This window comes from Bemisia tabaci, chromosome 10 (assembly GCF_918797505.1).
Source record: "Bemisia tabaci chromosome 10, PGI_BMITA_v3".
In the NCBI taxonomy this organism is placed as follows: Eukaryota; Metazoa; Arthropoda; class Insecta; order Hemiptera; family Aleyrodidae; genus Bemisia; species Bemisia tabaci.
In genome coordinates this window covers 39503429-39575517 of record NC_092802.1, presented here as the reverse complement: position 1 = coordinate 39575517, position 72089 = coordinate 39503429, and the positions used below count along the sequence as shown (strand labels likewise).

The 72089-nt window shown below is 36.7% G+C and overlaps 4 protein-coding genes across 5 annotated transcripts; 1 reads left to right on the top strand and 3 right to left on the bottom strand.

Annotated features, from left to right (window-relative positions):
• Positions 1-2360: 2360 nt before the first annotated feature.
• On the top strand, positions 2361-13152 carry LOC109036050 (eukaryotic translation initiation factor 2 subunit beta). Of its 2 annotated transcripts, XM_019049964.2 has the most exons (8): positions 2361-2519; positions 4022-4202; positions 5326-5453; positions 6931-7051; positions 9361-9408; positions 10378-10585; positions 11030-11303; positions 12693-13152. In XM_019049964.2, the coding sequence occupies exons 1-8, from the start codon at positions 2502-2504 to the stop codon at positions 12735-12737; spliced, it is 1023 nt and encodes a 340-aa protein (XP_018905509.2). In that variant the 5' UTR covers positions 2361-2501; the 3' UTR covers positions 12738-13152. The 2 variants fall into 2 exon arrangements, with proteins under 2 accessions (XP_018905509.2, XP_018905510.2); XM_019049965.2 differs by lacking the exon at positions 9361-9408 and having other exon boundaries at positions 2362-2519.
• A 16514-nt stretch (positions 13153-29666) lies between these two features.
• Positions 29667-43602, bottom strand: LOC109036046 (lachesin). The gene is made up of 6 exons (XM_019049958.2): positions 43409-43602; positions 42222-42463; positions 40387-40643; positions 38736-38999; positions 36982-37121; positions 29667-34044 (listed from the first exon to the last, which is right to left on the bottom strand). Exons 1-6 carry the CDS (start codon positions 43464-43466, stop codon positions 33923-33925), a joined length of 1083 nt encoding a protein of 360 aa, XP_018905503.1. The 5' UTR covers positions 43467-43602; the 3' UTR covers positions 29667-33922.
• Positions 43603-45375: 1773 nt separating this feature from the next.
• Positions 45376-57920, bottom strand: cpb (F-actin-capping protein subunit beta). The gene is made up of 5 exons (XM_019049952.2): positions 57763-57920; positions 56458-56669; positions 55808-55980; positions 52624-52823; positions 45376-50143 (listed from the first exon to the last, which is right to left on the bottom strand). Exons 1-5 carry the CDS (start codon positions 57763-57765, stop codon positions 49904-49906), a joined length of 828 nt encoding a protein of 275 aa, XP_018905497.1. The 5' UTR covers positions 57766-57920; the 3' UTR covers positions 45376-49903.
• A 2192-nt stretch (positions 57921-60112) lies between these two features.
• On the bottom strand, positions 60113-64788 carry LOC140225591 (myosin regulatory light chain sqh). Its single transcript, XM_072304946.1, has 4 exons — positions 64585-64788; positions 63494-63690; positions 62546-62775; positions 60113-61605 (listed from the first exon to the last, which is right to left on the bottom strand). Exons 2-4 carry the CDS (start codon positions 63681-63683, stop codon positions 61501-61503), a joined length of 525 nt encoding a protein of 174 aa, XP_072161047.1. The 5' UTR covers positions 63684-63690; positions 64585-64788; the 3' UTR covers positions 60113-61500.
• Between the last annotated feature and the right edge of the window lie 7301 nt (positions 64789-72089).

Genomic DNA, 72089 nt, shown 5'->3' with positions numbered 1-72089 from the left:
ATGAAGACAAACCAAAATAACTCATCAAAATTTTTGCGAATAATTTGGAATGAGTGAAAAAAATTCACAGTAAATTTCAAGAAAAACTTCTGACTGATATTCTTTCTGAAATGCCTATAAAACATGATCTGAGACTTGTAATGTTGCTTTTGGAATCATACATTTTTCGACTTACACCATCATTATGCAGCTTACAAAACTGCACTATTTTTGTCAAAATTCACCATTGATCATTAACTATAAAAAATGCATATCGACGGTGAAAGTCGGCAATCACATAACTCGGTTTGCGACGTCGCAGACTTCCTATCATACTTTATTTTTTAAATGGAAAACTACTCAACGGCAATTCTTTAAAACTGTCATGATTTTTCTTCTCAATGCGAAGAAAATTCTGCAAAAACTTCAAGAAATTATATCAATTTGTTCTCCTTTAAAAAAATGACGTATAGGCGGAGATTTTCAGACACCGCAAACGCGTTATGTGATTGCCGACTTTCACCGTCGATATTTTAAGTGCAACATTCAAGACATCTACGAATATGTTCTATTTCTTTCAAGAACAACTAATCAACATGTTTCCTTGCAATTTTGTGTGATTTTTTTTGAATGAAGGAAGAATATTCGCAGAAAATTTCAATAGAAACTGATCGTTATATTTCCCTCTTAAAAAAAAGTAGAATTTCTCGTCTTTAGCTATTGTTATGTAACAGTGTTAATACAAAACTGGAAACTCCCTATGTAAACATTAATCTGAGAATATTCCACCAATTTGCTGTAGATTACAGTGTGCGGTGAACCGTAAATGGTCTACAAATATTCTAGGCGTTCTCTCAAGGTTTCTTGGAAAATTCTCAGAATGTTCTGCACAAAACGCATGTCGACATTGAAATTGCAAAAATGCATATCTCCGTTGCGGTATTTAAAAATCTCTGCTCCTATTTTATTTTCAAATAGGAGACCAGACCAACATTATGGCTTGAAATTTTCACAGAATAGTCTTCCCATAAAAAAGGATGATCACCGAAGTTTTTAAGAAATTACGTTTCGTAGTTTTCAATGTAGAAAATAAAGTATGACAAGAAGTCTGCAACACCGCCAACTGAGATTTGCAATCCTGCAGTTTCACCAGTAACATGTAATCCACCCAGAATATTCCATGATTATTCCCACTAATAATGGAATGCTTTGAGATTCTTCGGATCATATTCGTCACAGTTTGAAATTGCCACGAGAATGCTCTCAGGATATTTTGACTATCCCCTGAATCGTTTTCAGAAGCTTCTCAGTTCATTCTTAGAGTCAATACTTATTTACTCTCTTGCAGGGTCTCTCTTACATCAAAACAAAAAATCTTAAGAAAGGTTTTCTAATTTGTATTTACAAGCGGTCTCTGGGAGGAGTTTTTCTTCTTCGGAATTTCCAGACCTTTTAACTTCTCTCTAACGGTTGAAGTGAGACTAACCAGAACTTGAGAAAAAGGCACTTGTGCCATTTTTTGCAAAATCAAGTGATGAGTTGAGTTGTGTGTGTGTGGACTTGACCAGGGTAGAGCATACCTATGTTTTTTATTTTTAATGATTTATGAGCAGAAATTTCGAAACAGTGCAATGGAGATAAGTGGTTTGGCACTTAAGCCATCAATATGAGTGCTGATCAAACTTTAACACAACCGTCGTAGAAAAATGACCTGTTAAAACATTTTTCAAAAGCTCTTAAGAATACTGTTGAAATATTTGTGTTAGGAAACCCTTTTTGGCTGTTTTTTAAGTAAAATTTACAGGAATTATAATTTAAGGACTATAGTGTTAAAAAAAACTCTTAAAATATCTTTGTAGTTTTGTTTTACATTTTTTCAAAACATTTTTATGTCGTAAAACTACAGTTGATATTATAAGAGTTTTTTTAACACTTTTTACTTAAATTTTACCGCTCGTTAATTTTACTTTAAAAAATAGCCCAATAGGGTTTCCCATCACAAAAACTTTCACAGTTTTTTTGAGAGTCGTCTTTTTGAAATATTTAAGGGATTTTTAAAAGTTTTTTTTAACAAACCTTAATTGGTATGTTGGTAGTAGGGATTTAATTGGGTGCCATTTTTTTTTGTAACTTTTTGCAGATGCATATTTTACATTAATTTTTCCTTGAAAAGAACGCACAGGGATAACTCCACTTTTGTAACAAATTTTTTCAATATTTTTTAAATTATAATTTTCAAGTGTTAAAGTTTGATTTCTTTTTAGGGACGTCTGAAGGTTTTGCGGGTCCAATGACCTTTGCCTTCCCCTCCATCCTTTCGCTCACACTCGTGGAATTCCGTCAAACTTCGGCAACTTCCGCCCTTGGATTCGGAGATAATTAACATTCGGCCATTTCCGGTAAGCATCCGTCGTGCTTCGTGTATTTCCGTCCGTGCATCAAACGTGGTTGTTTTGGAAGAGTCTAGCTGTTCAATTTTTGCAGTTTTTTGTGCTTTCTCATAGTTTTGTGTACTATTAATCATGGCTGAAGATGATTCGGTAAGTCCCGAATATTTTCTACCTGCCTTGAAACTTACACTCTCTCTTTTACTTCAAATTTTCCTTGTAGCCTCTGTCGCGAGGCGTAAGGGCCGCCCCTAACCTCCAAATCTAAGTTGCATCATCTTTTTGTTAAAATCAATAAAATATCCTGCATTCGCTTCTTTAATATCCGAAACTCAAATCCATTTCGTAATAATAATCCCTCCAGAATGTTTACTTACCCTGAAATGTACCGCCGTAAATATACTAGTATGTTTACATATGCTGAGCTTTCGTAACCTAACCCTTCTCTTTGCATTTTGCAACTGTTGCCTTATCATTTGGACGCATTTAATTGAAATAAGTCCATTTTCACCGGTTTGAGAGTAAACGCATGCATTGTAGTTCAAGACAGATTAAATTTGCTAGGCGACAGTGCACATTGTATGTACCCTATAAGAAATAATGGTTTCTTCGTGAAAATGAAAAAGCATGAGACAATCATCGGAGACTCCATTGCAAAACTGAGCTGATCGGAGGTCCTCCTGCAGATTGACCTCTCTACCTTAGTGTATTTCTCTTCTGAAACGCAAATTGGATGTATTTTTGCCAAAAAGAACTGCTGCATTGCACACCCTACTCTCAGTTCCCTTCAGCATGCATACACTCATTTGCAAGATCAGCAAATTTGGACGGAAACCTCAGAAAATCTCCTTCTCTCTGATCCAGGCCTATTTCAGCAAAAATAGTATGAGAATTCTGAACTGAGTTAGTTATGTGTTCTTCAGCACCTAGTCAAGTCATTTACAGTAATACTATGAGCACCCCATCTTGCCTACTGTAACCTTCAATCTCTAGACGAAAAACCCAATCCTATCAATAATCTAACAGATGTATGTAAGGTGATTCGTCCAGCTCAAGTGACGTGGTTGAATTGGCCTACGATATATCGCATCAGTTAGGTCAAAAATCTCGGTCGATTTTGAATTTTTAGCAATATAAGTAAATGACGTTAGCCACTGCGCATTAGCCTAAAGAATCTAAACCCTAAAATTGGCTAAATTCACAGAATTGAAAGCAGAATAGTGTTTGGAAAAAAACCTCTCATTCGATACAGAAGTTGATTGCTGAATCGATTGCGAGGTTTTTATTCAAACACTATTCTGCTTTCATTTCTCTGATTTTTGCTGATTTTTGGGTGTAGAATGATTCTTTAGGCTAACGCGCAGAGGCTATTGTCCTTTGTATTGCTAAAAATTTAAAATCGACCGAGATTTTTTACCTAAGCGATGCGATATATCGCATGCCAATTTGACCACTTCTTTTGAGCTAGACGAATCATCTTAAATCAAAAGGAACTGTTTCTCAGGGTTCATGCCAGAATGCATATATTACCGCTTTACTTAAGTATGTTCATATTTACTCTTAAGTAACAGTAAGCAGGTTTTTGAATATTCGTAGGCTGACTGTAGCTCCATTCCTGAAGTGTCCTCTGAATTAATCCATATTTGTGTCCTCAGATCTTTGATCCCTCTGCGATGAAGAAGAAAAAGAAGAAGAAGAAGACCGGGTTTGACATTGATGCAGCTTTGGGAGATGGCGGAAATGAAGCTTCGGAGACAACAGAATCCTCGCAGACGGGTGGCGACAAAGAAAATCAGGAACCATCAAAATTTGATGATTTTGATGGCGATCTAGATTGTAAGCTATATTATTTAGGACATTTTTCTATTATATTAGGCAGGAAAAATTTGGTAATGAACAATAAGAATGAGGTAGTGCAGCAGTGGTAAGGAATTCTTACGGAGTTGTAGTATAATTTGTCTCATGTAAAATTTTGTAAAAAAACCAATAAGCTCATTAAAAATTTCCAAACGTCATTTTGAAGGGTGGAAAAAGCTAATCAAAATGTGACCAATTAAAATGCTGACGGTCAAATTGACTCAGCAGGGCGATGCCTGAGGCTGAATTTAGCCAAGCATCAAACACAGTTTCCCTCGCCTGACTACATCATCAGAGCCCACCAAAAATATTGTTTCACATTGGTCCAATTTCTTGCATTTCAAAACAGGGTTTCTGTGCCACGTAGGACCCTAAAAGAATGCAAAAATTTCCCTAGAAGCTCAGTTGGGGTTTTCAGTTTGGTTAGAAAATTCAAGATCATTATAAAGCTTAAAGTGAGTGTTAATCTTTTAAATCAATCATGATAAAACGGCTTATCTTACTCTAACCGCACTCTTTACTTTCAAAAAATGAATAACATAGAAATGGGTGCCACCAACCTATTAAGGGAAAACCATGAAAAACACAGGTCATTTTGGCATTCTACAGTAATGATGGTTGGAAATTTTATGTCCGAGCTGCCTAAATGGTTATGTCGCTGAATTTTGCCTTTTTCCCCCGTTACTAACCGAAACAAAATATAAGAAACTTTTAAAATAACATGAACCCTGCGTGAAAATGTTCAGCGTGACTGCTTTATTTTTCTAAAGAATTTGATGAGAACTTATGCACTGTGTTGCTTAATTTCTTAAACCTATCGTGTGGTTAATCAATGAAGAAATAAACTGGGTACTTGGCAGTGTCTATTCTTAGCTAGGCTGTCAAACAAAGATAGATCTAAGCAAAACAAGGATTTCTTTTGCTTGAAAATAATGAGAAATGGAAGCACACCTTGAATCTGGCCTTGAATTTGTTTTCTTTCAGGCGACGGTCATTTCTTTCTAGTTGAATCCGTCCAATTTTGAAAAAAACCCTGATTTTCCCTGACTTCCCTTAAACCAAATTTATTTTGAAATCTGATTTTAAATTTTGTTTGTTTCAGTGGACAGTAAGAAAAAGAAGAAGAAGAAAAAGACGCTGAACCTGGACGAATTGGAGAGCGCTTTGCCTGATGCTGGGAGCGGTGGAGGTGGAGCGCCAGGTGATGGAGAGGGTGGCGACGATTTTGATGTAAGTAGTTTCCTTTTGAGTTTTCAGAATCACTCTCCATAAATTTTATTTTGAGACCCTGAATTCCTTTCAAGGTTCCGTCTCTTTGATCATCAACCCAAAGGAAACGGCACAGAATAAAAAGTGGTAGAAGAATGGCTGAATTTTTTAATTTTTTTAGCTGCTCTCCAATTTGTGAATGGGTAGTTCGTAGTCTGCTTCTCAGGCGTTTCCTGACGTGGCAACGGTGCCACTTGATATGTGAGAGCTTGAGTTAAATTGCCAAATAATGCACTTTTTAGACCAATTTTTTCCAAGATTGGCACTTTCAGATTTCGTTTCCGAAAGCTTATCTTACTCGAGTGATTGTAAGGAATATGATGTAAAAAAATATCAAAATTTAGCCAGCCCTGAATTTCTTGGTATTCTGTGCGCAGTCCCTCTATTTCCATGGATTCAGGTTTCTTCCTGTGGAGGAGAACGTTAATAATCATTCATGAAGCATTATAAAAGAGTACCTTCAGATTCTCAGATCGTTAGATGAAGGTAGGTGGATTGGTAGATCATTTCATTTTTGAAATGTACATTTAACAAAGCAAAAAAATTCACCAATAAACACAAAGCTAAGAAAGAAAAAGGGAAAAATGAAAAAGAAAACAAAGAACGAGAGAGAGGAAAAAAGAAAGAACTTAGGAAGAATCGAGAATTAAATTTTAGAAGAATTCAGTATAACGAATAACGACTAATGAATCGAGGTGTTTGGCTGACTTATTCGTTTTTCGATTTGGATTTTCGAAGTGGACTCACACTTACTGTAATAAAAAAATAAACTGAATTTACAGTACGGAGTTTTAGCATTCTATAATTTTGTTCCAAAATTTAATTATATTGTACCATAATTTTGTAGCTTGTGGTATTTCTTTAACCAATTTAAAGCCTTACCGATGGTATTTCAGCAGTTTGATAGTGGAAATTTCTCTAATCACAATTATTAATCCGGTATTGGAGCAGTGATAATATTGAGATGAGCTTTTTAAATCTTTTCTGTGTAGCTATTGCATGGTGTTGATATTTGGACCGAATTAAGCAGAAAGGAACCAAGCCACATCAGCTATTGCCAAATTTAATTGGGCAATTTGATTTTTTACATAAAGACAGTTGAGCAGATTCTTTTGAAAATTTTAAAGAATTTGCTTCGTATCATGCAGAAAATTGAACTGAAATTTGCACAAAAATCTGCACAACTGTTTTCATGTAAAAAATTAAATTTCCCAATTATTTGGCAATAGCCAATGTGATCTGATTCTTTTCTGCTAAACGCAGTCCATCCAGGAGATCACAAAACTCGTTTAATGGGTATATTCTTGGTAGATATAAAATTTGTATAACATCTCTTGCCTGTGATATCACTGAAGGTTTTATGATTGTATCTTATGCTCCACCGTAAAAAGAAATACCGTAGGTCTTAATTACTTTAATCGAATGCTTCTGTTGACAGGATACTTTTGATTTAGACATGGATTTCTCAAAAGCGAAAAAGAAGAAGAAAAAGCAGAAGGCCAACCTAGAGGAATTAGTCGCGGAAGATGACAGTAAAAAAACAGAGGACAAAGATACTGGTACTAAAATTATTCAATTTTATTTTATTTTCCTATCTGTTCTGGTTTAATTCTGTATACTAAGCCAAGTAGTGATAGGTAACACAGGTTTTCAGGAGGCTGAAGAAGTTTAGGGAGCTCATTTTTGAAATTGATAGATGCAGAGGATAAAAGAAAAGTGGAGCAATCCTATTGGTAGAAACGTTCAAAGGTAACTAATGGGCTGAGGACTAATGGTGGTGCAATGGACAAGAGAGTAACTAGGTAGATCAACTAATGGCAACACTTGAGAGATCCTCTTGTCAGTCCATCATTTTAGTTTATACCGACCACCCTTTGACCTCTTCATCTATTGTTTTGTCTACCAATTTCAATAATCGACCCATGGCCAAAGATGGGTACGTCTTTTTTTTTCATAGTTGGAAAGTCATGGTAAATCCCAGAAATTTTTGAGTCTGCAAGTGTAAATCAAAACTGAAAATGAAAATGATTATAAGTGCTTCAGTTGAATACTGGCGCTAGGGATGAGGAAGAATGTCGTGTGAACATTCGAAAGTTGCCAAATTTCCCTGGATTAAAGATGTAGATATCTTTGAGGAATGTTACACATATTTTTCCTTGAAATTTTCAGATATTTTAGATTAAATCATGGATACACTGGACCACGAGACAAGGTACGAATTTAAAAATTCTGACTTTTTCACCGAAATTGCACATAGAACATGATTCCTGCATCGAAAATTACTGAAATCAACTCCCAACTAAGATATCAACATTTTTATTTTACATTGGTTACCGGAAATTTGAATCTCCAGGTCACAAAAAACTCAATACTCTACTTGAGTCAAATTGCGCACTGTACTACAACGATAAAGACGGGCCTCTCAATCGAGCAGTGTTCCTCTCCCATTCTGTTTTGTTCAAAGTGTAAACAATGTGCAATAGCTGAACCAAAGCGTTGAGATCAAGGTACTCATGTTTTCATGCAGCAGAAAATATCAGGAGAATGTGTACCTAGCATGTGATTTGACTGAAGGAGATTATTGCGTTTTCATAAGCGGGAGGTTTGAATTCATGTGTCAAGAAACATTAAATATCTTGATTACACATTGATATCAGTAATTTTCGTTCCACGAATCGTGTTTTACGTGAAAGCTTAAGAATCATGTATCAGAATGCTTAACTTTGTACCTTGTTTAGTGATCCAGTGTCTGGAAAGTTTGAAGGAATATATTCATAATTTTCCTATGCAATCCGTTTTTTTTATCAAAGGAAATATGGCAGTGTCTAAAGGCTTGTATGGCATTCTTCCCTAGCATGGCAAAATAGAAAGTGGCAAAAAGATAGTAAGGTTTTAAGGTTTTTAAGGAAATTTGAAAAACCCAATAAACTGTAGTCAGGCTATCTAGTGTCCTCAGTCTCTGTCCCCTGAAGCGGGAGGCAAAGACAAGAAAATAGAAGAAGAGGAGGAAGAATAATAAAAATGAGGGGAGTACAAAAATTCTGTCCTTTGTCGAGTTGGAAAGACGTTCAGAGTACTGAAAAAGTAATGAAAAAGCATAGATTTATAGAACCCCTCACCCTTCCCCCCCCCCCTTAAAAAAATTGGTACGGAAAATTATTAAAAAGCAAAGAATTTAAATGATGAGGTACCAGTAGATACTCAATAAAAACTTGTAATCTTGTTTTGCGGTCTCTCAGATTTTCAGATCTCTCGTACCTAACTCTCTGAGGAAGAAAAATAAGTGTGATTTTTTTATAGATTATTTTGAGATAAATTTGAGCCGTCTTCAGGTCGTGAAAGTCCTATGAAAGAACACAAATTGTACGGACTGTCCATAATTTTATGAGAGTTGCGTGCAAACATGCAAGATGTCGCTGAGAACCTAACTTTTAACATCACTTACTTTATCATCAACTTCAATGAGAATCTTTTGGATTATTGTAGAAATCAGCAACGCCCAGCAGTAAACAAAGCTGTGTGCAGAAAATGGACATGCCAAGAAGAAAGTCTTGTTCAAAAAAAACATATAGTTTGTGAAAAAAAAAGAGACAACTTTGTTTTTATAAAGTTTACGAAACGATTTGCAAAATGTGACTTGGTTCTAACTAATGTCACAAGATGATTTGCAATCATCATACCATTCAAATTTGTTTAATATTTTGTACATTTTATACAAACTGAAGGTCTTCTTTTTTTTCACAAAAAATTTATTCACATTCTAAGGAAACCTTTTTTCGGCATGTGTTCACTATCCAAATTATCACTCAGCACTTGCAAAATTCTTGGTATTTACGGAATAAATTATTTTGATTTCTTTCTGCTTTTGACCCAACATGCTGCCTTGAGTCGGAGAAAAGTCACAGCCCTGAAGTGGGTAAGTTGCTGTTGGGAACTGTTCGAGTTTTGGTGTTTAATTTAATTGAACATTAATTACACAATAATAAAAATTTCATCTTTTTACTGGAACACCTGCATCAGTCCACAACTACTGATCAGAACTGGAAAGAATCGAACAAAATATTTGTAGAAAACCATAAGTGCTGTAGAATCTCTATCATCTTTATGCCCTTTTTCAAAAATGGGATCCAGTCAAATTAAATAAATAAACACTCATGCAAACTGCTATCTATCTCTCTCTTTCTCTTGTGCAATGTAATGCTTTTCAAGCATTTTTTTCCTCCCTCTATAAAAAAGAAAAGGAGCTACAATTTCCTTGTTTAGATAGTTCCTTTTATGAATGAGCCAGACATAGTAGTGCTTTAATTGCAAAATGCAGTCCATATCAATGGCTGAAATGCAAAACCATGCATCTCCGTTCATGACGATGCAAACTTCTTTTCATCCTTCATTTATTCTTTGGAAAACTAATCAATGTAATTTTTTAAAAACTGTTGTGATTTTTCTTCTCTGTTAGCAGAACGTCAGTAAAATTTCAAGCTATGAAGTTGGTTTGATTCTCTTCAAAAAACTAAATATAAAATAGGAGCAGAAATTTTGAATTACGGCAATGGAAATACGTCGTATCGCTCTTCGGCAATCGATATAAATACTACAGTATGAGTGGCCTTAGAAATAAACTGCAGCAAAGTCTTATTTTTCCTATTGAATAGACCATCGAAATCTTGTATCCTGAATTCTACAGAGATCTGTGTAGGCGCAGAATTTCACCATTTCGTAACCTGAATTCTACAGAGATCTGTGTAGGCGCAGAATTTCACCACTCTATTGCCTATACCCTCTATTATAGTCTATAGCATACATTTTATTTTTTTGTATTCCATATCTTCTGTATCCATTTATGTCCTTCAAATTTTGTATTTCTTATTAATTTTTTGTCTTGCAGTAGGTGAAGACGAGAGCTTGTCGTGGCTCGGTTCCGACCGAGATTACACATATGATGAACTATTGACTCGCGTCTTCGACATCATGCGCGACAAGAACCCTGATATGGTCGCCGGAAAGAAACAAAAGTTCATCATGAGACCTCCTCAAGTTGTTCGTATTGGAACGAAGAAAACATCGTTTGCAAACTTTGAAGAAATCTGTAAAACGTAAGTACCAAAATGTAATCCAAATTGTAAGAATTCAGCAGTTGTGAGTTTGGTCCTTTTTTTTCATTTGCATTGCATGGTTTTGAAGGGAATTTTTGCCCAGTGCTTCCTTCAGATTTAAATCCCTCTTAGTGTTAACTGTTATACTTGCAGTTGTAAAACTATCAAAATGCATTCATTAGAAGGCAAGTTTCAGGATTTCTCACGTGAAATGAATGTAAAACTTACAGTAAAAAAATTAAAGGCGAAAAAATTTATTCCTATTTTGTTTCTCTTTTCTCCTCTTTCTGTCTGCTCGTTCTCTTTTATTTTGGTATCTTTTTTTCTCTCTTTTCTGTTCACTTTGCTTTCTTTTTATTCTTCTTGATACTCCTCCGCTCATTTTCACAAGTTGAATATAAGGTGCAATCATAACAATACATTTATACATACCTCTGTTCACAGGCTACATCGTCTGCCGAAGCACTTATTAGACTTTCTCCTAGCTGAGTTGGGTACAAGCGGCTCTGTGGACGGAAACCACCAACTCATCATCAAGGGTAGATTCCAGCAGAAACAAATTGAAAACGTTCTGCGGCGGTACATCAAAGAGTACGTCACCTGCCACACCTGTCGGTCTCCAGAAACTATTCTGCAGAAAGACACGCGGCTTTTCTTCTTACAGTGCGAAACGTGCGGGTCTAGGTGTTCTGTCGCCAGTATTAAGTCAGGTTTCCAGGTACGTCATCCACCGTTTTCTCGAAATCTCAGAAATTTGCGATTTATTAGTATCTTCAACGTCATCAAGTCAGGTATTCCTATGATAAAGCTGTACATCAGGCTGAAAATAAAACGCTAAGAATCGTATAATTAAAAAACTGAAATGCACAAAAAATATGACTCCACCGGGAAACAAAATGAAATGTATTTATTTCCTGACTACATTTTATTTCCAATCATTTCAGCTCACAGTTGGTTACCTTGCTCATTGTTCCATTAGTTTATGTTATGTTTTCGGTTTTTTTCTCAGTACACCTGTTCAAATTTAATCCAGAGGTTAATGCTTACCTTGGGATGACAGAACTGGCCCTAAGTCGGCTGTATTTATAATATGTTTAGAAATTCAGGCAAAGTCAGGTTTTTTTACTGTACGTCTCAGAACCAAGGAAAAAAACTGAAAAACCTAAAAATCCGTAGATTAATGGAATTTAGGAATGATTAATTGCAATGTTATGAAATCCATCCTCAAATTTTGACTTATTGCAATAAAATTGCTGCCTAATTGATGCTGATCTCTGGCACTATTGTTGTGGAAAAACTTGATGATAAATTCTATCCTTTGAGGAATCCGTTGAAGCTTCATTGAATCTACTTCAGGAGGAATCTTGGGGCTGATTATTGAAATCGATATAAAAACCCACGTAGACAGAGGGAAAATGGAGCAATCGTATTGGTTATAAGGAGCAGTTGTCATGAATAAAGACGTAAAATGATATACTAAGTATACGGTCTCTCGTCGGTTGCCGTTGGCTAGTTTATTACTTTTACCTCTTTTGTCCCCTGCAACCATCTGCTTCTACCAATAGGATCACTCTATACAGAAAAACACCTATCTGCATAAGAAAACTATGGCTTACATGCTGTTTCTGGACTGAGCCAGAAATTGTAGTTCCTAATTGTAAAATCTGGTCCAAATGCTGAAATTGCAGAAATGTTGGTCTGTTGATGATCTGAGCAAATGTAGCGCAGTAAAATTGTGACTTACCTCAGGGTTGCCACAGTCAGGGGAAACCTGAAAAAGTCAAGGAAAAATTGTTAATTTACCTCTATTTGCTTTCTAGGAAGGATTTGACTTTTTAAACAACAGATTTCGCCCGGAAATTATTTCCAAGTATGTCTCTCTGGCTGTATGGCATAACTTCAATTCTCACTTTTACTCAAACTTGTCAAAGAAATCAGGAATACCTAGTTCAAGGAATTTTATTTTCTAAATTTTGTAGCAGCCCTGTTACTTTAAATGAGTCACACCTTTATTCAAGCAAACTTATGGTTTATTTTTGAATTGCTACTTCAATTGACGAATATCAGGTCTTCAGCATTTTGTTAACAATGCATTTTTCTGTTACAGGCCGTCACTGGAAAGCGTGCTGCCATCCGTGCGAAAACAGCTTGAAGTGTCTGATCTCCACCAGGCGCGTCTTCATCCATTGTCAACCGTTGTCTCGTAAAGCGAGCAAACGATCAAGTGATATTCCTCGTGAAACAACCCTTGTGGTTCAAATCAGGATCAAAGAACGGAGCGATCACCAATCGTACTTCTGTGGGTTCGCCTTTTTTTCATTTTTTTTTTTTATTTACTCGTTTTTTTCTTTTTTCAACTTTTGTATCGGCTAACGATTTGTGATTTCCCCCTGATCCGTGTCTTCACCTGTTAATTGTTTTGTTTCTTTTTTTACCCCTATTTATTTTATGATTCACGTGTAAAAATGATGCTCTACAATTATTTAGCCAATTTCTACTGTCGAAGGAATCAGGAACTTCTGTTATCAGTTGTCTTAAGAATAATAATGACTGATATTTTTACCACAGTTTCCTGGCCTCGTTTTTTTTCCCTCCTTCAGTCTTCGATTTTGGATGATTCTAATTGTCCTTCAATTTTGCGTTTGCGCGGGTTATAATCAGTCCAGGTCAGAGCAAATTTTAAGTGGTATTAGGTTTAAATGGTGTCCTCTTAGGAACTGCATAGTTGATTGCCAGCCTCATATTTTTTACTCTCCCTTACATTATTTACACTTATCTTGTCGCAATTTTGTACTTTTTAATTTATTGTCCTTTCCTGTGCTGAGTTGTACCACAGCCTCTCAAGTTGTTTATATACTAAGGAAGAATTTATTTTTTCATTCATTCAGAATTAAGTTCAAATGTCAGGAACTCAGCGGCTCAGTACAGCATGTAAATCTCAGTTCTTAAATACAGACAGTATTTTCGACTTTTGTGAGAAGTGATACCAAAATGTGGTCCATAGAAGTGAAGTAAAGTCATTTGTGTTCCTTGAAAACTAAAAATTAAAGCCCCTTAGACTAAATAGTGATCCAAAGTCGACAACTCAATAAGAGCATGGTATTTCATATTTCGATGGGCAAAGTGCAAAACCTTGTATCCCCATTGGGATGTTTCAAAATTGCCGTTTCTACTTTACTTTTTCAAAGGATAACCAGCCAATTTTAAAGCTTGAAATGTTTGAAAAATATTCTGCTAACAGAGAAAATGAACACGGAAGTTTTAAAGAAAATACAGGTACTGGTTTCCCAAAGAAAAAAGAAAGTACGGCTGGAAGTCTGCAACATTGCAAACGAGGATACGAAGTTTTGCTTTTTGGCCATTAATTTGGTCCTCAAAAACAGACAATATTTCTGACTTTTTTCAGAAATCATGACAAGATGTTGACTCCCAGAATAAATGGAAGTTTCTTGTGCTCCTTTGAAATAAAAAAAAAATCATTTTACATTACTGGACCAATATGAATTAGAGATTGAAGGTCAGCAGCTCAAAAGGAGCATTAGGGTGTCCCACTTTGAGGGTCACCTCCGAATTTTGATGATGGTACCCTCTAAATCGTTGACCCCACTCATAAAAATAAGATTGCACTAAAGAAAAAAATTCTAAAAAAATTTTTAAGGGTTGCGCACGGCCAAAAACTACCCCCCGGAATAGGGCAAAATGCAGAATTTTGCCCATTTTGACGATTTTTTTAAACAACATTGTAATTGAGCTAGGGTTCTGAAAATTTCACAGTAAGAGCATATGTTAGGGTACTTTAAAGAAAAAATTTTGTTCATGTCATCATGCGTTCCCAATTTTTGCTAAAAATCCTCAAAATCGGCTAAAAACGCGATAATTTCAAGATTTTGTATTTTTGTCTCATGACGATTTTTTCAGCTGACAAAGTTAAATTAATCATGAAACGTACCATTAATTGCATCTTTATACTCATTTTGACCAAAATTCATACTTTACTTTATTAACCCCTCCCCCTCCCCCTTCTTTATAACCGTAAATTCAGCGTTTCCTAAGTTGCGATAGGTGCATGTGATTTTTTTCTTTTTTCCATTAAAGATAATACTTTTATTCATATTCTTACATTTTAAATGTCGACGTAATGTTTCATTAAAGTGGTACTAACTTATATACAATGAGAGAGCATGATGTGAACTTGTTTTAAAAAAAAAAAAAATAATAATAACTTGTATTTTCGAAAAAAAAAAATTAATTTTACTAAAATAAATGGGAATGGACTCAAGCGCCAAACAATTAGAAACAGCATCATTCCTTTCTTCTAAAATACTTTCACAGAAGCTCCGTAGAAAAAGAAGAAACACCGACTCAATATTACTTCAAAACACGAGGTGAATCTTCCAAAAAAAAGTGGCAAGGTGCCTAAACAGTAGAGGAAATGCATGATTACTTCCTCTTTGAATACTTAACAACTGACGCTTCAGCGATAATAACAGGCCAGTTCATCCCTCTGTTTTCGAAACTGGGGCTATTTTTCGGCGTCAATTTGATCCAACAGAAAGTGATTTGAAAGGACTTCAAAAAGTTTGCTTATTCAGTTTAAGATGTTCAATCTTTGCTGGTAAAAACCTCAGCTTTCAATTATTATTGCCCTTAAAGATGCGATTTGTATTTTACAAAAAAGTTATAGGTTAGGTTAGGATGGTTACTTAGTATACTTTAGAACTTCAGAGCATACTACTACTAAGTATAGTTCAGAAAAACGAGTTTAGTCTTCCAAAAAGAAGTGGCAAGGTTATAGTGCAAGGCAATAGGTGACAAAAAACAGTTGAGGAAATGCATTATTCCTTTCTTTTTATGTACCTGGTAAAGTTAGGAGGAAGTTTCGTCAAAGAAGATTCAATGACTATTCATGTGATGCAATTTCTTAATTTTTTCGTTGTTATGAAATCAACCATATGATAGGATGAAAATGTGTGTAATTCAGTGTCATTTTTCACTAGCTTGCCGAGACAATTATCATTGCTCTTTTTAGTTACTAAAGCTTTAAATGTTTTTCTTTTCATGCCATTAGAAATAAATCAATCAAAAACAGACAGAGGCCCCAACCTATCACTAAGATAACTTTAATGTCTTGAAAAAGTGGCCAATGAAGCCTCTGATACTCTCTTATTAATACTATTGTACCTACTTTTTTGTAAAATACAAATCGCATCTTTAAGGGCAATAATAATTGAAAGCTGAGGTTTTTACCAGCAAAGATTGAACATCTTAAACTGAATAAGCAAACTTTTTGAAGTCCTTTCAAATCACTTTCTGTTGGATCAAATTGACGCCGAAAAATAGCCCCAGTTTCGAAAACAGAGGGATGAACTGGCCTGTTATTATCGCTGAAGCGTCAGTTGTTAAGTATTCAAAGAGGAAGTAATCATGCATTTCCTCTACTGTTTAGGCACCTTGCCACTTTTTTTTGGAAGATTCACCTCGTGTTTTGAAGTAATATTGAGTCGGTGTTTCTTCTTTTTCTACGGAGCTTCTGTGAAAGTATTTTAGAAGAAAGGAATGATGCTGTTTCTAATTGTTTGGCGCTTGAGTCCATTCCCATTTATTTTAGTAAAATTAATTTTTTTTTTTCGAAAATACAAGTTATTATTATTTTTTTTTTTTTAAAACAAGTTCACATCATGCTCTCTCATTGTATATAAGTTAGTACCACTTTAATGAAACATTACGTCGACATTTAAAATGTAAGAATATGAATAAAAGTATTATCTTTAATGGAAAAAAGAAAAAAATCACATGCACCTATCGCAACTTAGGAAACGCTGAATTTACGGTTATAAAGAAGGGGGAGGGGGAGGGGTTAATAAAGTAAAGTATGAATTTTGGTCAAAATGAGTATAAAGATGCAATTAATGGTACGTTTCATGATTAATTTAACTTTGTCAGCTGAAAAAATCGTCATGAGACAAAAATACAAAATCTTGAAATTATCGCGTTTTTAGCCGATTTTGAGGATTTTTAGCAAAAATTGGGAACGCATGATGACATGAACAAAATTTTTTCTTTAAAGTACCCTAACATATGCTCTTACTGTGAAATTTTCAGAACCCTAGCTCAATTACAATGTTGTTTAAAAAAATCGTCAAAATGGGCAAAATTCTGCATTTTGCCCTATTCCGGGGGGTAGTTTTTGGCCGTGCGCAACCCTTAAAAATTTTTTAGAATTTTTTTCTTTAGTGCAATCTTATTTTTATGAGTGGGGTCAACGATTTAGAGGGTACCATCATCAAAATTCGGAGGTGACCCTCAAAGTGGGACACCCTAAGGAGCATGCTAAAAAATTTCCTGATCGAAGTGGGTTCAGTGGGTCTAGGTCAAGTGAAAGGCTTTTCTGCAACCTAAAATTTAATTCTATGGCAATTCGTATATTCTGTGATCATTTCAAAAACGAAACGAAGTGTAAAAACTTCAACTTACAATTCAAAATGATTATATTTCATTACTTCGCAAATAGGTTTCATAGAAGGAAGAGTAAAATATGACGGGCTGTGGTTTCAGAAAAAAAAGAGTAAAGAAAAGAAGAGAAAAGAAAATCAATTCATTTATCCAATGATTTAGAGATTATTACATGACCTAATGCAGACAGTTGTCGGCAGGTGCATGGTTTACAAAATTGGGTTTTATTGATCGAATTCTTGAATACAGGATCAAAACAGAAACATTGGCTCAAACCCTATATTCTATATGTAGTATTTACGACAGTAAATGATTCCGCTCAGCTTAAAAACAGCATGGTTTTTCCTCACAATATTGTACAATATTGTACCCTCAAATGGTTGTTTACACACATCTTACTTATAAGCGCATCGCAGTTTTATAGTGGGTGTTTTCAAGTGGTGAGTGATGCTATTATCTACCAATTTTATTGGTGCCAAAACTTAAAAATGACACAACACGCATCAAGGGCTAACAAAAAATACCACCTAACTGACAATTTTGGCAAAAATGAGTAGGCGACAGTTGAGTTCACATTACGGTTTCAAAGTTTCTGCCATCAGCAATTTTCAGCTTTCTTGGTACATTTTCATTTTAGGGTTTTTTTTTCTTGGACAGCACATCAATGATTTCATTGCGAAACAACGTATCTTCGTTTGCAACGTTGCCGACTTCCTGTCATCCTTAATTTTTCTCCCAAAAACAAGTCAATGGAATTTCTTGAAAACTTCCTTGCATTTTCTTCTTTATTAGTAACATATTATGTATACATTTTAAGCTATTAAGTTGGCTTACTTCTCATGGAAAAAAATCAACTAGGAGCGGAAATTTTGAAACACCGTTATGAAGCTACGTGGTTTCGTACTTTAGCCATCGACATGTAGGTGTTCCATTGAATCTGAGGGTCCACGTCACAACGCAGATAGTTTTTTTTTTCTTTTTAAAATACGTCCAACATGCTATACTTGCAAAAATTTGAGAAGATTTTAAAAACTCATCAGATTCTTTTGCCGACCTTCTTTTATTACGCCATCGCCTTGATCGCACACGCGTTGCTTTCTATGTAGTACGCGGGCAAGGAAACTCAAAACGCCTTCATTTTTTGTGCACGCAACATTGACATTTTGTGAGCACAAAAGCTTGTATCTAGACAAAACTTCCGGCGCTACATCGATTCCCATAATTCCCATGATGTTCCGGAAGTTATGCAGGCAATGTTTGCGCATCTAGTGGCCCAGCCTGATTTGTTTACTTACTCTTGAGGTAAGGAATGCCTTAGGTGGTGGCATGGTTTGGTGAAACCGCGTGGATTGTGTCTGCTTTCAGTGGTTTGTGGCTTTTACTTACAACGAATTTGTCAGGCACTTAACCAGGTTTTCGTCGTCAAATACCCAAGTAAGTATTTTCATCCATTTTCTTTGGATTCATTTAATGTAAAAATTATCAGGTCTTCCTGTACTGTGAAATCTTTTAAGTGCTAGCAGAGCCCTACCAGACAGGTCATTAGTAATGATGTAGCTCCATAAGACATGTTTTTCATCGCACTTTCCGACAGAAACCCGCTAAAATGTCCATCACGTTCAAAATGAAACGATCAGAAATTGAGTGGTTATTCACAGCAACTTCATGCAGTAATATTTTGGGTTTCGAGATGAACCCATTCAAAAGGCTTCGATGCCTCCTCAATTATGTCAACTAGTCAATTTGCCTACGTTAGTGCGCCTTCAATCATGTCTGATACCGTGCAATACTTCTGAGGTGGAATAGTTGCTCGGAGCGCCTTCAAGCGTATCGCCTCGACTTGATGGCAGAAGATCACGACTGCCGCCGACACTACACCCCAGAACGTGTGGATTTTCACATTTTCTCATCATCGGCGGAGAGATGAAATACATCCATACCTCAATTTGCAACTTTTTCACTGCCTATTTTGAACAGGTAGAAGAACACGAACACTTTAAGTCTGCCGTGATTTTTCCGAGATATGACAAAAAGCATTATTTGAATGTGCTGTTAGCGAGCTGATAATTACAATGACTGTTGAATTTGAATGTTGTATTTCAGTCTAATGTCTAAACTTTATGCTTAAATTAAACAGGAGAATAAGAAGTGGTAGGTAGAAATCCTCGAACGAACAAAAGCAGACCCAAAATGTTATAACTCAGGACGTAAATGGGCCCGAAGAGGTAATAAGACACCGAAACGTACTAAATGACAATTACTGTTATTGTCAGCTCGCTAGCAGCACATTCAAATAATGTATTTTGTCACATCTCGGAAAAATCACGGCAGATTTTAAAGTGTTCATATTACTCATGTTTTACTCATTGAAAATACGCAGTGAAAAAGTTGCAACGTCGCAAATTGAGGTATGGACGTTTTTTTATCTCACTTTCGGTGATGAGAAAATGTGTAACTGCGCACGAGTTAGGGTGTAATATCAGCGGCAATCGTGATCTTCCGCCATCAAGTCGAGGCGATACTCCTGAAGGCGCTCTGAGCAACTATACCACCTCGGAAGTATTGCACAGTATCAGACGGAATTGAAGGCGCACTAACGTATGTAAATTTACTGGTATCCGTAGAGTCCCACAGATCTTACGATATGCGACTCCTGTTGGACTTGGAAATGGAATAAAAAAAATAAATACATGAATAATTAAAAAAAAAAAAAAAAAAAAAAAAAAAAAAAAAAAAAAAATCAGCAGATTCGTCCGATAACGGTTGAAGAGCGAGTCGATAGCTGAGAGTACATCGATTTGAAACTGAACTTAAAAAGGATAGATACCTCGATTGCAAAGTCGGATAATTATTAATTATTATTAATAAATTTCGAAGGCACCAAGATGCCACTCTCGGCCACATCCGCCATCTCCGACTTTTGAATTTGAAAATTTTCAATGAAAATTCGACCTCATGTGAAAAACACCCATTGCCACCAAGTCTCACAAAAAAGAAACAATCAGGTGCCGAGATAGCATCTTAGACCAAATCAACTATCTTGAAATTTTGAATTATGAAAATTTGAGTTAAAATTCAGGTTATCCGTCAAAAAATACCACATGGTACTGAGTTTCAAAAAAATTGATCGAACAGGAGTCGCAAATCGTACGATAAACGCTACCAGTCAATTTGTCAACGTTAGTGCGCCTTCAATTTCGTCTGATACTGTGCAATACTTCCGAGGTGGAATAGTTGCTCAGAGCGCCTTTAAGAGTATCGCCTAGAGTTGATGGCAGAGGATCACGCGATTGTCGCCGTCAATACACTACAGGACGTTTCTTAAAACTCGGTACCAGGTGGCATCTTTTGACGGAAAACTTGAATTCCAACTCAAATTTTCATAATTCAAAAATCCAAGATACTGGATGTGGCCTAAAATGCTATCTCGGATCCTGCTTGATTCATTTTTGCGAGACTTGGTGGCAGTGGATGTCTTTCACGTAGAGGTCGAATTTTCATTCAAAGTTTTGAATTTCAAAACTTCAAGATAGCGGAAGTGTCTTAGAGTGCTATCTTGGCACCTTCAAAATTATCAAAAATTGGTAGGTATCTGTCCTAAAAAGGAATCGTCATCAAAAATCTCGGAAAACAATTGAACTTTTGAATGACTGTCAAAAAGTAAAAATATTTCATTCTCTATGAAATATTTTAATGAAACGTCACTATGAGCCGTAAATTCTTAACAATTTCCAAAAATTGCCACACATTTATTGGCTTAAAGTCATCAATTTTAGTCTAAAGTAATCATTGCAATTTTGACACTGTCGCTTACTTTCTTACTCCCGGCGTTAAAGTCTCCAGAGATGCACATAATGACACTAATTCTGCTACACGCATAGGTGGACATGCTTGAACCTATGCGAGTAACAAAGCTACCTGGACAAGTTGAATTGGTAATATAGACGAGTAACTTCGCAGGTCAGCGGGCTGATTATTGAAATCGATAGACAAAGCGATAGACAAAGAGGACATAGGGAAAATTGAGCGATCCCATTGGTTGAAATGGGTGATTGTTGTAGACCAAGGGAGAAAATGATGAACCGACTATACGATCCCTCGTGAATTGCCATTGATTAGTCTATTACTCACTTCATTTGTCTATTGAAACCACCCGCTTTCACTCGTATAAACGCCTCATTTTCCCATTATCTTATTCTTTGATGGTATAGCTTTGTTTATCAATTTCAATCATCAGCCCTCTTAAATTGGTCTGAATTACCGAAAACTTTGAACTGGCGGCTTTCATACCTGAACCGTAAGGTAATTGGATAGCTCTACCTACAGACTGATTATTGAAATTGGTAGACAAAGCGATAGATAATGAGACTTCGGGAAAATGAAGCGATCCCATTGGTTGAAACGGATGACTGCTATAGACTAAGGAGGAAAATGATGGACTAACTATAATGTCCCACGTAAGTTCCCGTTCGTTTCTTGTCTTTTTTGTCCATCGCAACCACCTGCGCGCTTCCACCAACAGGATTGCTTCATTTTCCCTTTGTCCTCTATATCTATCGTTGGCCTGCTCAATTATTTAAATAATCGAATGATCGATAATCGGTAATCGAACTATTTAGCTAATCGGTCAAGACATTAAACAATGACACAAAAATTGGGATAAAAGCTGTAAAACAAGAGAGGGAGAGAGACATCAATCGACAGCGAAATAATCGATTTATCGATAATCGATAATTAATCGCTGTTTTCGAAAAGTGCTAAAAATGGCTAGTTTGACCACTAAAATCTTTTGAATGTTAGATTTTTTGGAGGTAGGACACGTTTTTTCAACAGAATCTCAAATTGCTGATTAATCGTAAACTAACAATCGATTAGACGATTAATCGGATAACTGTAAATAGATTACTGTAATCGATTATTATGCGCTCGACGAATTATTATGAATCGATAATCGGAACATGCCTAGTCTATGTTGTATCAGATTTTCCGTCAAAAAATGCCACCTGGCACCGAGTTTTAAAAATATCGAGCAAACAGGAGTCGCAGCTCGTACGATAAACGCTACTAGTCAATTTGCCTACGTTAGTGCGCCTTCAATCATGTCTGATACCGTGCAATACTTCCGAGGTGGAATAGTTGCTCAGAGCGCCTTCAAGCGTATCGCCTCGACTTGATGGCAGAAGATCACGACTGCCGCCGACATTACACCCCAGAACAAGTGGATTTACACATTTTCTCATCATCGACGGAGAGATGAAATACATCCATACCACAATTTGCAACTTTTTCACTGTCTATTTTGAACGGGTAGAAGAACGCGAACACTTAAAATCTGCCGTAGGTAATTTTTCCGAGATACGACAAAAAGCATTATTTGAATGTGCTGCTAGCGAGCTGATAATAACAATGACTGTTGAATTTGAATGTTTCATTTCAGTCTAATGTCTAAACTTTGTGCTTAAATTAAACAGGAGAATAAGAAGTGGTAGGTAGAAATCCTCGAACGAACAAAAACAGACCCGAAATGTTTTAACTCAGGACGTAGATGGGCCCGAAGAGGTAATGAGGAAGGCACCGTAACGTACTAAGTGCCAATCACTGTTATTATCAGCTCGATAGCAGCACATTCAAATGATGTATTTTGTCACATCTCGGAAAAATCACGGCAGATTTTAAAGTGTTCATATTTACTCATTTTTTACTCATTGAAAATACGCAGTGAAAAAGTTGCAACGTCGCAAATTGAGGTATGGACGTTTTTTTATCTCACTTTCGGTGATGAGAAAATGTGTAACTGCGCACGCGTTAGGGTGTAATATCAGCGGCAATCGTGATCTTCCGCCATCAAGTCGAGGCGATACTCCTGAAGGGCGCTCTGAGCAACTATACCACCTCGGAAGTATTGCACAGTATCAGACACAATTGAAGGCGCACTAACGTATGTAAATTCACTAGCATCCATAGAGTCCTATAGATCGTGCGATATGCGACTCCTGTTGAAAATGGAATAACAAATAAATACATGCTTTTAGCCCCAATCTGACAGACCTCCACGTCAAAAGCGCAAAACTACGTATCTCCGTCTCACTGGAAAAAAAAAATCGCTTGGATCCAGAGTCCAGACTCTTGAAAACGATGACAAGAAAAAATACTCTTGATTTAATCGGATTTTTGCTTGAATCTAAAGGAAATCTGCTTAATTTAAGAGGTTTGGCTCTCGATTTAAGCAAAAATCCGATTGAATAAAGAGTATTTATTCTTGTCAATGTTTTTAAGAGTCTGGACTCTAGATCCAAGCGACTTTTTTCTTCCAGTGTTTGCAACGTTGCAGACTTCCTGTAATACATTTCATTTTTCATTGGAAAACTAGTTGCTTAATTTCCTGATAACGTCTTAGATATTTCTTCTTTACGGGCAGAGTATTATGTGGAAATCCCTGGGTAAGGGCACCAAAATGCCCCTCCTCACGGATTTTGAATTTAATGGTCTAAACCCTTTCAGTAGGTCCTAAAAACATGGTTTTGGGCAATTTTACCCTCCTGACCCCAACCACCCCCCCTCCAGCCCCGAAAAACCCATTTTTCGGGGAATTTTGGGGTATTTTCACGTTTTATTTCATATCTCCCGCAATTTTCGATAAAAATGCACCAAAATTTCACCAATTACACATCAGACCAGTCAGATTCTTGGGTAAAAAAATCAAATTTATCGTACCTTATTAAGGCCCCTAAAAAAATTTGTAAAAATCGTCAATTTCCAATTTTTTTCAGATTTTAGCGATTTTAAAAAAAATGAGGACACATACATTTTTTTTTGTTGCCTTAAAATATAGGTAATATACTCAGTTGTTACCAAAAAAAATTTCAAGCCTTCACGCGTGGTGCGTCCCACCGAAAAAATGGGTTTTTTGGCGCCAAAACGGTTAAAATGGCTCTTTTGGCAACGGTTTACTCGCACGCTATCAAGATTGTAACACTAAAATCTCTAATTTTTGGTTTCAATGTTTCAAGAGGCATGCCCTAGTATCGTCAGAAAAGGTTTCAAGTCGATCGAGTCCTTGCGCCCCACGTAAAGTACCGGTTTTTGGCGCCGAAATGGTCAACATTGCTATTTCAGAAGAGGTTACTCGCATAGGGTGGCCCTTATTTTTGAATTTACGGAGTTCAAAGTGCGAAACCCTGCAAATGGTTTCATTTGACGAGAAAATAATGGGGAAAAAATAAAAATTGAGAAAAACATATTTTAAAACGCGCCTCAAAGAGCCTAAAGTTCCGAGCGTGGCGTGCGAAGACGCGTTTTTTTCGTCATTTCGCGAATTTTTTTCTTCCCTTTAAAATGTTCCTACGGCTTTGACATTTATTATTATACACTGTTTAGAGTACTTCACGAGAAAAATAATGAAATTTACATAGCTCAGTTTAAAATTCTTTTTTATCCCCATCAAAGAGGCCTCGTCGTGCGATTTTGCCGATTCTCCTTTTATATCGTTCATTTGCATGGTAGCCCCAAAATACCATTAAATCGACTTGTATTCCAGCAGCTGAACAGAATTGTTTATTTTCGGTTTAAATGACTCGGTAGACACTCTACTTCTAGAATCTGAAGAATTTTTGCTTTTGACTCTTAAAAAAATTTTATCTCATTTAGGCAAACCGTGCCGAGAGAATGTTATGAACAATCATCGACGAAATCGCATGATGTGGCCACTTTGAAGGAGAAAAGGGAGCATTTTAAAAGTAGCGAGGTAAATTTTGTTATTTTTTTCGTTATTTACTATAAAGTATGTGACACTTCAGAAAATTTCAAAACCGTAGCATTAATTTAAACGTTGAAAAAAGACACGCCGTGCGGGGCGATTATAAGGGAGAATCGGCAAAATCGCACGACGTGGCCTCTTTGATGGGGATAAAAAAGAATTTTAAACTGAGCTATGTAAATTTCATTATTTTTCTCGTGAAGTACTCTAAACAGTGTATAATTCTAAAAATGTCAAAGCCGTAGGAACATTTTAAAGGGAAGAAAAAAATTCGCGAAATGACGAAAAAAACGCGTCTTCGCACGCCACGCTCGGAACTTTAGGCTCTTTGAGGCGCGTTTTAAAATATGTTTTTCTCAATTTTTATTTTTTCCCCATTATTTTCTCGTCAAATGAAACCATTTGCAGGGTTTCGCACTTTGAACTCCGTAAATTCAAAAATAAGGGCCACCCTATGCGAGTAACCTCTTCTGAAATAGCAATGTTGACCATTTCGGCGCCAAAAACCGGTACTTTACGTGGGGCGCAAGGACTCGATCGACTTGAAACCTTTTCTGACGATACTAGGGCATGCCTCTTGAAACATTGAAACCAAAAATTAGAGATTTTAGTGTTACAATCTTGATAGCGTGCGAGTAAACCGTTGCCAAAAGAGCCATTTTAACCGTTTTGGCGCCAAAAAAACCCATTTTTTCGGTGGGACGCACCACGCGTGAAGGCTTGAAATTTTTTTTGGTAACAACTGAGTATATTACCTATATTTTAAGGCAACAAAAAAAAATGTATGTGTCCTCATTTTTTTTAAAATCGCTAAAATCTGAAAAAAATTGGAAATTGACGATTTTTACAAATTTTTTTAGGGGCCTTAATAAGGTACGATAAATTTGATTTTTTTACCCAAGAATCTGACTGGTCTGATGTGTAATTGGTGAAATTTTGGTGCATTTTTATCGAAAATTGCGGGAGATATGAAATAAAACGTGAAAATACCCCAAAATTCCCCGAAAAATGGGTTTTTCGGGGCTGGAGGGGGGGGTGGTTGGGGTCAGGAGGGTAAAATTGCCCAAAACCATGTTTTTAGGACCTACTGAAAGGGTTTAGACCATTAAATTCAAAATCCGTGAGGAGGGGCTTTCAAGTTGAGCACCTTGGACTAAATTTTTAGGATCAAAATCGACAGTTCTTCGCGATCGGGGTGAAATGATACTAGCCCCCTCGGAAATGACCCGCTGAGTCCGATTTTTAGGTCTACAATGCTCCACAAGCTCATTCGAGCTCACAATCAGCGGATAAGTGGAGCAGTGCGAAATGGTGAAAAACGGTCGAAAATGGTCGAAAACTCTCTTTTCTCGGCTCAGGGAGCTCCGGCGAGCCTCGGGACCGGGCGCAATCGATTCTACGCCTCAAACTACGTTTGATTCGACACTAATCTCGAAATTTTTTTCCTCGTCCAAAATCGAGAAAAATCGACAGGGGTTAGTTACATGGACTAACTTTTGAGGGTCAAAATCGAAAGTTCTCCGATCCGGCTGAAACCGAGCTAGGCCGCTTGATATTGATCCGCTGAGTCCGATTTTCCGGTCGGAAAAGCTCTGCGAGTCCGCTGGACCGCGCTACTGACAAAAAACGCACTTTTGCAAGAGGCTCAAAAACACTCGTTTTCGACCGTTTCGCGGCTCTGGAGGTCTCACCGCGCCTCGGGACCATGCGCAATCGATTCAGCGCCTTCAACTTCATAGGATTCGACACTAATCTCGAAATTTTTTTCCTCGTCCAAAATCGACAAAAATCGACAGGGGTTACATGGACTAACTTTTGAGGGTCAAAATCGAAAGTTCTACGATCCGGCTGAAACCGAGCTAGGCCGCTTGGAAATGAGCCGCTGAGTCCGATTTTCCGGTCGGAAAAGCTCTGCGAGTCCGCTGGACCGCGCTACTGACAAAAAACGCACTTTTGCAAGAGGCTCAAAAACACTCGTTTTCGACCGTTTCGCGGCTCTGGAGGTCTCACCGCGCCTCGGGACCATGCGCAATCGATTCAGCGCCTTCAACTTCATAGGATTCGACACTAATCTCGAAATTTTTTTCCTCGTCCAAAATCGACAAAAATCGACAGGGGTTACATGGACTAACTTTCGAGGGTCAAAATCGAAAGTTCTACGATCCGGCTGAAACCGAGCTAGGCCGCTTGGAAATGAGCCGCTGAGTCCGATTTTCCGGTCGGAAAAGCTCTGCGAGTCCGCTGGACCGCGCTACTGACAAAAAACGCACTTTTGCAAGAGGCTCAAAAACACTCGTTTTCGACCGTTTCGCGGCTCTGGAGGCTCCGCGCTCGGGACCTGCGCATCATTCAGCGCCTCAACTCATAGGATTCGACACTAATCTCGAAATTTTTTTCCCCTCCGAAATCGAGAAAAATCCATGGGGGTAAGTATATAGTTGACTTTAGTTTCTCTTCGTAAAAATAAAATAGGAGCAGAAATTGTGAAACACCGAAATGGAGATACGTGGTTCTGCTTTTTAGCCATTGATATAATATGTCTTTCTCTTGATTTTTATTACATCCTCATCTAACACATTCACGGTAGAAGTTTGCAACCACTTATCTCGGTTTGCACCGTGGTACTTTTTAAATGGAAAACTACTCGATGGCAGTGCCTAAAAACTGCCGTGATTTTTCTCCTCTGTGCGAAAATTATTTTAAAGAGTAATGTCTATTTGTTCGTATTTAAAAAAATAAATTAGGAGCAGAGATTTTGAAACATCGAAAACGAGATACGAGCCTGGCTCGTACCTGGTTGCAGGGTCGGATTTACCTACTTGCCGCCCATGAGCGCCTGTATTTTGCCGCCCCCTTCTCATTCGTTTTGAGACATCGATACAAACCATCAAGTGAACGTGCCGGAGGAGGAAGGGCGCATAAGACGCGTTTATTCGTGTTTGACACATTTTTAGTGAAAGTCCTGTCAACAATAGCCAAAGTTCACGGAACTTAGCACGAAAGTTAAGTTCCGTAAATCGATCTCTGTGTGGACAAGGCCTTTCATTTATAGGAAATGAACAAAAAAATTATGAAAGAATAAGCATGAATGTGGTCCTTAAATAATTTTAATTTCCACCTCCGCGCCAATCGCACTGTGTTTGGCGCAATGCGTGAAGTATCCCTACAGTCTCGTAGGCACTATACGTTTCACACCGACCGCCGCTGCGCTGACCGCACTGTTTTTGACGCAATGCCTGAAGTATTCATGGAGTCTTGTAGGCGCTAAATATATGTTTCATGCTGACCGGCGCGCCGTAGCAAACGCGTCCCATTGTTTATTGTTACAGACGAATATAAGTTGAGAGAGGCCAGTCGTAATGCCTTCAATTTCATTCATACATATTTTTGGTCAAAATGAGAGACGACGTTTCTCCATTTGCGATGATGCAGACTTCCTTAGAAATTTGATTTTTCTTTCGAGAAGCTGGTCAACATAAAACTTAAATTCTCAATGATTTTTCTTATTCGATAGCAGAAGATTTGGTTCAAAATTTAAAGTCGTAAATTTGGATTGTTTCTCATGGAAGAGATGAATTAAGAACGGATATTTTGAAACACCGCAATGGAGATACGTGGTTTCGCACTTCAGTCGGACCGATACGGACATCCAACAAGCTTAAATAGTTGCATCAAGTCCCCGTCACCGCCGACCAACGCGTTTGTCGATCGAATCAACTACAGGTTATATGGAATGCGTAGGAAGTCAAAACGCCTTCAATTTTTTGAACGCAATACGGAAATCCGTCGAGGTTGTATAGTTGTATCAAGGCGCCGTAGCAAACGCGTCCCATTGTTTATCGTTACAGAAGAATATAAGTTGAGAGAGGAAAGTCATAATGCCTTCAATTTTATTCATACACATTTTTGGGCAAAGTGAGAGACGACGTTTCTCCATTTGCGCCGTTGCAGACTTTCTTAGAAATTTTATTTTTCTTTCGAGAAGCTGGTCAACATAGGACTTAAATTTTCCATGATTTTCCGTATTCGATAGCAGAAGATTTGGTTCAAAATTTAAAGTCGTAAATTTCGATTGTTTCTCATGGAAGAGATAAATTAAGAACGGAAATTTTGAAACACAGCAATAGAGATACAAGGTTTCGCACTTCAGGCGGACCGATACGGACATCCAGCTGTATCCAGGATTTTTTCTCATGCGCAGCCGCTACATAAAAAAAACCGCAAAAAAAGGCCTTTTTAGGCCATTTTTTCAAAATGGCGGAAAATGCTCACCAGATACGCGGTAGGAAACCTCAGATTCGGATTCAGCGACCCAAAAAACATCAAGTGTGAGCCAAAAAAATCGCTGTGTACCCAAAATTCCAGGTAGCCTCATTTTTAGCTACCAGGCGCCTGGACTATCTCAAAAATTCAAGTTTCAGAAATGCTTAGTTTGCTGCTTAAAAAATATCACATGAGAGAAAATTAGCCAACCTCTTATGTAGTTGGGCTTAATTTGGGTAAATTCATCCATTCGTTTTCAAGTTTAGAACTAAACTATGGAAATTTTAAGACATTTTGATTGAGATGGTGGTTTAGGAGCATTGCCACTGAGTTAACTTGTCGCTCAACTTAAGTCTATCCAGTCAAGTCTATCCATTTTAAATACCAGCTAGCTAGATTCTAGAAAATGAGATTTCTCATTGTATTTAATTTTAATATCATTCAGAGTTGAAAAAATGTGTAAGAATTTTAAAAAATTATCCCACAAAAAAAAAAAAAAAAAAAAAAAAATTAAAAAAAGGTTGAATTTTTTTTCACAAAAAGTGGCAAACATTCAAATCATCAAAAGTTATACCGAGCCATATAAAGAGTGACTGAATACAGCATGAATTTTAAAGAAGTAAAAAAATAATTTTATTCCAAAAGAGTGCGGAATTCAAACATTGGCGGAACATACAGTCAATAAAAAAGTTTTGAGTTGAAAACCATAAATAATTTCAAAAAAGATAAAGAAAATAACAAACAAGAGTAAGATCAGATCTTATAAAAAAACAAGCATGATCGAACACACTCAAAGATTACAAAAATTGGACGGATTCGTAATCAAAAGTGAATGCATTTTAGAAAGGCGACAAATCCGGTCCCTCCAAGATGAACTTCACTAGGCGTCATCAAAAAAATGTTCAGATACATCGGTCATTTTTTTTTTGAAAGACTGAACAGACTTCCTTTATTGATAGCTAATTGCAAAAAAATGCTTACCCCAATGGATCACTACACAGGATCTGAACTATGAAAAAACATAAAAAGTTTTCTCTTCAAAACTTTGCGTGGACAATTATTCAAAAAGTGGAAATTTCGAAAATCAACTCCTGAATGAGTTAGTAAACAGTATTTTCAACACTGATTAGACTGAAATTAGGTTATAAAAATGACATTATTTGTACTTCTGATATTTTGCCAAAGTTATAAAAATGACATTATTTGTATATTTCTGATATATTGACAGGGTCAGTTGTAAACACTCACCAGCTTTCCAATTGTTTGATTCATTATCCTCATGAAAGAGGATTGCAAAATTTTAATAAAAATAAAGTCAAGAAATTTCACATGAAATATTTCATGAAATTTCAGAAATAGATGAAAGATATAACTCTATTCACAGATTATCAGCTCAGGCTGAATAATTATCGAAACGCTGCCGACGTCGTTTAGAGGCATTAATGTTTTACACTCATGTTCCCCATATGATAAGAAATAAAAATCAAGAGTTACATAAAAAAACTGAGGATTTTTTTTGTGTCGATAGGTGTTTCCAGTGCGGGTTGCATACCCTACTCCTGAAATGAGCGTTTCAAATTTTTAAAAAATTTCTCAGTCTCGTGAGATTTCATGAAATATTTCACAAAATTTTTCAATCTTTCTAAAGTTCCTTTATTTTTCATGCCACCTTGTCGTGAAATATTGAAGAGAAAACATGTTACGTAATATTTTAATTCAGGCCTTGTTGGAGAATCCTTTGACAAATTTGATGGCTATAATAAAACGCATTCACTTTTACAGATCTATGATTTATCACAAGGAATGATACAAAATTGCGAACTGATGCGACAAATACACCAGTATAATAATCTGGAATGGACGGAGGGAAAAGAAAGTAGGCAGAGCAGATGTGTTCCTGGTATATCCGTCTGGAAGAGAAGAAAAATTCCTGTCCGATATCAAAATTTGTTAATAGTTTCAAATTTTCACATCAAACAAAACCAGAGTGATAATGGTTGGAAAGGTTCAGTTTAAAAAATAAATTTTTTACAAAAAAATACTTGAAAATCTGATATGCCATGTTCAGAGGACAAAATCGCTGGCTAATACTGACGTGCTGAGGCAAATCACCGTACAAACAATAAAAAGTTTCCAGATTTCCTCTGCTAAAATGCTAATTTCTGGGAAGAGGGACAAATATTATTTCTTAAAATATTCAGATTGTTTAGATCTGATTACAAAGAAGATTTTTCCTCCAAATTTGCAGAGGTTTTTGTTGGCAATCAGATCTAAATTATCTAAAAATTTCAAGAGAAAACATTCATAGCTCTCCTCAAAAATTAGCATTTTGTTGGAGGAAATTCAGCAACTATCGAATGTTCATACGGCGTTGTTCCTTGGCATGGCAGTAATGTTCTTATGACCAAGAGGTTAAATACTAGGGGTAATTACAGAGAAGACATAATTTGTTTTAAAAAAAAAATCAGGACATTTCCAAACTAAAAACAAACCTTAAACAGTAAGAAGTCCTCTAAATATATTCATGCTTAAATTAATACGGAACATTAAAAGAGTAGCTTCAAAAGAATAGAGATTTAGGAGAGGAAAATTCTCTGAGGAAAAATCATTAATAAATTGTTATTAGTGTATCAGTCGGCATTAATCTGTTGCATTTACCATTGCTTTAGTAAGTAAGTAAAAAAATAAACACTAAAGGGTTCAAAAAATTTCATAAGGTAGCATTTAAAAAAAATCTTATTTGTAGATGACAAATTTCAAGTGGAAAAAAAGAAATAAATTTTCGACCTGATGGATTAAAGCAAATCCAGTACTGATTGATCCAGTTGAAAGTATTTCAAAGACGGAAAGAGTTTCATTTAATGGTAGCAGCAATCGATTATCAATTGGACAGAGTGCAACAAAGTAAAGCTACATCACATTAAATCTGAACAGAGGGGGAACATACCCAAACGTTTTTTCAGGAAAGAACTCCGCGTAAAAAATGAACTTTTAGTCCACATTTATGTGGTACTATACGAATTGTAGATTTGTAATTGAAAAGAACAATCGAATATGTACGAATTGTAAATCTAAAAGAAGAAGGTAAAAAAGGCGATTCAGATCTACGATGGGCACATGGAATTCTGTTGAGAAATTTAAGTGATAATCGTGAACACTTCCTAATAAGAAAAAAATAAAAAAGGTACTCCTGATGGACGGTAAAATCTCTCACTAATGAGTGAGTATGTACACAGTACTTAAGCTCTACGAAGTAAAAGCCCTTAATCTAAATTGCACAGCGTCAATACGATAGGCAATAATAGTAGGCTGCTAAAATGAAAATATTACAATAAAACATAAAACATTAGATTTCTGGCAACGCGTGAATAATAAAATTTCACCCAGCAGACGTACATATAATATATAAAAACTGCGCAGAATTTTGGTTGTAATTGCTGTACTAAAAGGTGCGCAAAACGGTGCATGATAAAACTATTAATCTATGGCGGGAGTTCATTGAGACTTAAAAATTGGAATGAATGACACGGCCAGATAGAATGACCCTTTTCTTGTGATAACAGCAAAGAAAAGGTAGAATTCTTCGCCGATTTTGAAACTCCCATTCAAAATCAGAATTTTAGCCTGGCTATGATAGCCAAAGAATGTCTTTGATGCAAAATTGACGATTCAATTGAGTTTAAAGTGATTTGACATCGGTTGGACTTCCAATGCGCTTTCTTGCTGTGTGGACATTACTTTATAGTTTTTGTACTTAGGCATTTTTTCCATTTTGGAAAAAATAAAATAAACTGGCGTTCCAGTGCAAGAAATGAAAACAGCATATTGATGGCTCACCCTCAAAATTGCACACCACAAACGCAACCTGTCAAAATTTCCAAGCTTACTTGACTTTTTAAACAGAAAATAAAATCAACATTTTGGTTTGAAATTTTCACCATATGGTTGATTTATTAATTGTTTCCAACATTCTAAGAGCATTCTAGGGTCATCCTGTAAAAATTTCAAATCTCCATGATGAAGTGTTTTCTCCACATAAAATAAGGTAAACAGAAATTTTGAAAGCTTGTGTTTGAGGTAAATGATTTCGAAGTCATCCATCTGAGAAAGTTAGGTAAATTAGTAAAAGCAACAACAAATACTTTTCTTGGTCTATGGTAAGGCACTGATTACCTTGTATTTTTTTTCGACTTAAGGCAAGTTTTGGTTCGAACCGAGCTTAGTCACAATTTAAATGTAGGGCTAGGCAAGCCTGATTTTTTTTAGTTTGAGCCAAGTTTGAGTAATATTTCACTATTTGAAGCAAAGTTCAGCTTGTTCGAGCTATGAAAATGGCCTTTGAGTCCAGTTTGAGTAACTTTGAGTTTTAACACATGACTTTACAATCGAAAAATGATGGAAAAACTAAGAATAGTGATAGTATGATTAAAATAATTGAGAGTTGGACTCTTTTGGCGTGTGCAGCTCAAAAAAGCTCGAAAAACACGAAAAAACTTGCGTTATCGGCACTCGCGCCGAGAACTCCATACTTGGCTCAACTCGACTCGAAATTCAAGTACTCGCATAGCCCTTTTAAAATGGCTTGGCCATCAAGGAAAAACTTTGATTGATCATCTTTGGAGAGAAATTATCATAAAATTTTTTGGATGGAATAAGCACCCATGTAAAAAAAATGAAAGAAAGACTGTCAAGCTTACAGGCAGATCGGTTTAAGGTCGATGGATTTTTTCCAGTACAGATTACTCACTCCTGTGTTCCAACTAGTATAGTTCCAGGTACGTTTGGTGTAGATTTGATCAGTTCTGTTTCTGGGACCTCGGAACATACTCTAAACGGAACAAAATGGCTCCTCAGAAATATCTCAATTACCAGTTGCAAGATGCGAATGCTACTGACGCAATGAGCAGAAGAGTACTTGATGCTATGCTGGTCGCATCACCGTGCCGAGAGTTCCCGCAAGCTGGTGGACAAACTGGGTTTGAAGTTTCTGAAAATTTACAAATAAATGGAAAGTTATTATTTAAATCTCTGAATGCAGGAGGAGGACACCAAAGTTTGAGATTTTTATTTAATATTCTGAAAGTATCAAGTTAGTAGATTACGTTAAGATTTAATGCGGATTTTTGGAGCGCAAATCCTGGACAAACCCGCTTCTAAAGAGACTCGAAAGAATTTCAAACGCGCCAGAATGGAAGGAAAATTATGGAAGTGATGTAATTTTGTTGATTTTTCCCCAAAAATCGATTAAATCGAAAAAATTGATTATCAAGAAAATCTTTTAGAAAAAAAATCGATTTTCAGGAGAAGTATTTTGTTGTTTGTTCATCTTAAATTCTCACCTTACTGACAGTTGAGTTTTCTTGTGCCTTGAATTGGAGCAATGTTGATGACCTCCTTTAGTTTTGAAGAATAATATAAGCTTTCTAAAATTCTGATTTGTAAGTAAAAAATTGATCCAATTTAATCGCTTATTTTGTACACACAATCGATTTCTTCCGATAATTGAAAAAAAATAAACAACAATAAATTATGTACTTTGGCAGCCAGATTGCTATATCTTTACTACAGATAACTGGAATGAAATTCGATTCTTCAATTCTGAAGATTAAGTTTGCTATTTATGGTTTTGACTTTCCTGTTGTTTTCATACACAGGAAGTGCTAAGTAAGACACCTGACAGAAGTTGTAGAAACCCGTGTTTGCTTTGGACTGGTGTCGAGTGACATAATTTGATTTGGCGCAAAATCAGGGCGTTTTGAGGTTTCTCTTTTTGAACTGAGTTTTTCTCTGTTTCTGAGTTGCTTTTTTGCGCATTTACTGTACACACTGTGTTCTATGCTTTATTCACCTTTTTCTTCTTTTTTTCCCAGTATATTTTCAAGTTAAAATTCATTCATAGTTTAGTGACACATTGATGACTTGGTATTGGTTGGACGTTGATGCATTTAATAGCGTAGTGACAAGCAAGGGAACAGATTTTTACACTTCACACTTGACTTTAGGAGAGGAAACAGAGGAGGCTAGCTCATTCTCAAAGTAGTTCCAGCATCAATTCGTCTTTGTCTTCTTTCTGGACTCAAATTACAGGAAAATTTTTTTGAAAAAACTTCCATCCGCCTTTAAAGTGCTTTTTCTTAATACCTTAATTTTCCTGAGCTCTGAGATTTAGATTTAGTTAGTTAAACAAATTTTCAGAGGCAAAATTCAAGAACATGTCCTGGAAAATCTTCATGAGCAAGTTATCATCATGACTTTCGGTCAAGAAAGTGTAAATGAAAGTTTTGATGCTCGTTACAGCTTGAGATAATTCAACTAGACTTTCAACGGGGAAAATATGTTGACAGGGGTAAGTGGCACTCATTAATTTAAATTTTCTTTTTGGAAGTACGGAGTGAACTAAGCTCCTGGGAATTTTTACAGATTTTTTTTGACCCTGAATGTCAAAGAAACTTCTTATAGAAACTGCCAAAAATGACACCCATTTGAAATAATGTTATTGGCAGGTTTTGATGGCGTAGCCAATGGCGTTCTTAGATTGGCTGAACTCAGTTTCAGGCACAGTCGGCTTTTGATTAGCTTTTTCTACTGCTACCAACGTGCCGCTCTGTAGCGCTTGTGCACTCTGCAACATCCAACCGCCACTGATAGCAATCCTACCGAAGCTCCTCCGATAAATTACATCTCCTCATTTCCTGCCTTATTCCATCCATCAGAATAAAAATTATAGGAAAAGTATAGTACATAAAAGTAAAGGCGTCGAAAACATCATACCTAGCGCACAACATTTTCACGAAACAGCTTGTCTGGTATGGGCATCTGCAAAGGATGCCCGCTGATAGGTTGCCTAAGACGGTTTTGGATTGGGTTCCCGTGGCAGAAAACGTAGAGGACGCCCTGCCAAATCATGGATTGATTGAACAAGGCAGGAGATGAGGAGATTAGCTTTTCCTCCTTCCAGGAAGACGACATTTATTGAAATTTTAATGAACTTTTTGGTTTTTTCACGAAATTTTACGCGATCAAACTTTTACTACTAACTTGCAATAATTCTAACCTCTACCCCCATTTGTTTGTTCAATCTCAAAAAGACTCAAGCAGAAATTTGAATTTTTTCTTCCTTTCACTTCAATTTACATGATAATTTTTGAAGTAACTACAATTAACTTTTCAGTTGTTTTTTTTTAGTGTCTTGATATATTTGAGCTTTGAGATTTAGAATGGGTGGAGTTAACAGTTTATACATTTTTTGGGTTGTGTTTTTGTTTCTAGCGCTTAGGCTCTTTTTAAGAATAACTGATTCAATTGCTTCTGGGTGTGAAAAGAGCACTTGCAAAAGTATTCTCATTCCTCACACCATTCTAACTGATTTTATAAATGAGCTTCATAGTAAGTTTCAACATTCCCAATGGGGTAGCGCCACAGAATTTTTGCACGGTTGTAGTAAAAATTTTCTGATGTAAAGCTTTGTAAAAAAATCAAAATAAAATAATTTCTACGGGGGAAAAAAGCTAATCAAAATCAAGCCAATCAAAAGCCAACTAATTAATATGTTCATCAATAAATGGCTAAAATCAATATTAATTTTAGCCATTTTCTTAATTATTAGAATGACAGTGTGAACTAGATATTTCATTGAAGCTCCTTACAAAAATTAGAGTTGATAAACCTTACAACAGAATATAAATTAGTGCGTAAGGGACAAATCCGTTTTTAATCATACTGAGCATTGATTTGTCTCCTGTGCATATTTTTGCTGCCACTCTAAAAGTAAGTTACTTAATTTTTCAAAGACTAATGGTCCATTCAAACAGGAATTACACGGTCCAAAAAAAAAAAAAACCTGTCACTATTATTTGTTGCAAAAACATCTCTTTATGAAAATGATTCAAAGAAAGAGATACGGTCCTGTGTGAAAATTAATTACCGTATAAATCGATGTACGCTTCACTTTGACCCAGCTTGTTTACCGCTTTACACATATACCGCCCATACTGTCGTCTTTCTACGGATAGAATTCTGATTCTAGCATCCGTGAAATCAGTTCCGACTCCGGCTTGCGAGATGCTGAAAAAAAAAACGGTGCGTAAGAAACAAAATATTAAAACAAACAGCATAAAAACTAGAAATAGACAATTACTGAGAAAAATTGAGGTATTCAACTAAGTCTCCACAATTACTGTCCTTGTAGTTAAGCTTACTATAATACTTACAAAATAATCATTTCATACTTTCATTATTAGAACCAATAAAATAAAAACTACACAAATGCAAATCTTGGTTTGCCTGGAATACTACATTCTTTGAAACGAAAAAGACTCAACATCATTTCTCAAACGCTTCCCAGGTTTTTCTTCTCTATATGAAATATGTTCAATAAAAAGTTCAAGCAATAGCGTTGATTTGTTCTCCTTTGATCAAATAAAAAAGGATCAGAGATTTTGAAAATTGCAAATGAGCGGGGGCTAGAAAATTCTTGACTTTCATGTAAATCAAATTACTTTCACAACAATACTCTCTTAGTGAAAACATGTAGAGCAATGGCGTGGCGTGCTTTGCGATATATCGATTGATCTGACATTTAAACATATGAAAAAGGATCAATAAACAGGGTGTTCACCACAGACACCTTAATAATCGATTCTTTGCCATAGCTTCAAATGGTATAACATCGATAATCGATCACTCACGCCTCGCCGCTGGTGTAGAGCATAGATAAGACCCAACATTCACAAAAAAGTAGCGCGCTTTGTTGATTTCTTCACTAAAAAGAACTTGTCAGACGGCCTATTCCACTAAAATCAATGCCACCTCCTGCTTTTGGGGAACTGAGAAGAAAATTTGTAAAATAAATTGAAAGAAAAAACCTGGACTGCTTTCACAAAAAAATTCTTGTTTTTGACGTTCCACTGTCGATGTAAAGTTCAAAAGACATTAAATATCCATTTATGATTGATTTCGGTTATTAATATACTAATTAAAATTGCCTATCAATTGTCTGTTGTTACCAGCTAGACTTGATACAATTTTTGAGGGCATTAGACTTTTCGATGGAGAATTAACGCTTCTAAACAAGCTCAAAACTAACCTTGGTCCAGTTTTTTGAAAGTATAAACTAAATTGTTCTCAATTATTTCTTCTGCAAGGATACTAGATACTAGAAAAAGTTTTCTGTTGAAACCTTAAATTCCCACTTTCGTTAAAAAACACTAATATTTTTTTTGAGGGTTGATTTTCAGACTTTCAATGGTATAATTTGCTTTTCTCGTGAAATTTTGAGAGGAAAACATGCTGTGTAGTTCTTTTAATTATACTTTGTCCAAAGATCCATTGTCCTTATTTGTTGTTAACTGACATTGGCCGATGTGCTAAACCACATATCTTCATCATGGTGTTTCAAGATTTCTGCTCCTATTTTATTTTTTTTAATAGAAACAAACCAGTTTCATAACTTGAAATTTATGCAGTATATTCTACCAAGCGAGAAGAAAAGTCAAAGAAGTTTTCAAGAAATTACGATGACTGGTTTTCTGGCAAAAAAATAAAGGATGACATGAAGTCTGCAACAACGCAGACAGAGATAAGCGGTTTCGCTTTTTGGCTATCAATAGGATCATGACCTGTACCGGATGGCTCCTTCCTACTAATTGGAAAAAAAATAAATAAAAAATGGAGACATACCTGTAGTGCTGGTTGCTGGAAAGCTGCACTTCATCTTTAATCCAGACAATTGCTGGGAGGGGATACGCTTCAACATGGCACTCCAAATCCATATCGAACCCGAGCGCCTGACCAAGATGAGACCTTTGAATAGTAATGACAGGAGGAAATTCGACATCGACGCTGATACGCCTTGAGGTTCCCTTTCCCACACCATTGTCTGCAACACAGTAGTATGTCCCGCGATCTTCTTTGTGAATTGCCGGAATTTTCAAGATGTTACCCCTGAAAATTAGTTGATTGTAGAAAAATGGTCATGGCAGTAAATAATGACACACTGCATCCCAAATAAAAAACTTTGAGAAATGAATTTCTCCTGATAGATTATTTACATAAAGAAATTTTTGCTGTCATGGACCTCGGTAATGAATGCAAAATTTTTCCCCAAGAAGAATCCTGCCTTCATTTTTATAGACTTTACAAATTTTTTTGACAAGAATGATTCTTAACGATCCTATGCAAGGGCTTTCATCCTTTTTTGGCTACAAAGTCAAAATTGGCCAAGATTTTAAACTAAAATTATCACTTTTTAAACTATTATCATTTTAGTTATATGTCGTCTATTGATATTTTTAATGTTTATATTTCTCAATTTAAGCAAACTGTTAAGGATAATTTCAATCTGTTCTAATGTTTCCCTTATTACCATATTTTATCTTTCCATAATTCTGTCACCTTATCTTAGTCACTTGTTTTACTTTTAGTTAACCTTCTGCTGCCTTCTTGTTATGCTTTTGTCTAATTTATTTGTTATTGTGCTTTGCCTGTTGGAAAAGAATGTAAATAAATAAATAAAATGGTGCACACCGGTTTGAACACAATAGGAGTCCCGGACGAATTTCCTTAAGTTTTCAGGGTCTTAACACAATTTTAGAAAAACAGTTCAAGACCTATTCTTTACTATCTAGGCTTGTTTCTGAATATGGACTAAAGTTTGCTACATCAGTCTAGACACTAATCAGTAATCCCACGACACTAATTCCAACTGGACTGAATTTTGCGATAAAGGCCTACCATTTCTGGCTCATCCATGAAAACACATACTTCATGGGGAAACCAATGGCACAAATGAGGGATTTGGAGGACAAGACGCATAAGTGCACTTTTTGAAAAAATCGAGATATTAATGATTGCTAGTAAAACTAGTCTTAATGCATATTCTAGGAAAAATATGCTCCCAAATTCCAATTTTTAAGCATTAAAAAATCAGTTTGAACTTCCTTTCCGCCGTTAAGTTCCATGTAATTTCGAAACTTCAACACGCATTTCTTAAAATAGTAAAAACTGCACTTATGCGCCTTGTCCTCCAAGCCTCTCAAATGTTGTTCCTAAACTGAACCTGAAATAGTCGTTTCTCATTGCAAAATTTTGTCCAACTATGCCTCCTTTCACTAAGGTTTCTTATCAAGGGCGAGGTGTGAATGATGGATTATTGATATTTCCCCATTTGAAGCTATGGTGGAGAGTCGATTACTAAGGTGTCCATTGTGAACACCCTGTTTATCGATCCTTGCATTCATAAATGGCAGCTCAATCGATACATCGCAAAACATGCCATGCCACTGTTCCTCATTCAATGGATAGTGGATGGTCACGAAAAGGTTAAACATACCTGTAAACAGAGCCACCAGTGGGCAGAATTGCGTTGTTTTCTCGCCTCCATGATATTTTAGGAGTCGGGAATCCGGTGGCATAACACTCGAGATCTGCGTTTTGGCCTTCACTCCGAACCACACCCAATGTAGAGTTATCCGATATTATCGGAGGTCGGCGAACCATCAGCCACACGTCCGACGTCAACTTGTTCGCCAAGTCGATGATGACCTGGCATTGGTAGAGTCCAGCATCTGATTCTTGGATGTCTTTGATCTGAAAAATTAGAGAGGGGCTTTTTATTTGTCACTGACATTACACTTCCACTCTTAAGAGGGTTAATTACCTATTTGAAAAGAAAAAATTAAAAAAAAACCTTTAACTAGAGTTACCACGATTTCTCCTTTTTCGATTCCCTGACGTTTTTCGCTTTTCCCGGACTCTATAATTTCTGAATTCCTAGACCTTAAAATAAAATTCTACTTGGATTTCTTTGTATCAACAACACTAATTTATGTGAAATGCTACTCGCAAAAATCCCTGACTTTTCCAGGTTGCCATAAATTCCCTAACTTTCCCTGATTTTTCAGACCGCTGGCAACCCTGTTAAACCCATATGTGAAGGATCCCCTTATTCTCCTCTTGAATTTTATAAAAAAAAAGAAACCTCAGATTGAGCTATACTGAAAAATGGAACGTCGGGAAAGTTACACATCTTGGACATACATTTTAGGGAACTACTTAAGAAATAAATTTCCTCATCAGATGGTGATCCTAATACAATTATGACTGTACATAGAGGTTTAACTTGAATAAAGTTGGAAACTTGATGTCAAGTAAAAGATTTTTAATACAATTTTAAAAGTTATGTCCGTTTTTGCCGTCACAGACATTGCATTGTCTGTTCCACTCAACTAAATTTCCTCCACACGAGAAATGTTTTTCATAAAAAATAATTTGCAAACTACTTTCTTGGTTGCTTCTGTCATTTCTGTACCACAATAAAAAAAGGAATAATTTATTTTGCCATGAACATAGGTTTTTGACAAAATACAGTCATTTTTTTTCACTTTGGAATCCTCTAAAAAAAAAAAAAAATACTCCACTGTAGGATGCAGTTCAGCTGATGTTCACTTGCACAGAAAAAATTAAATTGCTGATTTAACAATTCAATTTCTGAAAAAAGTGACTGCAATGTTTCAATGTAGATTTTACAACAAAAAAATGCTACTTTAACCACCCCTGTGGTTAGATTAGCTTACAATAGTGGTTAAAGTATAATTTTTTTTGCTGAAATCTACGTTGAAATATTGCAGTCACTTTTTAAGCCATTGAATTGTTAAATCAGCAATTTAATTTTTTCAGTATGGTGCTGAATGATCAGTCATCCTGCTAAAATCGTGTTTGCCACTTTCCAATAATGGTTGAAGACATCCTTGGACCTAGTCTTTTTGGGGACTTGACCGTCTTTAGAATGAACGAATATGAAGATAGGTAAACTGTTCTAATCTGACATTTTATTATGAAGAGCGAGGATGATTTTTACTTTCTCGCTTCCCTAGTTTTTAATTGGATGTAGGTATTTAATCAAAAGGAACTATATCCATTCTGACAAGAGTACAGAGATTTGTAAGAATACATACCTGGCACGGTTCATACCACAATGGATAAATTTCCTTTTGATTTCAAATGTGTGTAATTAAAAGCAACACCATCCTCATTGACCTTCGTTTTTCTACTTCCTCCATTAATTTACTCACCAAAGTTGATTGGACCGATTAAACAAAAATCGATCTCAGTAGGTAATTGCATTTCTTATTTTTCTAGACTTTTTACGACGTTTGTGTGACTCACTTGCAAGGTGTACGTTGAGCTCGACACATCATGACGTAGAGCGAATCGGCTATCCCTTACAATGAGTGAACTTCCACTCGAGATGGGCAGTTGCTCACTCCCTCGGAGTCGATCGACTTTGACCCAAAGGATTGGATACTCTTGGGCGTACTGTACGGAACATTCTAGCTCGGCGATACCTCCAACATCTTTGATCTGCTCGGGCGAAATATGTGAGATAGTTGGAGATCTTTGACAAGTAACTGAAATGAGCAAGAAATACAAAAATTAGTATCTCACAGCACAACTGAGCCAAATTGGGCACACTTTTTGGTTCAACACCATCACCAATTTTGGAAGTTTTGAGTAAAACAAGAAAAATCCATAAAATAATATATGTTTATGGAACTTAACTTTTGCTAGTATGGACAAGGCTTTCACAAAAAATGCACCCAACACAGGTAAACGCGTCTTAAGCACACACCCCTCCTTCCCCTCCAGCACAACTATTTAATGGTTCTTATTGATGTTTTTAGACAGATGAGCTGCAAAATACAGGTGGCAAATAGGTTAATTCGGCCCTGATTCAAACAGGATCAAACTACAGGCGCCTTTCCTGGGATGCTAGATTTCAAAATCCTAACCTAAAACACGAACAGAACTTGACGAAGATATGCCATTAGACACTCATCACTCACTTGTAATGTCAAACTCATGTAGAAAATCAACACTGTGGACAGCCTGTCAAATGAGACATAGATGGGCATACGCTGTGAATCATAGAATAGGGTATCATCCATATGTAAGCAATCCAGTTGAATAACCAAAAAACCTGTTGCGCATCACGCCGAACAGGTGGTTGAGAGCACATTATATAGCTATATTTAAGCTATTGATACAGAATGGATCAAATATGCCACATGAGCAGTGATGCTGGCAAAAACTCATAGCTTGATTTTCGTACTCATGTTCATTCAATTCATTGCGAAATCAAGCAAATATCTGACACATTCGGATGAGGTGAGTTGGAGCCATTTAGAAAAAATCTTGCGCGATAAATGTTCGAAATATACAAACCGGCTGATAATTTGGTGGGTGAGTGCTGATTGTAGTTGATGGTGAAGGAAAAATGTGTTTTCAGGAGAGGTGATTTCGTTTCAAAACACAGTGAGTTAGAGTTGAGATGCTAGGATACAAAATTAACTTACCATAACTAAGAATAAACAGCAGAGTGACCACCGTGACACATGTTGATTGTATGCTCATTTTGATAAACTGGTAAAAAAAAATATTCCGGCTACAAAATACCTAAAAACTACATGTAGAAATTAGAAAATGAAAGTTTTATCGTCACACCCCGCTTTCGTAAACATAGCATTAGCATCAAAACAAACGCACTGCAGCGCTGTCTACGGACTCTACGGTGGGAAAAGGAACTACGATCGGAAACGGGCCAATCGAACGCTTCTTGAGGCTATGCAGCTTTTTAATTGGTTCACATTTTTCGGCGGGAAAGGTTCTAAATACCTACTGATTTGCGACCGCCTCAGTGGAGTTTCGGCTTGAAACTTGGAATACCGATCCAACACAACTTCCTGCCTTGAACTTTAATAAAATTTCTTTAAAAAAAAACAGTTTTTTCCTTAAAAATTGGCGCTTGTGATACGGACGCACATCAAATTTAACGGAGTATCTTCCATATTTATTCATTTTTAATCTAAAAAAGAGTATTATTTTCACAAGTAAATGCATATTATTAATTCAAAGGCATCCATAACACAATTTCAATACAAACAGCGCATGTGATAGGTACTCCGAAAGTGAAACCGGAAACTCAGAAAGTGACAAATTGCTCCAGGTCATTCCAAGTGTGGCTGATACTGAACTTTCAAAAATAATCCCTAAGATGAGCGATTACCCAACTTGGCGCTTATGATACTGAAGTTTGTCAACTTCAATGGATTATTTTCCATAGGTATTTATTTATTTTTATTCTAAAAACAAATCTCAGGTTCGAAATAACGAGATGCATTAACATATGAAAATAATTTAGCTTTAAGTCATTTCGAGGGTTGCTGTAACAAAAATTGCGAACTATCAGAAAGGTGGGCGGTTACCGGACTTTGAGATAGGTAATTGTCTCCCAAAGGTGCACAACACTGATGATAAACTTTTGTTTAAGCCATTCCGTATCGTATCCGTACCTCTGGAAGTATCAAATGTCTTCACGAAAAGTTAATTCAATGAATACTAATCACGAATAGACCTATATAATGCAATGTGCAAAATACTTATTTTGCACACTTTCCAGGAAAAATTCATTTTCAAATTTCATTTTTTTTCTGTTCGAGCAGGTGTCTTGCCCTAGGAGGGGTCATGAGTTACTACCTTCACAGTGTAAAATTCGCTGATGCAAAGGTACACTTTCTTCACTTTCTACAGAATAGATTTTCAAAAACTTTTTTTTTAGGTTTGATTCCTTAGACTTTCTTCTGGCTTTAAACGGGAAGTGGAAGCTTGAGTTTCTTAATAAATGCAATAATTTACTACCTAATAGCTTTTACTGCTGTTAAATTGATCGAAAGTTCCAAATTTTAAACAGGAAGATGTTGGAGAATTCAAAAATTGAAATTGTCTTGAGTTTTTGAAAAAAATTTAAAAATAATTCCGCCAAAGGTCCCTCCAGACTGCTTTTTTTCCTCTTGAAAAGTAACGAGAAAAACCTTCTCGTCTATAGTTAGAGAAAAAGGCTGAGAAAAAAATAAGAAGAAAGTTTTTGAAAGTCCATCCTCAGAAAAGGGTACCTCAAGGTCAAAAACGTTGTTTGGATTAAAAAAAAAGTATATTTAAAGTTTTGGATACACAAGAGAATGGTGTTATCAGGCAGTCAGATTTCATTACTCTATGTATCACAAAACGTTGCATAGTTGAGGAAAAAGCGGTCAGATTTTAAAAAAAACTTGTGCTTGAATTACAGCTGAAGATATGTAAAATTTGATTTTTAGTGACCTTGAAAAAAAATTTGATAAAAATGACTCATGACTCTTCTTATATAAGACAAGGCTTTCTGTAGTTTATGGACAGCCCCTCAAGTGTTTGTTCTCGTTTTGATCATGTACTTCCTGTTCGGATCTTAATGCTATCACTGCGGTAAAAAATCAGAACAAAGATGTCGTTTGATGTAAAAGTGAATATATATGAATAAAAAAAATATAACAATTAGAGAAGACATGAGAAACTGAAATAAACAGAGACGGAGGCAGCATAGATCTATCCTCAATTGACGCAATTCGAGGAAATAAAATGATTAAGGCCAAATCATACAACTTTGGCCAAAGGTTCTTTTTCAATTGAAGCGATCATCGAGCAAAAAAGGAAAAAAAATATATTTTAACAAGTACATTCAGTCAAGATACCTGGCCTGCAGGCTGATTATAGAAACTGACAGACAAAGTGATAAAAAAGATAACAAAGAGAAAATGAAAACGGGTCGTTTGCAATTGTCAAAGGAGGTGAGTCAATTTATCAGTAACCCAAGAAAGACCCTATGGTCAGTCTACAGGAGCCACCCATTTAAACAAATAGGATCACTCCACTATTTCTTTGTCTATAGCTTTGTCTGTCAATTTCAAGAATCAGCCAGCAGACTTCCGATTCCAAAATTCAAGTAGTTCCAGAAACATGTAAATCTTGGGGGAGCTCCTTAAGATGAAGGGTTCTAGAACTATATTACACAGCATCCTAAAAACTGCGACTTACTTGATAATATTTACAAAAAATTACTAGACAAGAGTGTGCTTCAGATTAGTAGAGAGAAATCAATCATTTGATGACTGAGAAACCTCACAAGCAAGCTGATTACTGAAATTGATGGACAAAACGATAGAAAAAGAATACAAAGGGAAAATGTAGCTCAATACAGCCAATGTTTAACTTGGAGCAACATTCAATGTCCCTGGCAGTTAGTTGAGCCTTTTTCAGGCTCAGGATGTTTTCCCGGAAGGACCTTGATCTATTTTGAGTGTAAAAATATTTTGCATTCACTGGAGTTTGTCTGATTTTGAAATGAATTCCAGTTTGACTCTGAAGAATCTCCTTTTAGAAAAGCCTGCAAGTTCCTGCAGACGCGCAGAATTACGACGGCATTGCCCCAAGCATAGTGGCCTCAAGGTCATAGCCGAGTACAAAATTAGGATGAAATACTTTAAAACTTCACTTCATTGTTAAACAGCAAAGTTTAAAGGAAGAGATAACATCAACTTGAAACATGGAAGAATCAATCGAAACTAGAACTTTTACATCATTATCATCAAAATTATCATCAAACAGTTCTGTTAGCCAATTATGATCCAGCAGAAGAACGTTTCGAAATTTTTAATGCTTCAATCCACAAGGAGCCCTATAGCTAGTTCATCATTTCATCTCTTAGTCCGGAAAAAACTTCCCGTTTCAACCAACAGGATTGCTTTTATTTCGTCTCTGTTTCCTTGGTCCATCAATTTCAATGATCAGCTTGCAGCTTGAGTTTGGGTTAATTGCCTTTTGAAATTAACTGACAGCGCAGCAGAGAGGCTGCGCTCAAGTTAAAATTGGATAAACAAAACTTGGGTTAGAGAGAAACCTAATGCAGTAGAATTTAAGTGCAGTCTGAATACATATGTTCGCGCCGAAATTCATTTGTTATTCCATGATTAAAAGCAGATTAGACGCTGACCGCGAAGAGAGTTCTGAAAATGAGCGGCAGGCGTTGGAAAATTTACCTTGCTATCCTTGGATGAGCTATTGTGGTCTTAGTGATGGTAAAAAGCTTCTGTTAATAGCGTTGAAAGTTCTTGACAAAAAAAACTGCCCATTAAAAGCAATATATCTTAACAATATTGGCATTACTCACAGGAGAAGATGCAAAAAGGGTTATAACACATTTTGTGGGCCAAATTTTTAAGATTGGGATGGGAGACTACTTACGAAATATTGTGAAAGAATGATAAAATATGTGAAAATAAAATATGAAAATCATTTGACAATTTTTGAAAGTACTCTTGCAACATCCAGATGAGGTCTGGACATCCTCTCTCATGCAGTCTCGAGAATATATCCAATAGTAAAACGAAAAGTTATCGAAAAACATAGAGCATGGGCTGACTCTGGGGAACATTGCCAATAAAGTGTTCTATTAACTCTAAGTTACAAGTATACTCACACTGGAAGAAATATAAAAGCACCTATCTTCAAAATTGTATCAGATAAGTGCTATTAATGTTACTTGGTATTTTCTCCAGGAGGATGGTTGGACAATTTAACCAGAATCTATCAAACTACATAAGACATTGTCTAATTGCCTCTAATGATATATTTTTTGAGCAGAGAACCAAACATCACTGAAGTTCGTAATTTTAAGAGTACATTCTTCATGACCTGGGATAAATTCACAGAGAGTTTAAAGGCAATTAGTAGTTTACTTTTCTGTTAAAAAATGCAACACAAGAGAAATTCAGACGACGTTAGACATGGTTAGGCTCTAAATCCATCTTGTTCAAATAATGTGTCTGCAGGCCGATTATTGACATTGAAAGACAAAGATACAGAAAAAGAAGACAAAAGGGATATGGAAGGATCCTATTGGTGGAAGGGGGTGGTTGCAATGGACAAAGGAGGTAAGTACCAGAATATTTGACCGCAACCCATGAGAGACCCTATAGTTAGTCCATCATTTTGTCTCTTAGTCTATAGGAACCACCCGTTTCAACCAATAGGATCGTTCTGTACTCCCTATGTCTTATTTGTCTATCGCTTTGTCTATCAATTTTCGATAATCAGCCCAAAGTTAAGTTAAGTTGGCAGCAAAAGAGTGAAAATATTTTGCCATGAAATCAGTAAAACGAAGAAGATAAATTTTCCAACAACTTTCGGCGCTAGAGGAGACAGCTATACAGATATGATTAACAAGTAAACCTCATTGGATCTCAACAACAAAAATATAAAAAATCTCGACTCAAAGCAGGGCTGTGCATGGCTTGATTCAGTGCCCGATTTGGAAGGAGTTTCCTGGCTGCCAGAAACCCAAATTCTCCAATTTTCAGCTTATTATCACAATGTACTTAGCGCTCACACGAGGTTTACCCGAGAAGAAAAAGTTTTAAATTGGACAACACTGAATTTCTTGCTTTTTACAATACTGTGCAGTAACCTATGTGCGATATCTTTGTTGCTTAACAGACTAAATTAAAATAGTAAAGCACCCATGCGTATTTTCCTGCCAGTTTTGAGCCTGATTGCTCCTATGACAGAAACAGAGAATACCTCCTGTTTCATGAGATTAGACTTAAGGAAAATTGAAATGAGTTTTGAAAAAAAACAGCGAAGGTGTTGCGCTGTGTTTTCCACTCAATACCTAATTTGGCTGACGTATTTAATCTTAACTTTACTTTGGCCCATTATTTTATATCCCATGATTGATGAACTATTGATTACAAAAAAACATGGGACAAAAATGTTGAGGGACAAATTTAATTGATGGACCAAAAAAAATTTTAAAATACTGATTGGATATAATGAGAATTTCCAAAATCAATTTATAAATAAATTATCAGCAGCACGTCCTAATTAACAGAGATAAAAAAAAAAACCCTAATCTCTCGCTTGTTTGATAAATACAGAAGTTTTCAGTCTGTTCACTGCTGTGTTGTGTGAGAAACACTTAAGTGAGAAAAAATATTTTACGATGCCTAAATTTTAAATTTATCTAATGGTCCATTGAATACTTAGATTCTTTTCAATTGCTGGACAAGAGAGAAGAAAAACTTAACCATTTGATTGTTTTTCTGGCAAAATTCTGGTGGGAAAGAAATTGAGCAGGCGTTGCATGCTCATTTGGCACTAATAGATCTGAACTACATTTAGCAGTGTGGAACCACTATTTCTGGCTAATTTTAGAAACAACGCAAGTACCAATAGTTTTCTTATACTGCCAACTGCCATGCTAAGGAAAAACACCGTATGAGCATTCAAATATTGCCAAACTTACTCTTAGCAAAGATTTCAATTTGAGGAAGACTATGGCTATTTTTCCTTGAAATTTTCAGATACTTCAGATCAAATTACAAATAAAAATTGACGAAACATCGGATGCAAACATCTACAAATTTCCCTGAAAATTTGTGGTTTGTCTGAGGGAATATGGCAACATCTGAAGGCTCATACAGTGTTCTTCTAAGCCTATTATATTTTTCCACAGAGAAACTAGGCAGCTCGATAGCTTGAAATTCGTTCAAGAAATGGAACGTATTCCTATCAAACGGAACTATGTGCATTATGATGTGAGCCCTGTTATGCACATATGCTTATGGGTCTCAGGGCTAATGTCTTAATGCACATGGTTGCGTTTGGTAGAAATACGTGCAATTATGCTTACCGGGAAGAAAAACCGAAGAAGTTTTCAAGACATCACGTTAACTAGTTTTCCGAGGAAAAAATTAAGTATGACAGGAAGTCTGTGACATCGCAAACGGAGATACGTGGTTCCGCACTTTGGACCATGGATATATTAGTCCCTTATTGCAAAGTGTAGTACATCCGAGGACCCGGAAGCTATTTTGCACAGCCCTGATTCGAAGAAACAACGTAACTTGAAACTACCTAGAGTAATAGAGCTTCAATGAGTTAACAAATGCATGATAAACAGATCAACGACGGAGGCGGCTCTTTCAGTTGTCCTTGATGAGGTTGCGACGGAGGAGGGCGGCGGCCAGGTCGTCGCGGAGGGCATCTTGGACACTCTGATCCGACAGCGTCTGCACCGATCGAAGGCCATTCACGATGTCCTTCGTCTTGCTGAAGTAGATTTCGTTGAGCGTGTTCCGAATCTTGTTCTCCATGTCTTCGACCAAGCGCCCAATGTTGGCTATGTGCGGGTTGTTCTCCGATACGGCGTTGTCCTGGTCAATCTGCAGCGAGAAACAAACGATTTTTCAGATTTCAGGCTATTCTTGGGGGCCAACCATAAATTACGTGAGGGGTGGGGAGGGTCTAGCGGTGGATGACGCGGAAGGAAAGGGAGTAAAGCCAAGGATGACATGAGCTTTCTTGAAGGTAAAAAAGCTGAAAACGCTTGCTTGAAATTTGAGGGGGGAAATTTTTTTTTTCTTGATTTTTCAATAAATAATTCTAATTTTTCTCAAAGCAATAAAGTTTGCGATGTTTAATTTTTCAACTAGTGATATATCTTGGTATAAACTCTTTTTTTTAAAAAATAGCACAAGATATTTTTAATACTCAATAAAAGAAATTAATCATGTTCTTGACACCGCAGACAATATCTACTGTTTTATATAGATTTTCTGTGTTTTCCCCTAAAGGGGGGAGGAGTACGCTAAGGAAAACGTAATTTTTAGGGTAGGGGGGGGGGGGGTCAGGCAGTGGATGACGGTTGTATTCGGTGAGGGAAGGAGGGGGGTCGAAAACTTGTAAAAAATTGGGTGATGGAATTTATGGACAGCTCTCATTCCATTTACATGGTTAAAGCAGGCTTGAGAAACAAAACCTGAAGAAAATGGAGGTGATTTGAATAGGGGTTCTACTCTCTTTCAATTTCAAAATCCCTGCGCTTTTCCTTTACTTTCCCCTGCAGTGTTCACAGGAAATAACTCTACTAAAGTGCATCCGCCACAGAGGTGTAACTTAACCACACTGCCGAGACTGTGATCGCTAATGACTTAAAAAAGCAGCCTTTGGCTTGTAAAATCTTGTCCATCTCCACTATCACATAATGCTATTCTATAAAATATTGGGCTAACCTACTAATGTTAAAATGGAAACACTTTTCAAAAGCACACTTCACAGTCATTTCATAAAAATTTTGATTGCTTCATGTGAAAAGATCTAATGGGATACAATTGAATAATTCTTTGCCTTCTAAACAACTGCCATTAAAAATTGTTAATCATATTTATCTAAGAAATCAATGCGTGCTATCAACTGTGGGTGGCGATTCAAAATTGAAACAAGGAACGCAGGCTGATTGTTGAAATTGATACACAAAGCTATAGACAAAGAGGACATGAGGAGTATAGAGCGATCCTATTGGTTGAAATGGGTGATTCCTGTAGACTAAGGGGGTAAAAGAAAAGACTAACTAAATCATTTTTCGTTGGGTTACCGTTAGTGAGTCTATTCCCTCCCTCCTACGTCCATTGCAACCACCCCCTTCCACCAAAAGGATCCCTCCATATCCCTTTTGTCTTATTTTTCTATAACTTTGTCTATCAATTTCAATAATCAGGCTGCAAGCAGCTATCAGCTTTTAATTATTTTTCCGAGTGACTCTTTTCACTGAACCCTTTTGAGTGAAAGTCTTTTCCTTTTGAATTTTATAGTTAACTTCCAATTCCCTGTATTCTCCCTCCGAGAAGAATTCCCTGATTTCTCCCTGTTTCCTCAGTTTTTCCTGGTGGTAGAAATCCTGTTTAAGTACACTTTTTGCAAAGTTTTGGGTTCCCTTTTTCATGACATCATACATTTTCAGGGAGAACTTTTCTCAAGAAAACTTTATCATTTTCATAATCTTACTCAAAAATTACAAATTACATCATTGCACGAGCATTGTCGAAGCGCCTCTTTGAATTTAATGAATAGTTGCATCAAAGTGTATAATAGAATATTCTAACTTCTGTACACCCAAAGGCTTTCTCAAGTTTTCAACGAACTTCCAGGGGTGCAAAGAGTTCTTAGCTTTCCATTAAGAGCCCCTTTTTTCACAAAATTTTCCAGGCTTTGACTTTTTTCTGGGCCTAATTTTTTGTACTTTATTCAGAAATTGATGAAATTCTGATTTTAACATTTTTAAGAATCCTCTTATCTAGGGAATTACTTAAACAAACAAAAATTTTCAAAAATCCGTCCGGTAAAACTTAAGAAAAGTATACTTCAGCATTACTTAGTGCATTTAAAATGGTGAAGATAGGGATTAATAACTCTCTTTAATTCATATTTGGACCGCGTTTTGCAGAAAGGAACCAAGCCACTTCAGCTATTGCCCAATGTAACTAAGCTATTTAATATTTTACAAGAGAGCGGATGTGCAGATTTTTTTTAAAATTTTAATTTTGCATAGTATTACGTAGAAAATTCACTGAGATACGCAAAAAATCCGCGCAACCGTTTTCATGTATAAAATCAAAGTGCCCAGTTAAATTTGACGATAGCTGATGTGACTTGGTGCCTTTCTGCTTAACGCTATCCATTTTTGCAAACCGACGACTAAAGATTTGGCTTCTGCATTTTTCCCGAATATATAGATGGATTCTTATTTGTAGTCTATGACTTGAAAAGACAGGAGTTTTGGACCTTCAGAAAACACAAGGTATTTTCATAAAGAACTTGGAAATTTGAATATTTATCAAGGTTTGAATAAAAATGAAATAATTACCTGTCTGGTTAGACTCCCACCCAAATTCATAGTACCCGAACCTGGACGGCTGGTCTGGAGCCAGAGCATGGCAGTTGAGGTTAGCTTATAGTGTGCACTTCTACCAGTTGACTTTTCTTGCACTTCGACGACATGAATAGAATCCCAGCAACCTTTAATTTTCTTCGATCCATCTCCGGCTTTCTTTATCAATATCACACCTGTTCACCAAAACAAAACATTCTTAGCAGTGTTAGAATCTGACAGGCGCCAAGCACGAAATGCACCTAAATATTTCTCATTGGCACCTAAATAAATTAAATCGTGGCCAGAACGGAGCTCTTGCACGCGCTAGGGATTTGCAATTAGAATACATTTTCTAAAATAAAATTTTGCAAGAAACACGATGGTGCCTCTGATTTTTCTCTCATATCAACTCCGAAGCTCTCACAGTTGAGATGGTAAGGGAAGGAATATCCCACACTACCCTGAGAGTCCACCCCTACATCAAGACAAACTCTCTGAGCAAAAATAGGAGGCAAATACATGAACACGGCTGCTATCTTGTTTAGGAACTCCAAAACTGAAAACACGGCAACCCTGCTAATATATTTGCTCCCTAACTTTGCATAGAGATCTTGTCATAATGTAGAGGTGGACTCTTAGGATAGCGTTGGATATTGCCTCCATTCTGGTCTGAACTTTGAGAGCTTTTTTTGAGCTTTGGAGTTGATTTTACAGAACACCAGTGAGAACATGATGGTGCCCACCATGTTTCTTACGAAATTTTACTTAGGAATCAATACTGAAATCGCAAATTTCTGACACAAACAAGAGCTCCATTGGCGCCTAAATATTTGCAGTCAGCTACCTATGAAAGCGCTGAGACCTGGACAAACTTTCTTGATTGATACTGAAATCTATTACGACTCCTTGGGCAGGATTCAATTGAGTGATGGAAAGCTGTGAAAATGTGTAATCAGTTAGAAGAAGCCAGATTCTGGGGTACCAAAATACATCTGGTTCTCATCATTCATTATTCCAGAAAAAAAAACAAACATTGTGGCCCTTAAATATTGACCAAGCAGGGCAAAGTAACCCCTAAATTTCTCTTTAGCATTCGATAACTGATTTTTAGGCGACCTCAAAGGAAGTGTCTAACCTTTTGCCTTACAATGACTATTATAGTCTTCATGAACATTCTGGGACAAATCTGAAAATCTTAGATTTTGAAGAACTCACTCTCAACATTTTGAGTTTCAAAGTTGCTTGGTTTTCCGTTTAAAAAATGAAAAATATGGGAGTAAACTAGGCCAATTCTGATGTAGTTGGGTTGATCCCAGTTAGAAGTGTCCATTTTTGCTGAAAAATCTCACACTTTGCACAAGAACTAAGTCAAAAATTTGAGTCCAAAGTCTAGCAATAAGCTAAGACAAGCAAGTTTAGCAAAGTGTTTCAAAATTGGAAAAATGCAAAATTTGTGGGCTTATTCTTCATGGAATGAAAGAATTTTAAGGTTTGAAAATAAACGCTTGTAACTGTTCCCACATGTATAGTTGCCTCCTGCACAAAGAAACATACATATCTTGATTGCAATGTGTCAGTATTTCTATCTGTCATTTTCTTTTTTTACAAAGGAATCTCCACATTAATTTTCCTGAAACCGTCGGTTCTTTTTCTTTACATTTGTAAGTGAAGGCACTAAAATTTTCAGAGAAATTAATACGATGGTTCTTCCATGAAAAAATGAAATGTTTCTATTAATACCGAAGTAGCATGCACAGGATGCGTTCCTCTGTGCATGAGACAATGATAACAATGTTTAAAGAAAGTATTTGACATCCCTTAGGGTTTCTATGTTTTTCTGAGCCATTCCTGACAGCTTTTTCAGAACCAAAATTAAAAACCTCTGAGATGGAAATCTAATTGGTAAAATGGTTAAAGGACTTACACAAACTTTTTAAGAACACAACAAAAATATTTTGACTGAATTCACTACAGCTTTCGAAAATAAAAATCAGGAGCTTTCGAGCACTTTTCTAGGCGGTCTGATTGTAAGAATCATAGATTTCAACGACTTTTTAGGGTATATACACAAATTTAAAAGCGTTGGAAAAAGGCTTTGGGCTGAGATTTTTTTTCTTACATCTTCATCTCCTGGGCGTACTTTAGTAAGTAAATAAATGGCATGCATACAATGCTATTTAACAATGTGGAATTCATAGCAACAAAAGAAAAACAGACCGATCATTCAAACAATCTTGAAAAAAATAACTTGATGCTATACAATTTAAGATTCTATTATGAAATCATTAAATAACGGAGCTGGAACACTAGTCAAAATCATTAAAGATTTGGTACAATTTTTTAAAGACCTTGTTAAAAATTTAAAATAGCTGTGCATATTTCAGAGGGGATCGCACCTTCATCTTTGATGTAGTAACCAGTGTAACAGTGTACATTACTGAAGATAGAAGTGCAACACCTCTGAAATGCATACAGTATTTTAAAATTTTTGACAAGATATGAGTTTATAAAAATGTTTAAAGAAACGTTACTCTCCGGTGAGCATATTTGAAAAGGTTTGCCAAAACTCAACGACTTTAAAAGAAACAAATTCACGTTACTTTGTTGGTGTTTTAATTCACTCTTTGTCTAGAGCCATTGGACTGCATTTTGCAATTAGAAACTACAGTTTTGAGTTAATCTATTAAAGCACCTATCTCCATGGGGAAACTAAAGGCACATAACGGTGGCAAAAGAGCACAACCACGTATTCCCGTTTGTGACATCGCAGACTCCTCCTGCCATACTTCTATACTGCCATACAGTAATGGCAGTTCTGTTATGCTTAACTTTTCCTTCAGAAAACCAGTCTATGTAATTTCTAGAAAACTTTTTAGATTTTTCTTCTTGTTGGCAGAATATTCTGTAAAAAATTTCGAACTAGTAAGTTGTCTTGTTTATTTGGTAACACAAAATAGGAGCGAAAATTTTGAAAAAATACAGTGGAGATACATGGTTTTGCTCTTTGGCTTTTGATACATTGTTCTTAAAATTAGGCAGAAATAGTCGTCCTGTATTGGAAAGTGAAGTCTAATTTTGTACTAAGCAATACTTGCAAAAATTTTGCCTTATTCATAGCTGCACTGACACAAATTCTGTAATTTAGAACTAAAATAAGAGAGAAGCTGAAAGAATTTACCAGCAAAACCGTGCTCCAAGTCCCACAGGTAAACAGATGAAACGCCACCCTCAAAGTACATCTCACGGTACTGATCGAATGCATAATTAGCATCTATCTCCAGTTTACGGAGTCGTTCAGAAGGCATGGATCCATCGTCCAAGGGTGGATCATAGGTATTGCTCCATGGCGACCTAAAATCACAAGATTCATATTATTGGAGTATTATATCGTATTATTATCAATAGTCTGTCATGAAGTAAAATTGCATGGTCACCTTAAGCAAATCAAGGGGCAGATTATTGTAAATGATGAACACAGAGGAAAAAAAAAAAATAAAGGGATCCTATTGGTGGACGCTAGTGGTTGCAATGGACAAACGAACAGCAACCTAAGTCCATCATTTTTTCCCTTACTTTGTCTCCAAGCAGCACCAGTTTCAACAAATGGATTCTTCGGAATTCTTTTTGTGCCGTAGCTCCTCATCCCGACCCATCCTTTCAATTTTTTCCGAAGGAAAAAATAATAAGAGAGGAGGACGGATTCCTCTGATAATTTAATTTATCTGAACATGATTGTGTAACTTTCTTGCACTGAAATATTAATGTGTCAAGATTCTCAGATATACAGTAAAAAGACTAAATAATAGAAAAAAAGGCGCAAGTCAGCACCTGTAAGAATCGCCATCTCTATTATAATCGCAGAGAAGATAATCCTTGCCGGCTTCTTTGTCCCTTGCAATTTTCAGCGGCTGATCTACTGAGGATAGCAAGTCTTCGCACAGGTCAGGAACTAGGTCAATTAGATCACTTAAGTTTTTTTCCACTTGCTGCGGGGGAAGTCTCCGCATTAAATCTAAGGCACAGTCCATTTGAAGTTCAGTCTGGAAAAATTCATGAAAATTGAGGTTAAATTCTTTGTAAAATTCCTTCAGAGAACCACTATTGGTCAGCTGAGGAAATTGTTACTTCAAGATTACTTGCGCTGAGAGTGAGAAAACAATTTTGACTGTACTCATCTGAGTTCCATTATCCAACCATTTGCCTTTGTCATTAATCTAGGAACAGGTGGACTCCCTTGAGTGAGTGCACTTTTTTCATTTGTTTGTGTAATTGGCGTAGCTCCCAAGTACAAAGGCAGATGTAAAAGGCACTCAAATTTATTTGAAAAAGGTTAGAACTACCTGAAAGTGAACAGCACAGACTTTCAACTAATTTTCTCCAATTTCAGAGAAAAGTTATGCAAAAGTTTTTCGCTTCAAAAATGAATATTGTTTGAGGATTTTATACAAGAATTTTGGAGTTTTACCCCTTGCATTTCAGAGTTTAGTCGTGCTAGAGTTTACTCTTATCAAAGAATATTTCTGACTGATTTGTTTCTTAATATTAAGAGGATGTTTCACGATTTAAATTCCTATTCCAAAGATTTTCTATCTAGAAATTCACGAAAGCACTTATTATTTCAATAGCTGAAAATTTTTGTGAAAATGAGTTACCATTCAGTAAACTCTCGGGATAGAATTTTATACACTTCTAAAATTAAGACCTGGTGACAATATAAACTGGGAAGAGGGAATACAAGGATTTCACTCAATCTATTCAGATAGTATCAGGAATTATTTGAAGCCAAACTCCATGTCTAATATCAATACTTTGAGGACGGTATAAACAGTTAAGAATAAAAACTGATGTTGAACAAGATATTGTCATCGCTGGAATTCACTCATCGAGAGTTGAGACAGTCGCCATGTCTTATTTTGGTTATCACATCTGGTCAAAACTCAGCCTGGTGTTAATTTTTTTAAGGTCTGTTGATATCCATGCTTTGTAGTTGTAGAAGACGAACATCCAATTAAAAAAGATCATTTCAAGACCTTAATTCCTCAGTGATCGAACTAACCTCATGAACTAGATTCCTACCTCAGATCACATTTCAATAGCTATGGGTAAAAGTAGGAAAAATCTGAAAGCACTCACCATTATGATGTTTAGCTTAGTTAGTAACCGAAAATAGAACTTTATTTTGCACTTTCACTTAGCTTTGAATTTTCACCTTTCCTAAGAAGTTCTGCCGCAGTAACCTTACTTTGAGTAAAAAATATTCGCGATTCGCGATCCAAGTCCAAGATGGCGGAAAATGTTTACATTGATGAGTCATGTATGCCCAAATACCGGTCTAAAAATGTTTACTGTAGTCGCCTGTGGAAAAATAGCTGGTCCACTGAATTTTTTGAATGAATGTTGATTATGAAATTTTTTCATTATTCTCTGCCCCAAAATATTGCTCATCTGCCCGAGAGAGATGTAGATTGTTTCGTCACGTAGTATATTAGCAACAGTGTTCTTTTGTTTTGCAATGTTGGCACATTCGACCGCTATTCTAGAGGCGGTAAATTTAAAACGGAATGATTCCCTGCCTTACCGTACGATTGGACTAACAATCCACTTTGCCACGAATAAATATGGATTGAGAAAATTCTGGCACGGTTGTAATTTTATCTGGGCAATACACCATTCTGTCTGAAACTGTTAGCTTTGGGAATGAACAAGCACTTTTAAAATTATTTGAATTTGCTTCAGCAAAAATCTCTCTTCAGTGTCTTCAGCTGCTTTATGTGTGCGCATATCTGAACATTCTTGGATATACAGTTGTTATATTTTCGAGCTAACTTCCTAGGAAAGATAGTTTTATTTGGAAGGCTAGAACTGAAATGACCCTGACTACATCAGACGTCGCCTAATTTTCTCTCTTGTTTAATTTTTTAAATAAAAAACTTTTAAAAAAAGAATTTTTTTTTAAAAAATAGGACACAAGAGGAAATTAGGCAACAAGAATTGCAGTTGGGTTAGCTCCCATTTTATGCGTCCATTTCTCTAGAGTAACTTGGGAGGCCAATAACGTTTAGAAGTTGACAGTCTAACATTGCCAGCTATAATTGCAACAAGACAAGGTGCAGTCCTCGCTCAGGGTGGAGATTTAAAAGGACGGTGGTTCATTTTAAGACGCTTTTGACGAATCAAAAGTATCAAAAGCTCAATTGATCTATTAAAGCGTACGGATACAGCACGTGAAACAGAACTTACATTATGTGCAAACAGATTTTCATACCTAACTCGAGTTCTCGTAAAGCCAACGCAGTAGCATAAAGTTTCTGAGAAAAATGCACCAGAAGTTGAGAAGATTTTACATTGATTCAAATGAGACCTACTTTTCACCTTAGTTCGTCGTTTCCCGTACGAAGGATCGCAACTTCCTTGCAAAGTTAACTCAGATACTTTTAATTACTAAGAAGGATATGCCCGAGTACTTTTTGTCAACATTTTTTTTTATCTTCGTGTGAGATCGGAAGAAAGATCAAGGAAATTTTCGGTTAGAAAAAACGAAGATTCTCTTGGTAAGTAAAAATACAATTAATGTGGGAAAATTTGGCAACATTGAAATGCAGTTATGTTGTTTTTGGGGAAAACAATGAATTGTAGTATTTTAGATGAATATGCAGGGGTATTTTAGATGAATATGCAGGGAATACCAAGAAATTCAAGCTGCTTTTTTATTATCATTTTATAGGATGTTCCTCACAGTCTCTCGAACTCGGTAAGCTTTTAAGACTCTTTTCTGTAACATCAGGTGATTTTACCCACTATGAAATAGAGCCCTAGACTGAAAGTGAACTGAGACTAACTTTCCTAACTGCACAGAATATTTTGAAACAACTCTAGCACCAAAAATCATGATCTTTGAGAGACGTTAAGAATAAGGAGAACCAAGGCTTATAAGTGTTTGATCCTAACAACTTTGCAAAATGGGCGCATTAATTATGACAATGCAAGCTTCTTGCTACATTTTATTTCTATGAAGGACACATGGTGTTAGAATCATAAAAATAGTATGATTTTCCGTTGACAATTTTAAAATTATTCTCTACAGGTACTTGCTTTTGATATTTTAGAGATTGAATCATGCAGACAATTTATTAAGATCTATTTGGACTATATGATGTGTTTTTTTGAGGAGCGATTTTGAATTGATGGCTTAAGATGAGAACTGCACTTCTCGGAATGCGACGTTAGAAGTTTCCGCTCGTGTTTTATTTTTTTAGCAGGAAAACTAACAAGCAATTTCTAATGAGATTTTTTGTGAATTTTCTTCTATCATTCTAAAAAAATCACAAAAAATTACAATGAAATATTTTGATAGGTGTTCCTTTAAGAAAATATAACATAATCGAAAACTTTCTAACGTTGCAATAGAGATAAGCAAGAGTACAGAAACTTCCCGATCACGCGATTATTATCAAGTGGCTGCTTGTATGGAAAAAAAAAAACATTTTTCTTTCCTTTTTTTTTTTTATTCATGAGCGATAAATAAGTTGATAAATGCTCACAGGGAAAATAAACACATACAAGAGATAACATGATGTGACCAATAAATAAAATTAAAAAAATATAAAAGTTTAACTTAACAAGATAATACAATTTTAGAAGATGAAATTTGAGTATGGTTGATGAATACGAGGTTGAGTTCAGCAGCTTAGCTCTGCTAAGTGGAATGAAAATAAATTAAGATAGAGCTTTTGGTACATCTGATTTCCATTCTTCGAGGAACAGAAATCAGAACAAGACTGATAGCTAATTTCGGATGCTTCCACACTCATCATTTGGTGGTTACTATTTGAAAACCTCCTTTCAAATGAGCTGCTTTTTGGACAAACAGTAAGAAAAATAGCATAAAAAAATATCACACTTGCGAACCTATACAATCAGGGTGTTTTTCCTCGAAGAGTTTAAGTCTGTTTTGAATAAATTAATGTAGGTACTTAAATTCACTAAGAATAAAAACACAACTGATATTCAATTGAAATAAAAAAAATAATCAAAATTTAATTTGATTGAAAATTAATTAAAATGTAATGGAATATAAAATTTTTTTTGAAAAATTTAATAGTTGCAAGCAACATTTTATTCAATGAACTATGATCTGAAAGACAAATAAGGATGAAAATCCCTGTGATTGTTAAAAATAGCATCGGAAAAAAATCACTGGTATTTTTCAAAAATATTCATCGATCGGTTCACAGGTAATTAAATAAAATATTGTGAGCAAATTTAAAATAAGTTCATGGACTTAAACTCTTCTGCGAGAAACTGATTAAATTATACATCATAGGAGGCATACTGAGAAAAAAAATTATTGGTTGAAGATCTATGGTGCAGACTTTTTGAGACAACACCACAATGTAAAGGAGTGAAATGCGTTCAAGAGGAAAAACATTACGATGATCAAAAGGGATAAACTAGAGTAAGAGATGCAAGATCGACTGAATAACATTTAGCAGTAAGGAACTAATATTTTCGGCTTAAACATTTAGAGGCACTTATCTCTATGCATAATCTAGTAGTATATATGATGTTTCTCAAATAAACCAGAAATAGTAGTTCCTTTTTGCAAAATGGTGTGCAACTACCAAGTGATTACTCTTACTTTCAGCAGTGCCTATAAGTCTGGACTATTCCAAATGATACAGAGAGATAATTAAAATATTTTTCATGGAACAGTGCTGAGGTTAAATTAGGAGCCCTCTGATGATTAGTAACGATAAGGGTTGACGGAAGACTTCATGTAAGTGAGAGAAACGGAATGACGGAATAAATAAATGCTGCTGGCCAGAAATTAGTGACGGATGGATGACATTAGCGTAGGATCAGAGCGATTTTTCACTCTTCATCTTTTTCTTTGGCACCATGTTTGAGGATACGGGTGAATTCGATGTAGTCGAACATGCCGTTCTTGATCGGGGCTTCGCGGTACATTTCATCGACCTGAAACAAAGAAATTGAAGCTGTAAAATGATCTGTTGGTTGACTAAAAAAAACTGCAAAGGTAAAATGAGACCATCTTCAAGAACTTCAGTCCGTGGAAGCAAAAAATTCAACTGACCGATTTAACTACAATTTGCAATTAGGAACTACAATTTCTGGCTCATCCATAAAAACATGCATGCGCATAAGGAGACTGATGGTATAATGTTGTTCCTAAACTGAGCCAGAAATGTTAGTTCCTGATTGCAAAATTCTTCCGATTGGACGGATTAATTGGAACCAGCATTGAGCATTGCCTAATTTTCTATGATGTTTCAATTTTGAAACAGAAAACTAGGCAACGCTGAGACTTGAATTTGAGAGTATATTCTTTAAAGTGAAGGTAAATTCACAGAAAGTTCAAAGGCACTGAGTAGTTTGGTTCAATGTTATAAAGATAAAACACGAGAGAAAATTAAGCAATGTGAAAGCAGTAAAGGCTTAAATCCATCCAATTTCTGCTAAGCTGTGTCGAAAGTCTAATCCTGAGATTTCGACAGAAAACTTGCTTTAGTGTTCTAGACAAGGTCCAATCACAAAGATCAGGATCGGTTAATATTAGAAGGCTTAGCATTAGAAATCAGAAAAAAGAGATTCGGATGGGGGAAGAGAAGAAGAAAAGGGAGAAAAAAGAAAAAGGGAAGAAGAGGGAAAAGAGAAGAAAAGAAAGAGGCTAATGTAGAGGCAGAGGAATGAAAATAAGAGAGAAGAATTTACTTCTATTTCATCTCTTTCTCCTACTTCTTCCTATTTTTCTTACCCTTTTCCTCCTTAGACTCTCCTTTTTCTTCCTTAGATTCTTCTTCTTTCTCTTCAAACTGCAGACTTCAGTTGAAGCCCTCAGAAGGGAGGATAATGTACCAATGTAAAATAAACAAATAAAGGGAAAGGTGTCACTTACATCCTCATCTGAGAACCTGTCACCCATTGATGTGAGCAACTCTCGAAGGCGTTCTTCGTTGATGTATCCGCTGTTGTCATCATCAAAGCAGCCGAAGGCATTTTTGATGACGTCTTCAGGGTCAGTACCTTGAAGTCGCTCTCCGAACAGTGTTAAGAACATGGTGAAGTTGATAGGACCGGGGGCATCGTTCATCATCGCTTCTAGATATTCGTCTGTCGGGCTTTTTCCTGCAAAAACAATACAATTTTACACGATTTCTTCTTGCCAAAAACAATTAAAGTAGGGATTGCTGAGAATAGGTGAATTTCAAAAGCTAAAAAAAAAATCTTCAATTGCTTGTATAAAGTTACCAAGACTGCGAATCACTAAGACCAAATGATGAAAATGACCTAAAAATTATGGAGGCTGAAATTTTTGGTTTATTCCCCCTTATTCTGGGGGTTTCAGATTTTTAACACATCCAAAAAAATTTAAATATTTAAAAAATTTTGATTAGCAAATTGAGTAAACGTTTTTGCAAAAACGCAGCGCACTGGAGCTTCTCAGACAATCTGCACCCCCAAAGTCACCTTATTCGTTCAATTACAAAGAAATTATTCTATGCTGTGATAGAAAATAAATTTTTTCTTCTTTCTCCCAGACTAAACTTAGCTAACAGTTCAAAACGTTGGCAATTGCCGACAGGAGGAAATAAAAACAATTCCTCCCTTCTTTTTCATGGGATGCCTGCACCTCTTGACTCACTTTGATTCCTCACATTTTGACATGTTTATGCTAGATAAAACAAACTAGGTATTCACAAAAGCATTAAAGCAAAAGAAACTACGTAAGTATGTATGATTTGCAAGCTTTGAAGTTTCTTTCAAAAGCACATGTTTGTAATCTTCGGTGTTCTATTTGGATACTTCATCAAAATTACGAGAAAAGAGGGAGCAAGGCACTCACCTAGTGATGCAAGCATGTCATGTAAGTCTTCTTTGTCTACAAAACCATCTCGGTTCTGGTCGATCATGTTGAATGCCTCTTTGAACTCTTGGATCTGCGCCTGATCAAACATTGCGAAAACATTTGAGGTTGCCCGCTGGGCACGCTTCTTGGTCGTCGCACGACGTCCGGCTGTTTTGCGAGACGACATTCTGTACCTGCACAAATTCAACGTATAATTAATAAGAATCAATTGAGATATCAAGTGCTTTTGCTAATAATGTCATTGTTAAAGTGGGTTGTAAAAGGAGCGGTTGTAATGGACCAAGGGGGGATATTGATGGACTAACTACACGGTTTCTCAAAGGTTGCCATTGGTCAGTCTATCCTCAATTTCTCCATTGCAACCACTTTCTTCCAGCAATAGGATCGCTCCTTTTGCCCTTTGTCTATCAATTGAGATAATCAGCCTACTGTTGTGATTCCTTGTTATAGATGAAGAATAGTGTGAGGGCAAACGAATGGACGGGCAGGGATGGAGTAGAGATTAAATATGAGCAGGATAATGGTATTCTTTGACTAGTAGAATCTATAGGTACTTAATGAGTTACTGAAGAAGTCAGATACCTGGAAATCGAAATATTCCATTCTCATGACTTGGCAAAGTCGCGACCAATAATTTCAACCAATACTGAAGTAATGTTCCTTTAAAGTCACATTCTATCCTGAAAATGAGATCCCAACAGTACTGCAACTGCCCCCATGGCGGGGCGGGCATCGTTGTGCGAGAAAATTTGAAGGCGGAAAACCAGTAAATAAGAATTCAGTGCTAGAATTGTGGGACTTCGGCATGTCTCTCTTGGGAGAAAGTATGTTTTCCCATGGACAAAGAGCGAGGGATATGGTCAACGTCAAAGAGAAGAATCCATACATATGGTGATCGAAGGGAGATATGTATAACCTACATCACAATGAAGAACAGGAAAATGGTTACAAAATGGAGTGTGAGAATAATGAGGGGATTGGATATAGGAGAAATAATGAAGAAATTCGATGATACTTCGAAGAGATGCGAAAAGTAAAGGACAAAGCACTCTGATTCATAAACTTACGTGTATTCGGAACTGATTCGGAAAAGTGACTGGTCGAGAATGTCGAGAACCTCCTAACGAATGAACGAAATACCGCGGTCTCCTGATAAATTGAACCACCAAATTCGGAGAAGCGAAGTTGAAGGAAACAATTTAGTCGCGTAGAAAAGAGACAATAGGATTAAATACGGTTGCGAATTTCAGTTGCTACACTCCCACTTTTCGTTGGCGAAACTTCAGATAAAGACGAAGACGAGAATGAGTCATCCTAAAAACATCAACAAACTTTATGACGTCATTTGATAGCTGTTGCAATGTTGCCGCATCAAGCCTTAGCCAAGATTTAGTCGTTAGTAGTTGCCAGGTTGTGCGTTTATTCGCCGATATCGAGGCACCGCTTTGTGCCGACTGAAATGGAAAGTGATATTTCGAGAGGAATAAACTCCTCAAAATTTGTTAATTTTTTTCGGAATTATTAATATTAGACCCTCGGAAGTTCCTATGCTTCTTTATAATTATCTGAAGAATCTCCCAGAATGGCAAATACTTAACTTTAGCTTCCCGTCAAAAACTTGTTAATTCTGAAGAAACATAATTGTTTTTTTTCTTATCTTTTATTTGTTAACAAAACTACTTAAGTATTAATCGTTTTTACATGAATATAGAAATAATTGTGTAAATTTTAACACTGTACAAATATTAAGTATTTTTAAAAGAAAATGAGAAGTGTTGTTCAATTTTGAAAGCACTGTACCTAATCCCGTTGGTTCCCCTGGTAAAAATTGGCAGTAGAATGTGCGTTCCAAAATACTATAGACCTAAAGCCGGCTGTAAGATTTCCAATAGCTTCTGTAGCCGGCTGTACAATTTCTTATAGCCTTTTATAGCCGATGGCGATTAAACAGCCAGACGATAAAGTTTATGCTAAACGTTACTAAATACGGATACTAGGGCTTAGTTAGTTTTTGGACTACCGCTCTGTTTTTGTGCCGTAGTATCTTGATTTATTTTGCGAGGAAAGCTCCGTACTTTCGAAGGATGCCTGTCATTCTTAGTATGTTGGAGCGCCTTCAATTTCTTATGATACTGTGCAATACCTCTGGTGTGAAATAGTTGCTTCAAGCGCCGCGGTACGCTGCAGCGCGGCGCGGCGGGCGGGCAGCCAGCGCGAAACGCGCATTGGCGCCTACAAACCTAACAGGGATACTTCACGCATTGCGCAATGCGTGAAGTATCCCTGTTAGGTTTGTAGGCGCCGGTGCGTCGCCGCTCCGCTTTGTGTTAGGCTCTAATATTTAATCTCGAGGAGTCAGCGTTTTTCAACTCATGACTTTGAAATGTTTGCACACTCTGTATGGATTATTCTCATTTTAATTGATGAAAAAATATATGTAGTAAAGGAAAATATAATGTGCGTTTTGTAAATATTAAGGTGATTCCGTACAAACTTAAGGATTTACAAAGCACAAGAATTTCTACACAATTTCTTACAGCCTTTTATAGCCGATGGCGGAACTGTCTTGCCTAACATTAGCCTAACATGGAAATGAGGAATACCCTTTTTATGTAATTGAAATAAAATCGGTGGATTTTTAATCACCAAAACGATTTCTAGGAGTCTTTCGATGATTATAGGGGCAAATGGACAAAGAACGGAGGCTTCTTTCAATAAAATACTCCGGTCAGAGACAGGGTTGCCGCAGAATTTAGAAAATGAGATTCCCTGACATTTCCCTGATTTCCCTAACACATTATGGTGAAATTCCCTGACAATTGAAGATGTGACGGATGGTTGACGAGGCGAAATTGAAAATAGTTTTTGGGCAATTTTTTTTTTTTTTCAAAATCTCGAACCCATCCTAGAAAGCAAATGAAGATGATTTATCAAATTTTCCCCGACATTTTCGTCATTTCCTCTGACATTTCTCGGTTTTCCAGACTTTTTCAAATTCCCTGGCATTTCCCGGTTTTCCCAGTTATCCCTGACTGTGGCAACCCTGGTCAAATGCCTCTGAGCCCGTTTTCTCAAAACTTCATTCATGCACTCACTGCTTTCTTCGCTATCACGGCAGAGATTGGCATTTTGCATTTGCATTTTTTTTTTATTAGGTTACATTTTTTATCCTGTCGATTTTCTTGGAAATGGTGTATTTAAGGAAAAGTCATTCTAAAAGTGCGAAATTATATAATGAGTTGATTTAAGTAATCGGACATTATGGGTTTTTCATATATAGCTAATCGCTGTATACGTAAGTTAATTCCAAGATGCCCGGCACAGATGTTTGGTACACTCACAATATAATAGGAGGATCCGTCGAAATCACACGAAAAAAGAAACACAATATAGGGATCACCAGGCGGGAACTGAACTTGGAAAACGGGATATGGCGGAAATCGTTTGAAACTAGGTGAAACTTGAGGAGCGGAGGTCGGGCGCGGGACGGTAGCGAAGAAGGCGAGCTTTACTGAGCCTTGTTGCGGCAACGCGAGCTGGCCGCGGCGGAGCCTTGCGTCGGCCACTCTCACTCTTCCCATAAATGGTCGCGAATTGGAGCTTCCCATAAAAGGCCCACGGTCAACCGCACTGGCAAACGCGCTCATTCCGACAGCGTCAGTGGCGTGGCGTGAATTGCGATATATCGATTGTTATGCCGTTTAAACCTATGAAAAAAGATCGATTATCAGGGTGTTCGCAGCAAACACCTTAGTAATCGATTCTTCACCATAGTTTCAAATGGCGAGATATCGATAATCGATTATTCACGCCACGCCACTGTCCGACAGCATCCGTCCGCAACTTTGGCACCAGACACAAATGGACTACATTTTGCAATTTGGAACTATAAATTCTAGCCCGGTTTAAAAACGACGTATGCGCCGTTAGTTTCCCTGTGCACTTACGTGTTTTTTCACATGAGCCAGATTTTATAGTTCCAAATTGCAAAATGCAGTCCAAATACTCCCGTGCTAGGCAAGAACGCCGTATGAACATTCGAGAGTTGCCAAATTTCCCCTGATAAAACATGTGTTCTGCCGTGCTAAGCACTGGAAAAAAACCGCTTCGATCTAGAGTCCAGACTCTTGAAAACAATGACAAAAAAATACTCTTGATTCAATTGGATTTTTACTCGAATCAAAAGGAAATCCGCTTAATTTGAGAGGCTGGGTTCTTGATTTAAGCAAAAATCCGATTGAATCGAGAGTATTTTTTCTTGTCATTGTTTTCAAGAGTCTGGACTCAAGATCCAAGCGGGTTTTTTTCCAGTGAGGAAAAACGCCGTATGAACATTCGAGAGTTGCCAAATTTCCCCTGATAAAACATGTGTTCTGCCGTGCTAAGCTCTGGAAAAAAACAGCTTCGATCTAGAGTCCAGACTCTTGAAAACAATGACAAAAAAATGCTCTTGATTCAATTGGATTTTTACTCGAATCAAAAGGAAATCTGCTTAATTTAAGAGGCTGGGTTCTTGTTTTAAGCAAAAATCCGATTGAATCGAGAGTATTTTTTCTTGTCATTGTTTTCAAGAGTCTGGATTCAAGATCCAAGCGGGTTTTTTTCCAGTGAGGAAAAACGCCGTATGAACGTTCGAGATTGCCAAATTGCTTTCGATGAAATGTTTATTTTTTGAGAAAGATATGAGTCTCTTTCCTTGAAATTCTCAGGGACTTCAGGTGACATTACGAACAAGCTTATCTGAAAAATTGGAAGGAAAATATTCATAAGTTTACTAGGAAATCCGTGTTTTATCGAAGAAAATTTGGCAACGTCTGAAGGTTCATACGCGTTTTTCCTTAGCACGGCAGTATTCTTGACGACATTCATGCACATTTTTCTTTGAAATTTTCTGATATTTTAGATTGAATTGCGCACAAAATAGTAACACAAAAATATTCACAATTTGCCCAGTAAATTCGGGTTTTTATCGAAGGAAATTTGGCAACGTCTAAAGGCTTATACGGCGTCCTTCCTTAACGTGGCAGAATACGTACCCTCAAAACCTCCCAGAGATTGGGGGGGGGGGATGGAGGGGCCGCGAAGCTGTCAGGAGGCGTAGCCCCTTAGTCGGAGAAGAAATTTGATTATTTTCGATAAATGATATCTCTACAAAATTTCATAATTGCACCGGGAAAAAAAAACACATTGGATCCAGAGTCCAGACTCTTAAAAACATTGACGAGAAAAAGTACTCTTGATTCAATCAGAATCTAGCTTAAATCAAGAACCAAGCCTCTTAATTTAAGCGAATTTCGTTTTGATTTAAGCAAAAATCCGATTGAATCAAGAGTATTTTTTTCTTGTGAATGTTTTCAAGAGTCTGGACTCTAGATCCAATGTGTTGTTTTTCCCAGTGTGGGATTTTACTGTTTCTAGGCGTTCCATATGACACACCGAGTCTATTACAGAAGTTTTAAAAAATTCCATGAAATTTTGTTTTTAATAACGGTTCATGAAATTTTACGCCTATGCGCCCCCCTTCCACCCCGCCAACAGCATTGGGCTGAATGGGGGGGGGGGGGTGTCCTGATGGGGATTGAAGGAGAGAAATATTGAAAGAAGACGGAAAATTTCCAACCGTCAAGAGCTCCCGTTTGTATCTGGTAACGACCGGAAAAGATGTTTTTACGCATTTGCTCACGTTTCTACTCCAGCGTTTTAGTCTCCAAATATAAGCACGTTCAAAGAAACGTGAGTGCCGGGAGATTACAACGGTGCTTCCTCGGGAAAATTTTACGTGATACGTTGGTCGTCTCAAAAATGTTTAAAAGCCTCTCACAAATGAAATATTGCCCGCTATCCTCGTCGTTCAACTCAACTCAAACTTATTGGAAAATTGACCACTCGACAAACGAATTTGCGCATTCTGAAATAGATTTCCTCTTCAGAATTCCACGTGAAGCACGATTCAGGCTCGGACTGGCCATAAGGCCAATCTGCCATTAGCAGATACGCCCCCTTTGCGCGCCGGAAACGCGCCCCTTCTTCACTGAAAAAAAATTCTCGGCGTTTTTACCAAGGTCCGTTGGTACCTTTACCATCTCACTTTTTTTTACCAATTATTGGTAATTTCACCAAGACAGACTGGTAAGCTTACCTATAAACCGGTATTTTTACTGTTTTTCTCGGGTAAGAATACCACTTTTATTGGTAATCAATTCCCGGTAACTTTGCCTATTTTATCTCGGTTATTCTACCACAGTCGATAAAAAATAGTGGCGTTTTCACCGGAGTCCAGTAAAATTACCGAGAAATTCAATAATTTCACCGAGATTTCTCGGTAAAATTACCGATTCCATAAATGGTAATTTTACCAAGAAAAACTGGAATCAAATAGAACCCTGAATTCTTGGTAATTTTATCCTTTTCCTAGTAAATACACCGAGATTTTTTTCAGAGTTGCAGATAGCAGAATAAGAAAAAAAAAATTACGACCGAGAATATGTGAGAAAAATTGCTTAAATGAACGGAAGAAGAGAGAATTAGGAGTAAAGAAAGGTGCTTGAACGCATGATAGTGGTGAACAGAGGTGCAAGAACTACTTTCTGAAGCGTAAACAATTTTTTGTGTAATGTTCACCTTCTTCTTGACATACAGGCGCTTTATCACCCACCTCCTTCATTCGCTAGGTATGTGTAACTCCCTTAAAAGCGATGGTCGGTTCGATTTTTAGACATACGCATCCTTTATAGACCTCTTAAGAGACCTTTGAACATATTTCCTCCTTTTCAAATGACTATTGATTTGGACATACCATAGCATAACTCGGGCAAACTTGACCTTAATTTATCTCGAAATTATAAAATAAGAGACATCTAAAATGTAAACGCGATTCAAGTATTCGCGCAAGATGGATGTCCACATTGCATATGAAAAATGTAAGACGCGATGCCATGAGTCGTGAACTCGCAATGCTCTGCTCTAGTTTGAAGCAACATTACAAATAAGACAAACGCAAACAAACACAATATGGAAATAAAGCGAGGGAAAGGATGCGCGTTAACGACGGCGCAGAGATACAACTATTCGTACTTGATGGACGTCCGTGCTGCATCTGAAAAATTGAAGGCGCAATGACGCGAAGCGTGAGCTCTCAATGCTGTGCTTCACGTTCAATTTTGCAATTTTTACTAGCGTGCGATCAATAAACTTTGAACCTGAAAATATCGTAAACTTGTGCTGATTTGCCAAAATTTTCTGAACCCCTCTCCAGGTAGGGAATGCCCTACCAGGAAATATCACATCACGCCCCTTTAACCAGCCAAGGGTCGACGCCCTCAGATGCGAGCCAGTCCGACCCTGGCACGATTCCCTCAACGAAAATGGCTGATGATAAATCAAAACCAAAATATAATAACGTTATTATAGTTATTATCTCAATACTGTGCCAGAGGCGGATCAAAAAAATTTGGCAACACCGGATTCCCTCCATTAAACCTATGGTAAATAATCGATTCTTAACGGAGCATCTGGCCTCTCCAAGAATCGATACCTACATTTCCATAGGTTTAAATGGAGAAAATTAATGTTGCCATTTTGCTGGACTCGCCAATGCACTGTGCACGCGCATGTTCTCGATTAAGTCCTTATTTTTCAGCTTTGTCTAGCAACTCAACGAATATGTCAGATTGGCGATGAAATGTGAAAATTTTACATGAGTTTAAAAGGAGGAAAAGTGTCGATTTTTAGAACAATTTGGTAACTGAACAAATATAACGTATGTCAGATAATGCAGTGAAACGTGGATCTTTGAATGACATTAACTGCGGAAATGGTGCAGAATCTAATGCATTATCATGGAAAGTGGTTGCAAGGTTGTGCGATAAATTAAAGAAAGTACATGGGTTCAAACGGAGGTAAATAAAAGTTACTTTTTCAGTACAACCAGCCGGTACCAATAAGAGTAACAATGGGTAACAATAGAGTGGAAAATTGCTTTTTGACTTCGAGCCCCCCCCCCCCCCCTCCCCCCCAGCAGCCGTAAACAGGGATTGGCTTTACTTAATTTGGTACATGGGCTGTTTTTGTCGCACATCTCTCTCGCATACTCATTGATCAAATGCGTCATTTCTTCTACCCGTCAAAAGATCACCTGGCGCACACAAACCGCGCGAGAACACAGGCTCAGGCTGTAGTATTTTAGCCGAGATGGTAGTGCGAATTCTTCGCGGCGAAACCACTTCATCGCTTTTTGACCATGAGCCCTCGAAAACAAGGTCGTGAACGGGAGTACGGTTCAACTCGGATTGGTCAATAAGCTGTTTTGTCGTCAACCTCTCTTGCACTCCTTTTTCAGATGCGGATCAGATACCTAGTGCCAATTCCTCGCGACAAAACCACTAAATCGCCTTTAGACCGCGAACCCTCAAAAGCATGGCCGTAAAAAAGGAAAAAGTAGGAAAGTAAAAAAGGTAAAGTAGGAATTTTGAAGTTCTTTTGGTGTCTTTGATCTCCTTCCTTTTACCCATCTTACTTTTTAATTTTTGGAGGCAAAATGGATGTACTAAAATTCTAAGGTAAGCCAGGCCCT

Coding starts and splice junctions, on each gene's coding strand:
- LOC109036046 (XM_019049958.2), bottom strand. CDS start 43,466: ATGAGCATACAATCAACATGTGTCACGGTGGTCACTCTGCTGTTTATT. Junction 42,464..43,408: donor GCTGTTTATTCTTAGTTATG/GTAAGTTAATTT, acceptor TGCTCATTTCAG/TTACTTGTCAAAGATCTCCA. Junction 37,122..38,735: donor TCCAGCAACCAGCACTACAG/GTATGTCTCCAT, acceptor TTTTTTTTTCAG/CATCTCGCAAGCCGGAGTCG.
- LOC109036050 (XM_019049964.2), top strand. Junction 5,454..6,930: donor AGGGTGGCGACGATTTTGAT/GTAAGTAGTTTC, acceptor TTCTGTTGACAG/GATACTTTTGATTTAGACAT. Junction 11,304..12,692: donor GTATTAAGTCAGGTTTCCAG/GTACGTCATCCA, acceptor TTTCTGTTACAG/GCCGTCACTGGAAAGCGTGC.
- LOC140225591 (XM_072304946.1), bottom strand. CDS start 63,683: ATGTCGTCTCGCAAAACAGCCGGACGTCGTGCGACGACCAAGAAGCGT. Junction 62,776..63,493: donor TGACATGCTTGCATCACTAG/GTGAGTGCCTTG, acceptor TTGTTTTTGCAG/GAAAAAGCCCGACAGACGAA. Junction 61,606..62,545: donor ACAGGTTCTCAGATGAGGAT/GTAAGTGACACC, acceptor TCTTTGTTTCAG/GTCGATGAAATGTACCGCGA.
- cpb (XM_019049952.2), bottom strand. Junction 52,824..55,807: donor CTTGGAGCACGGTTTTGCTG/GTAAATTCTTTC, acceptor TTTGGTGAACAG/GTGTGATATTGATAAAGAAA. Junction 50,144..52,623: donor GTGGGAGTCTAACCAGACAG/GTAATTATTTCA, acceptor TTCTCGCTGCAG/ATTGACCAGGACAACGCCGT.